Here is a 72,089-nt window from a genome sequence, read left to right as displayed (position 1 = left end):
TGTTTGCGGGAGCGATCACATAATATGTATATTACTGCCCTATATTTGTCTAATTACTGGCTAGAGCAGGTTGGTGGCCAAGCTATATAAAAAAAAACAAAAGAAAAAACGAAGAGTACACCGCTGTTTTCTTAGATTTTTAAGTTCAATATTTTATTTATTTAGATCTTCTAAAGGCAGGGTGTAACCTTCAGAGGCAGGGAGCAAGCTAGCATGGGGAGTTTTAAGCAAAAATTGGGCACCGGTTACTTTTGATCTTTTCAAAGCATTAATGTAAAACTTGGAAGAAGGTAGTAGGAGGGAGCATTAGGGGTCTCAGATACCAGTAGCAGATCACTTACAGACTCCCTGGATCCAGAAAAAGTACAGCTTCGCAGTACCGGAAGCTTTAAGCCGAGCTGGCGATACTGCAAACACGATTTCAAATTGTAGAACAAGATCCAGCTTCACAGTGTTAGAACCTTTAAGCCGACCCGGCAACACTGTAAGCATTTTTTAGGTCCTCCAAACTAGTCACCAGGCCCTCCTGAGAGACCAGCCTTCATCCTGGCCCTTTCCAGCAAGAGTCCTCCCCTGGATCTTCTCAATTTGGCTAAGCTTCTTCCATGCCAGGCAAGACAGCCTAAGGGCCACCTCGGGCCTAGTAGACTCCAGACAGGCTTCTGGGCCTACTTGCAGAGCTCACTCCAGCACACAGCACATCCCCAGGCCAAGAGGGCCTGAGGCAAGAGAGCAAGCACATGGCCCAGGCCAAATATGTATAGACTCTCCCAGAATGCAACAGTGGCAAAGAACCTCCTACTGGGCTGGCTGAAAGAAATATAAATATTTATAACTCAATCTAGTTGTACTATCTCATACTGGCCTGTGGTACCAGTGACACCTACTGGCGACAGTGAGAAATGCACAACCTAATTGAGCTTAGGGAAAGACAAGATAAACTGTACAATCAATATGAGCTGCCTACAGCCCAGCCAAAAAATTAATTTACATAGCAGCCCCCCCGTTTAGGACAAGGGTGCTACAACTATAAATCTCCAAATATAGGCTAAGTAATTAAACTTCTCTCCATCAATATTATGTCCAGGGATGCTGCCAGCACCAGGCACCCAGGGTACATGCCCCACATCTCTTGTTCCCAGGTCCCAACACTGCAATGATATTTAGCTTTCTCCCCTCCCCACAGCTCATAGTACAGATCTCAGATACCCCAGCTGTGGCTCATAGCCAAGAAAGACTCTCCTAGGCTCCTTCCCGGCTCTGATGTGACATGTAACACAGCCAAGGGGAAACTCGGGAGGAAAGACATCCCTGGTTCTTTGCCACACTGTATCTGAGGTCTGTAACTTAGCTGGGTAATTTTCTTGAGGATATTGTGGGAAAGCAATCTCTGTTTGGGGTGGAGGGGTTGTTTCCTTGCTGAAAGAGTTCTGCTGTGGGAGGGGGGAGTTTGTGGGTAGGAGATTTTTTCTGGGCATGGGGGATTGATACTCCTCTGGGGGTAAAGAGAATGGAAGGGAAGGAATTGGACTTTATTGGCACCGGTATTAAAATTGTATATTTTTATTGAAAAATTCACAAAAACACATTTATGACAAAAACACAAAAAAAGGGGGATATAAAAAGACCAACATACAATATACATATAATGCAATAAGGCGGCAAAGCCTCAAAACAGTGTGCAAATCGCATAGCCTGTCAGGTACTAATAATTGTAACAACAATCGCATATATTACAGAGTAACCTGTGTTCATGAGGCGGCCATAGAGAAGGATGATGACCGTCTCTAAAGGTCGTCTGTACAGAGTGGATACACAGATGTTAAATTGAATCCCAGCTGCCCTACATGTTTCGCTTAACCTAGTAAGCTTCTTCTGGAGCATGTGGTGAAAACAAACATCTGAGAAAAACTTCAGGTGATAAGACCTTGTAATAGACCAAGCCTGGTGGGCTAGAAAGAATAACGAGGGGGGTCGGTACGCTGTGGTTGGAGCAAACTGCCTAATACAATTGCCGGAAATAACATAAGACAAAGTACTTCATATGACATAGATACAGATCAAATCGAGGACTCACTGTCATGGAAATCCGATCCCAAAAAGGGATTGTATAAAGGGGCCGGAGGAAAGGGAAACCCCGGCCTACAAATCAAAACAAGGGAAGGCGAGGTGGGTACACCTCCTATGCCTAGGACCCAGGTGTGTTCAGGCACGAGTATGCTGCCAATTCAGCGACCGTATGTATACCCCCCCCGGATGGGGATACCGCGGAGCGCATATATAAACTATTTGATTTACTCCTCTGGGGGTCTCTAAAGTGTACTGCTGGAGGGCTCTTGTGGGAAAGAGATTTTTGCTGGGGGGGTTGATTTTTCTCTGTGTGTGTTGGAGGGTCTTGTGGTGAGGAACTAATTTCTAGGTGAGTTATTCTACTGTGGCATGGGTTTTTGTAGAGAGAAGCTCTAGAGGAGGTTTCTTGTGGGGGGGGGTTCTTTCCTGGGGGATTTCTGCTAAGGGGTTTCTGCTGGATGATATTTTCTTGTTACTGTAAGTGGGTTGTATGGGAAGCCCTTTTTGCAGGGGGGGGGGGGTGCTTTTGTATGCTTTACTACCAGCAGGCTTGGCAGATGTGTCATAGGGAGTAACTCCGACACACGAGACAGAAGCCCACTGGTAATAAAGCACAGAGCCACTACATCTTCCTAGCTGTGGGATTTGTTTAAAGGCTTATTCTGCTCCTATTTAGTTTATTTGGATATCTGGTTGTTAGGGAGAGGTAGTAGCACATGGGCAAATGGTGATATATACATTCACTGGCCACTTTATTAGGTACACCTGTTTAATTGCTTAGTTTCACAAATTGCTAACCAGCCAATTACATGGCAGCAACTTAACGCATTTAGGCATCTAGACATGGTAAAGACGACTTACTGAAGTTCAAACCGAACGTCAGAAAGGGGATTTAAGTGACTTTGAACGTGGCATGATTGTTGGTGCCAGACAGACTGTCTGAGTTTTTCAAAAACTGCTGATCTACTGGGATTTTCATGCACAACCATCTCTAGGGTTTACAGCTAATGGACCCAAAAAAGAGAAAATAACCAGTGAACAGCAGTTGTGTGGACAAAATAGCCTTGCTGGTGTCAGAGGTCAAAGAAAATGGTTTGAGATGATAGAAAGGCAACAGTAACTCAAATAACCACTCGTTACAACCAAGGTATGCAGAGTACCATCTCTGAATGCATAACACATCAACCCTTGAAACAGAAGACCACACCGGGTGCCACTTCTGTCAGCTAAGAACAGGAAACTGAGGCCACAATTTGCACAGTCTAGCCAAAATTGGACAATAAAAGATTGGAAAAAACGTTGCCTGGTCTGATGAGTCTCAATTTCAGCTGTGACATTCTGTGGTATGGTCAGAATTTGGCATAAACAACAAGAAAGCATGCCTTATATCATCGGTTCAGGCTGGTGGTGTAATGGTGTGGAAGGATATTTTCTTGGCACACTTTGGGCCCCTTAGTACCAATTGAGCATCATTTCAGCGCCACAGCCTACCTGAACATTGTTGCTGACCATGTCCATCCCTTTATGACTATAGTGTACCCATCTTCTGATGCCTACTTCCAGCAGGATAATGCACCATGTCACAAAGGTCAAATCATTCCAAATTGTTTTCTTGAACATGACAATGAGGTCAATGTACTCTAATGGCCTTCACAGCCACCAGATCTCAATCCAATAGAGCACCTTTGGGATGTGGTGGAACCGGAGATTTGCATCATGGATGTGCCGCCGACAAATCTGCAGGAACTGTGTGATACTATCATGTCAATATGGACCAAAATCTCTGAGGAATGTTTCCAACACTTTGTTGAATCTATGCCACAAAGAATTAAGGCAGTTCTGGAAGCATAAGTGGGTCCAACTTGGTACTAGCAAGGTGTACCCAATAAAGTGGCCGGGGAGTGTACATTTAAGTCCTCATTTGTTCATTGCAGTATATACATTACAGACTGTATTTGGAACTGTCTCATATCTGGCACTGGGGGCTATATAATATTCAGAATCTGTGGACTATATATAAATCATATTGTAAACCGACCAACACATATGTTTGGTGGGTGGTTTTGTTTATATAATTAGGGATCATAGAGCTGCATTATTGATTTATATGTCTGTAGCCAGGCGAAGAAATGGTATATGGTATAATGTAGGCTGAAGTATTGTTCCTTTAAGACTGGTGATCAGTGTGGGTTCTTCTGCAAGAGCGATGAGTTGGATTGTGGGAGATGTAGTTGGAGGAATAATAAAGACTTTGCAGGATTGACTTTACTGGACTACACTCCCAGGGAGCCGAGGGATCCGCAGAGGATTGTGGGAGAGAAGATAAATAGGGGGCGGATTCGGATGTACACTCTCTTGCTTCGGGGACCTTGTGGAGAGCGGAGGGTCAGAGAGGGGAGCAAAGCTGTTGCTGAGAGCGGAGTGATCGGAGACTGAGGCCTGAGCTAAGAGAGCGCATCGGAGAGGCACCGAAGGTTGCAGTGAGGTGAGTAGCTCTGTGCGGAGGCCTGCTGGACAGATGTGGCGGAGAGTTGGGTGAGAGAGGCCTAACTGTTCTGAGTGGAAGATAGAGGGAGAGTCTGTGATGCAGCACAGAAAAGGAAAGTCCTGAATAGCTGAGACGGTTGCCATTGGACACTCCTGAAACTCTGAAGTGCATGGTGAACCGGAGAACCGCAAGTATATTTTAAGTGATACACACTAATCATATTTCAAGCAGAACCTGGATTTACTAATACCCCCTTCCCTGTGGATTACAAATGTCATTTATTTAAATGACCAGATCTCCAGCTGCCGGCGAAGAATTGGAAGGCCTTGCTAGGAAAGAGACTCTAGTAATTCACTGCTAAAGGGGGCCCCCTTACAGGTGTTGGAGTGCATTCTTTTAGTTGCTAGATTAAAGGTTAAAAGGCATTTTAAACAAATATATATATATATATATATATATATATATATATATATATACATATTCAACTGAGTTGATTAGATCCATTTATTCTACAAACAGTTAGTGTAGACAAGTTTTGTCTGATAGTCACTCTCACAAGTCTTTTGAGTAAGTTGCATAATATATTCATATGTACACCTAATTAGATATTTTCATATCTATTCATTTTCTGTCATATTGTTGTTGCTAGATTTTGGGCCTCGAGTCTCATATTTGCATTTGGAACTTGGAGATTCAAAACCTTATTATATCTTTTGGTTGTTATTCCAGTTGTGTTGAAAGTATATCTGTTTATCTCCTATTTTAATTCAGTAAACGAATATACTGATACTTAAGTATTATTGGTATTTTTGATCTAATATGTCAGAACCAATAGTGCCTAGCGGGTCGGAGCTACCTCAGGGTCCAGGGAGTGCGGAGGAAGTGAACATACTCAGCAGCCCCCGAGGGGGTCGTGCTACATGTCAAATCATCAAATTTATTTATACTGCAAAGCAGCACTTCCAAGTTTCTCGCCTAGGTGGGATTTAAGTTTCGTGCTCCCAACCCCTAGGCATCATAGATGTGTAGTGGTGTGCCCCTTTATCCAGATGCAGGTGCAAGTCCCTTTAACTCAATTCCCCACAATCCTCTGGGCTCCCAGCATCCCCTGAGTTCCAGGACATGCCCAGGGAGTATAAATGCCAGCTCCGCCCAGCTTCCTGTGCTCAGAGAGATCCTGCCTGATGGGACAGCAGTGACTGGGCAAGTGAGCTGTCCCCAGGTGCTGGGTCATCAATCGATCAGTCTGGTGTGTGGGCCACCAGCAGTGAGCACAAGAGCACGCAGTATTTATCCAAGCCCCAGTCACTGGAGAGGACTCTGTTACAGTCCATGTGGAGAAGTTGTCCAAGCAGTCGGTTGGTCCTATCTACGGCCCCCAGAGCCTCCTGACCAAAGTCAGCATCAGCAGTGCCTGTGTGAAGTCTGTGCCAGCAGGAAATACCCTCAACTCCCAGTCTGCTGAATGAACGATCAATCTCTGGGAACACGTGAGAATATTCAGATCTTTTCCTATCTGTAAACTGAACTCAGAACACTCTGCTGCCATCTAGTGGCCATTACTAGAACTGCAATAGAATTGTTTTCACACGTTTTATGAATATTTCTCCTTTCCTCATATTGCTGTTTTGTACTGCAAACCCCTGTTCACATGATCTCCTGTGTAATCTACGTTCCACATTGTTAAGTAAAGTAGAAATTGCACATCACCACTGGTCTGATCATTGGCTGATACCATTACATAACACTTGGCGTCACAAACAGGATCAGCCATGTCAGTCAGTGGTGAGGGAAGCAGCACTGAGGGTGTCAAACAGTCTGCCATAGCTTCCCTATTACTGGCAGGATTGCTACCACAGCAACTGCCTAAGTACACAGGACCAGATCAGGACTTGGATGACTGGATTAGGAGATTGGTGATCCGGTCATATGGGGTGCCACCCACACAGCAGGCAGATCTGGCCATTAATGCCCTTGAAGGGGAAGCAAGGAAGTTAATTTTGCACCTTCCAGCAGAGGACCAGGATTCCCTAGACCAGATAATCAGCCGCTTGGAAGCAGTGTATACCCAACCGGTAGGGGCTCTTAGGGCTCGCTTTATCAGTTGAAGGCAGAGAGTGGGAGAATCCATTCCGCAGTACGCTCTGGAACTGCAGGATATAGCAGCCGAGATCCGACGCAATGAGAGGAGGTGAGCAGGACGTGCTGGCTGGAGTGATACAGATGGGTGGCTGAAGGATCAAATTTTGGATGGACTTCTGTCTGACAAAGTCAGGGAAAAGCTACAAGAAAAGGACAGAAGTAACACAAACTTAAAATTCCACGAAATTTTAGAAGCAGCTATCCTGTATTCAGAGCCCAGACGTGCCAGTGTGGACGTTCTCATGGCCAGCACAAGGGATAAACCATGTAAACTGCCACAAACTGAACAAATAGCTCCATGGGAGGTGGCCATCCACAAGCTGACAGAAGGAATGGCCCAGCTCCAGACAGAACTTGCCACACTGAGGCGCGAGCGAGATAATCCAAGGGGGCCAAGGGAGAACATCCCTTCATGGAGAAACCGATCACCGCCCCGCCGGCGACCAAGAAGGGAGAGGTCACCCTCCCCATGTTGGGGCTGTCAACAAAAGGGACATTGCTTGAGGGACTGTCCTGATCAAATACTAAGGGGGCCATTAAACCCAGAGCGCCCCGCCGCTAGGAGTCAAGCAGTGGGGCGGTCCAGCAAAACAACTCCCCAGTCACACACGGAGGACATGGGGGTCGATTGCCCTGTGGTACATGGGTACTTCGATGGCCAAGAGATCGAGTGTCTCTTCGACACTGGCTCCCAAGTCACTATTCTACCAGAACCTTTGTTCCAGCAATACTTCCCAAAGAAGAAAATTAGTCGAGATACCCCATGGTTCTCACTGACAGCTGTCAACGAACTTCCTATAGAAGTGGTTGGGATTACCTGGATGAAGGTAAAACTGTGGGGACAGGACCTTGGCCAAAAAGGTGTGGTGGTTACACGTGTATCTGGAAAAGGACAGCCGCAGGTGATATTGGGCATGAATATCATCCAGGGGCTGAAGCCCGAGCTGTTGAAACGATGTCCTACCCACCTGGGACCACCTAAAGAAGTTAGAAATCTGCTTCTTACCTTGGCAGCACTAAAGGACAAACACGTGGCCAATGCCCTATCACGGTACCCTTCAGTACAACCACAGCGAGATGTGGATGAAGAGGCTGAAGAAGAAGAAATTCCACCCGTAATGAGGGCTAGACCTAAGAGTCAACCACGGGTGGACCTCTTCCATGTATTGAAAGAGTATAACTGGGCGGAAATACAGAAGAATGATCCTGTGATTGCCCCAGTAAGAGAAGCGATGCAGTTACAGTGGTGGCCCAGTAGAAGAGAAAGATCGCGACTGCTGCCAGAGACACAAAAACTGTTGGGTGAATGGTCACGTTTCCTCTTGAGAGATGGCATATTGTATCGCAGAATAATGTTCCCCCATGACTCTTCGGTAACCTGGCAGGTCGTACTGTCACGGGCCAGAGCTAAACAAGTGGCAGAAAGAATCCATGTGGAAGGAGGACATTGGGGTGTCCACAAGACATTCGCCTGGTTCAAAAGGCAAGCCATGTGTGTGGGGCTGTTCCAGTTGATCAATCAGATATCTCAGCACTGTGCGGTATGTTCCGTGACAAAAGGGGCTGAGGCCCAGGTGCCTCCCATGACTTGGAACACGTCTGCCCCATTGGAAGTACTAACAGTTGAATTTCTCACCCTTGACATGTCAGAAGATGGACATCGCTATGTCCTATGGTGGATCACTTTACTAAGTTTGCAGTAACCGTGCCAACTCATGACCAGACTGCAAAGACTGCAGCCCAAGCAGTGTGGAAGCATTTCTGTCTCCCTTATGGCTGCCCTCAGAAGATACATTCAGACCAAGGGCCCTGCTTTGAAAGTGAGTTCTTCCAGGAATGGTGTCGCTCCTTAGGTGTCAAAAAGACACATACGACCCCATACCACCCACAGGGTAACGGAGCATGTGAGAGGTTTAATAGTACCCTGATACAGCTGTTTAGTGGACTGGCCCGTGAGAAACGAACCAGATGGACCCATTACTTGGCTGAAGTGGTTTGGAAGTATAACCATACTGTGCACTCAGCGACAGGTTGCTCTCCTTACCATGTGATGTTCGGCCGTACTCTTGGGGGACCCACAGATCTATGGGGTGTTGTCCCCACTGAAGAACTGGAGTATACTCCAGCATCCTGGATTCAAGAGTGGAGGCGACGCCTGTCAGAAGTCCAACAGTTCGTAAAGGATCGAACCTGGGTGGAACAAGAAGAGTCAGGAACGGAGGTCCATGACCTGAAACCTGGAGACAGGGTCCTGATCCGGCGCAAAGGTGCACATCAGCAGGGTAAGCTACAAACTCCATGGGAGGAAATGCCTGGAGTTGTGTTACGGCAACCCATCCGAGGAGTGCCAGTCTATGACATACAGAAGCAAAATACTCAAGACAGGCCAAGACGGCTACACCGCAGGCTCCTTAAGCCTATTGAAAGCTACAGGGAGATTCATGGGAGCTCATCTAGAGATCCAGAAGAACAGGTTTCAGAGCCACCAGTAACAACCCCAACAGAGAATCAGTGTTGGCTATTCCCTGTTCCCCCACTGCTACCTCCAAGTCTCTCAGGAGAGATTACAGGTACAGACGATGCCGTACAGCCCAATGATTGCCCAGCTCAGATTCCTACTCCTGCTGTGGAGCCCTCTGACCCACTGTCTACGGAGAGGCCTGAAAGTGAGGATGCACCTTTGCCTACTCCTGGAGAAGAGCCTGAACCTCAACCCTTGAGATGTTCTCAGAGGCGCAACTTTGGGAAACCACCTGAATGCTTTGCACAAGAGGACTTTGTATGGTCTGTGAACTTGCCTGGGATCGCAAGTTCAAGTGGGGTGGAGTGTAGTGGTGTGCCCCTTTATCCAGATGCAGGTGCAAGTCCCTTTAACTCAATTCCCCCACAATCCTCTGGGCTCCCAGCATCCCCTGAGTTTCAGGACATGCCCAGGGAGTATAAATGCCAGCTCCGCCCAGCTTCCTGTGCTCAGAGAGATCCTGCCTGATGGGACAGCAGTGACTGGGCAAGTGAGCTGTCCCCAGGTGCAGGGTCATCAATCGATCAGTCTGGTGTGTGGGCCACCAGCAGTGAGCACAAGAGCACGCAGTATTTATCCAAGCCCCAGTCACTGGAGAGGACTCTGTTACAGTCCATGTGGAGAAGTTGTCCAAGCAGTCGGTTGGTCCTATCTACGGCCCCCAGAGCCTCCTGACCAAAGTCAGCATCAGCAGTGCCTGTGTGAAGTCTGTGCCAGCAGGAAATACCCTCAACTCCCAGTCTGCTGAATGAACGATCAATCTCTGGGAACACGTGAGAATATTCAGATCTTTTCCTATCTGTAAACTGAACTCAGAACACTCTGCTGACATCTAGTGGCCATTACTAGAACTGCAATAGAATTGTTTTCACACGTTTTATGAATATTTCTCCTTTCCTCATATTGCTGTTTTGTACTGCAAACCCCTGTTCACATGATCTCCTGTGTAATCTACGTTCCACATTGTTAAGTAAAGTAGAAATTGCACATCACCACTGGTCTGATCATTGGCTGATACCATTACATAACAGATGTGCAGGAGGATTTAAGGTCCTGAGAGAGCCCGGCACATAAGCCAGTTTCTCCAACCATCTGCACACGCATGGGGTTTTTCATGCATATGCAAAGACTGCTACTAGGGAAGTCTGAAACCTATCCTGTCTTTGAGGGAGGGCGTAGCCACCTGGGAGAAGGATTGTAGTTCTGTGTTAATAATCCCATCACTTAGTACTTCATCCCAATTCATTGTGCAGCTTAAGAATGGTTGATAAGAACCTGCAGCTCAGCACTGTTTATCCAGAGTATCAGAAGCCATAGTTATTGCATAGCATAAAGGCAAATCATCACAGACCATAGTGGGTGTAGTTATCAGACACCCCCCATTTTTTATCTCAGGCGTTCTGTTTTCATCCGATCACCCATACAGGAGAGCGGCTATCTGACAGGTCTGTCTCTACAAAGTAAGCAAAGATGGACCTGTCATCCGCCTGCTCAGCGGGGATCGGCGTCTGGTTTCGGACATCCCTCCCGCATCGCTGGAGTTTGACCAGGTGCACCGTGCCTTGGGGCCCCGGTCCTCAGATGCTGATCGGCCGCGCAATGTCATCTGCCGGCTGCACCGCTACACGCACAAGGATGCCATCATCAGGCAAGCCTGGGAGGCAGGTGAGGTCTACTTCGATGGAGCCAAGATTAGGATCCTGCCGGACCTGTCGCGGGCCACCCTACAGCGTAGAGCCCTGCTGAGGCCCCTCCTGGATCGTATTTGGCAGCAGGGCTGCACGTATCGTTGGGGCTTCCCCTTCGCCCTGACGATCCGGAAGGGCCAAGCTTCGATGACACTGCGCCACCCGGAGGATCTGCAAGCACTCTTTACATTCCTGGGGGTCCCACCATTTGAGGCCCCCAACTGGCTGCAACACCTCCCGGCTCCGGGACGCAGGGCGCCTTATACACCCGGGCGGGAGAGAGGCCTTCCACCACGTACACCGCGGGGTCGCCGCAGACTGATTCCTGAGCCGGCGACGGCGGTGAGGGAGGACTGATGCTTTCTGATCCTGGACTGCTGAGCCTTCCCCTGAGGTGAGACTTTCCCCTTCTTTGCCGGAGCCGCTGAGCTGGACCCCCCCGCTTCCCCCTACCCGACTACTTCGCCGCCAGGTGTAAGGCGGCTAGTCCTTGATGCCTTTTACGTATGCCCCGTGGACATTGATCCGCCTGTGCCCTTGTTGCCCCACGCTTCTGTCTCCGCCACTGGGGACTGCCCCCACTCCCTCACCGGCTCCCCTACATGATGTGCCCATGTCCCCCTCCGGTGACTGTCTTTCATGCGGCTACGCCGCTCACGGACTGCCCGGCTGTCTGCCCCCCCCCCCCGCACTTTTTGGACACGGTGGTCACCCCACTTGTCCTAACCCGTGCTGGACCGGACCACTGCCGAAGGGGCTGGGGTCCTCAGACTGCTGCTTCTGCACTTCGTGCTACCCCGGTGACTCCTGGCTCCCCCTCGCCAACACTATCCCTAGTGACTTTGTGATGTCCCGATGTCTGCTGGCTCCCCCTCGCCAACCTTGTCCCCAGTGTCTCTGCCATACGTGCCTTGAAGTGAGGGGGGCACATGATCCTTGATTACCCCCGTAGGACTTTGACTTATTGCGGTACATGGTTGCGGGATGTGGGGGAGGGGTATTGGACCTGGTCCGGACTTAGTGTGATTTATGGTAGTACCGGGTTACTTTTGGTCTGGATGGGGGGGGGGGTGGGGGGCCGGGAGGTGGAGCTGGATGGGGGGGGATGGTGGGGAGATGGTCCTGCCCTCCTGGATCTCGTTCCCTATGTTGGGCGGTGGGTTCTACGGGGGTGGGGAGACCGGGGGGGGGTTTCTGCTGTGGGCGGAGGGTGGGGCTCTGATTTGGGGGGGGGAGGGTGTGGGGTTGTGGAGGGTCTAGTTGGCTCATGTATCTCAGGGTTACCGTCTGTCCTATATCTCGGGGGGGGGGGGCATACAATCAGCAGTCCTGCACCTCCGAGCCCACTGTGATGAAGTCACCGGCCCGCCCTTGGGTGCAAGGCTTTTTACGGGCATAGCCGGCGGGGGCCTTCCCCCCCGGATCCAGGGGCTTGGAGAGTGTGGTTTCATGCGATCATCCCGGATGACCCGGCTTTCTTCTTGCTGCACTGCACTGGCATTGCCCCTAAGCGCTACAAACGCTCGGTGCTTAGGCACCTGACAGATGCAGCTAAATCCTGTATAGCCCTCTGTTGGAAGAGCACGTCGCCCCCAACGGTCTCTCTCTGGCTGCGTAGAGTCAAATGGCTTAATGAACTGGAGGACCTGGTTCTTACGGCTCAAGGTAGGAAGGAGCAATACTCCAACACCTGGACATGCTGGAAAATTTTTTTGTCATGTCTGCGGAGGGCATGTCCCTGGGTGGGGTCGCTGGTTCGCCCAAGGGACTGACCTGTGCGGTGGTCACCCGCGCGGGACGACTCTAACCGTTTCCTACTGGCCGAGCTTCCTCTTCACCACCACCCACTACTGCGTCTATCTACTCCATTCTCTCCTCTGCTCCCCTGTCGTCTCCTATCCCTTCATGTGCCCCCCCCCCTCCTGCCTCCCCCCCCGTGTCCCACCCGCCCTCCCTACCTGATCTGGACTTTACCTGATCGTCTCTGTCTGGTACTTATGAAGTGGTTACCCCTGTTGCATACGTGTGCATCACTTCCTTTTACATGTCACTTACCCCATGGTTTGCTATCATGGGATTTACTGTTACACCAGTTGATACCGTGTCATTTTTTATGGAGCTCTAATTATATGTTATTGGTCTGATAAAGTGGTTGTTGACGTTAACCTCAGATGCTTCATGTACTCTACATTTTGGACTTGTGTTCTAATGCATATTTTGTGTGATGGCTGTATTACGTTTGATCAATAAAAGAAATTTGAAAAAAAAGAAAATGGAAGAAAGAAAGCTTGTAGGACCGTCCTATGTTTATTTGGTGCTCTCATAAGATTTCATGTATGTGGATTCTCAACTCTGGTTCCATTCCCTGTTCCTGGGGGTGGTCCCCATCTTGAGTAGTGCTGCCGAACTCGAGCCAGTTTAACCAGTCACAATTTTAGTGCCCCTTTAAAAAATCTTAATCCAGTGCCCTGTAAATTCTTGAGTTAGGAGGCAGATTTGAGACTACTAGAGAGATAAATGCTGAAGCAGAAAATTATATTTGATTACTTTTCACTGAAGAAATTAATGGACTAAATGCTATTTGTGTTTATCTAGAACTTTTATGTGAAAAGAAGTTAAGCGTATGATTACACAGGAGAATGTTGGACAACTTCTTAAAGCACACTCAGAGTACACTGGCATCTGATACTGTAAGAAGCTTCATTATAAGCGGGTTCAGATTTCCTGCTCTGCACTGTTTCTCTGCCTCTTGAATTTTAATCTTAGTTATTTCATCACAGTTCTAATAAATATTGTGGCAAGGGAATAGCATGATGCATAATTACGCTTTTTATCTTGTTGACAAAATTCCCTGTACAAAACAATTGGCTCATAATGATCCCGTTATATGTATGCCATAATAAAATAACACCAACATCAAATGACTTCAGCAGTCCTAATGCAGGGCTCATGTGAAGTCTGGGTGTCATATTTACTAACATATAAATAAAATTTGCTTTATTCTGTCTTTGTGATTTTTGTACCCATTTAAACTCATAAAATCATAGAAAAAAAATCAGAAAGAAAGGATAGATCTATGTTTCTCCCAATTAGTAAATAGCAGTACAATATATTTATACTGTTAGGGAAGTCTGCACTGCAGTGTCCCTTGATTGATGATGGATAAACAGAACAGCATGCCACCACAATGTGAATTATTATGAGCTCAAATGCTTATAATGAAGGGGTGTTTTGGTAAGGGTCTTATGCAGACCAAAATTTACTGCTGAGAATCTGCGATTTTTGTTAGCAGAGAAATTAGCTAACCCCATGTACACCTTGTGTATAAATAGCCGGGGCTAGCAGCCATGCTGCTAGACTTTTATCTTGTACACATCATTGAATCACTGCCGCTGTTCACATGTAACCCCTCATATCAGCAGTTACATTCCCTGAATGCAGAAAGTTTATAACCATGGACAGGTATTCTGGCTTTACACAAACTGGGCTCAGCTAACTGTGCGATTTGTATGAGGACATAGCACAGAGTGTGGCTGTGTCCAGATGTAGAGTTTAGTTATAGTCTAGCCCAGGGGTAGGGAACCTATAGCCAGACGTGGCTGTTTTGATGGCTGCATCTGGCTCGCAGACAGATCTTTAATAAAGAGGGGCGTGTCCGGATGCAACAAAAAATCAACAAATCAAAATCTAACATAATGGGCATAGCAATAGAGCCCAATATACAAAAGACTTTGCAAACTAACTTACCATATCCCTGGACTAAAGATCCATTACAATACTTAAGTATCAAGCTGACACCCTATTGCAACGACTTATATAAGGCAAATTACATTTCTCTCATCACAAACATATAACAAGAGATGTCTAGACTCAAAAAATTCTATTTGTAATGGTGTGGCCCCTTGGCAGCCTATAAAAATGTTGTTACTGCCAAAATTCTTGTACTTTTTTAAAGCCTTACCCATCCAGATTCCCCCGTCCTTCTTTAGTATCATGCAAAAACAACTATCCACTTTCGTGTGGGCGGGAGGCAAAGTGAGATGCAATCTCCAGACGTTGATGAAACATGGGTCATGGGGGGTATGGGGATCCTGGTCTTAAAAGACTATTACATGGCATGCTTATTAGATCAAATCAGACACTGGTTTTCCAGATCAGACCTTAAATATTGGAGTAATTTGGAACATGTTTAGCTGAATCCTAAATCCCTTTACTCACTTCTTATGGCCAATGGCCAACCAACCATTGGGGCTTCTGTCCATGCATGGAAGTATTTTAAACAAAGGGAGCCTCTAACCAACCAAACATAGCAGTTCCTATTACCTTAAACTCCCTGAACTGGATAATCCTGAACATAACCTTGAACTCATGGAAGGTTAGGGGCATCCACAATTTATCAGATATACTGTATACATAAAGGGCAAAATAATGCCTTTTAATGACCAAAAAAAGACATTTCACCTCTTGAATAATGACTTTCTTACATATGCCCAAATAAGATCTCTATGTCAGCACATGCCAATCCCTCGTATTGAAATAAATACTAAAGTATGAGAATTCTGGATTTCTGACGATTTAAAATTAAAAGGGATTAAAATGTTCTATAATATTCTACATGAAAAATGTCATTTAACAAACCAATCCCCTTTCAAAAATGGGAACAAGAATTGGGGAAAAACTTCACGGATAAACAATAGTTTAGCGCAATCAGATGCAACTACCAATATCTTCATGCACGAACTAATGGGTGGTACAAAAACTACACTTAAAATGGTACTACACCCCATACATTATGGCTAAATTCAGTAAATACCATTCTAGCCTTTGTTGGAGAGATTGTGGGAAGGTGGGTACCTTATCTAATGTGATGTGGATCTGTCCCCACCTTGCAATGGTTTATCTGGTCCACAAAATATGTCAAATAGTATGGTTGAGGCATTAGAAGTTCCCTATATCCTTTTGAATTTCTAATTCCATTATCTCTAATAACCTCTTTATCCTTTATAACGTTGTTCACATTACTCTCCATGTTATGTTTGGCATGTCTTCTGTAATGGACTATGATTACCTTCATTCACAATTGTATGTTGAAACCTGTATGTATGTTTGGAAATAACTTGAGGTTTGTAAAATTAAAATCTACAATAAAAAATATTTGAGAAAACAAAAAAAAAAAAAGATATATTGTATATACTCAAGTATAAGCCGACCCGAATATAAGCCGAGGCACCTAATTTTACCACAAAAAACTGGGAAAATGTATTGACTCGAGTATAAGCCTAGGGTGGGAAATGCAGCAGCTATTGGACCCAACTGGACAACCATGAGACCCAAAACAGAGGCTGTGGGCATGGTGCAGGGGCTGCAGACATGGTACACCAGATGCAGGGCTGTGGGCATGGTACAGGAGATGGTACAGGCATGGTACAGGAGATAGTACTGGCATGGAACAGGAGATAGTACAGGCATGGCACAGGAGATGGTACAGACATGGCACAGGAGATGGTACAGACATGGCAGAGGAGATGGTACAGGCATGGCACAGATGGTACAGGCATGACACAGGAGATGCAGTGCTGCGGGCATGGTACAGGAGAATCTCCTGTACCATGCCCGCAGTACTGCATCTCTGCAGGGGCTGTGGAGGAGTCTCACTTACCTTTCTGCCTTACATTAAAAAATGGCGCCGCCCGGCGCCAACACGTCACTGCGCGTGCACCATCTGCCCAGGAATAGCCGAACATGTACAGGCTTTCCCGAGCGGAGACGGCGCATGCGCACTGACCGGGAAAAAGGTACGTGAGACCGTGACTCGAGTATAAGCCGAGGGGGGCTTTTTCAGCATAAAAAAATATGCTGAAAAAAATCGGCTTATACTCGAGTAAATACGGTAATAAAATATTTACGAAAATGTGAGGGGTGTACTCACTTTTGTGAGATACTGTATGTAGTGACTATTATAGATGCTATATAACCGTGTTTCTCTTTTTAAACTGACGGTTTTTAATGTCATTTCCATAAGGAAGGGCATACTATGTTTATTGCTTGCAGTATTTGATATGAAAGCAGTTATTATTTGTTTCACGTTTTCAGTAGCATTTCGGACAGTGCAATCATTAATTTTTTTTGTAATATTAATTTTATTCCTTCATTTCAGCTAAGGGGATTTACATGAGTTGAGAAAATAGTGTTCGAAGCTAGAGGTTTATTAATTGTGCCGATGTCTAGACTGCGCTTATCTTTTACCTTCAGTGATGCAAAGCCATTCTTCCGGAATGTTAAGAAAAGGCAGTCTGTTTTATCTCACCCTGCTTCCTAGTTTAATCCAATGGTCAGAGTGTAAGAACATGCTTGTAATTAAAACTGAAACAACGTAAGTATTTAAAGCATGATATCCTTAGTGAGTTAGTGGGAAAGTATTACATAGTGTTAAGGTATTGTATTTCTGAAATTTTAGTAGTTACAGTATAATAAAAGAATACGTTGGTGTGATGATTACACTTTGGGCCTCACCCTGAGAATATATTTTCTAGCTCAAATGACAACAATCACTATCAGTCTGCTGGCCCTAGGCTGGCCATACATGTTGTTTTTTTTTTTTTTTTTGAGTCCAAAGCAAAAAAAGAAAAAAAGAAAAAGTAGCGTAGGGCTAGCATGAAGAGGGGACACGGTATTCAGGAAAAGGGAGGGTTAATTGGAAAATGAATAAAAAAAAGTAATAATGGTGTATAATGAAAACCCGTGGCTTTATATTGAACCAAAGGTATTGAACCTGCTAGTATTGTTGTTGGACTTTAGAAACCAACGCATATTCCATTATACTGACCACAGTGCTGTAACCACAGAAATGTTTAGGCTGGTCATTAATGGCTTGATGCTGTCCCAGCCTGATGGCCCAATGTAATCTTGTATGCACTTGTATTACAGTGCATTTTTGAGGTATGTTTTTGACACCCTTCGTGATACGTTGACATGTGTTGCCATTCTAATACAAAGCCTTTAAATTGCACATTGTTGGATGAAAAAATGGACATCATCTTTTTTTTTTTTTGCCATTGCCAAATGTCAAAGCACTGCATACAGTATGTGAACTACACATGTGGGTAACCTTGGAACATGTGTTAACATGCACATTAAAATGTCTAGGTGTAAATGGACCCATAAAGATATATCTTGGAAACAATAGTAAGCATGGAGGCGCTCAATCTTGCCCTAGATGCTTTTCCAGTTTGTTAGAAAATATCTGTGTAGCCTATCTGATGATAACTTAAATAGGAACCGAAAAAACATATTAAAGAGGAAGTAAACCCTCCTCTGACACTTTTACCTATAGGTAAGCCTATGATAAGGCTTACCTATAGGTACTGTAAATATCTCCTAAACATGCACCGTTTAGGAGATATTTACCTTACATGCAGCCAGTGACTTCACTGGTGCATGCGCTCTGAAGGAACGGCCGCTGGTGCCGTTTCTTCAGAGCCCCGTGCCGTGACTGTCGGCTTCCACGCGCGTGCGCGGGAGTGACGTCACCACGGCTCCGGCCAATCAGATGGCCGGATGCCGCGATCCCCGAAGACGGGCGACATGTCCAGTCATACAGATACATACAGATGAGCGGGCGGCACGGCGGGGGCTCGTTCTAAGGTAAGTATTTCATAATGAGCTAGTATGCGATGCATACTAGCTCATTATGTGTTTCTCTTACAGGTTTAAAAAAAAAAAAGCTTTACGAGTTTACAACCTCTTTAACTATTTGTGCACCACTTAATCTGTCCAGCAGTTCACACAAAAATGCCAGATTGTGATGCTAAGGGTATATGACTAACCTAAAAAAAACTGAAACATTTTAGAAACACATTTATTGTAATGTGTAATTATGCTTTCACAGTAAGTATACTATTACAGCTTACCAATCCTTAAAGTGTTACTAAACCCAGGACCCTGCATTCACTATATCTGGTCTCCCGCAGTACACAGGACATGGAAATGCAATTATTTTAGTGAATATATACTGCTAAATACCTTTTCTCATCAGCAGTATATAGCAGTCTTGTGATTTATATCAGTGCCTGGTTACAGCTTGTAGGAGGTGTTTTTATACTGCACTGGCTGTCCTATCAGGATGCAGGACCCCTGACCCTCTGTCTGGACAGTGCTGATTGGCCCTGTGCTGATCATATGCACTCTCTAGAAATACACACCAAACTGAGCATGTGCAGCCTGACTCCATTAACTCTGTCTAATCCAGGCATGTTCTGGGGACAATGCAAGAAGAGGAGGATCTGTTCATACGGGATCAAACAGCCTTTTTACACAATGCAGAGGATTAACCCCTTAGGTTCCACAGTGAGTATAACAAGCATGCTTTACTGCATATACAGACTGATTCTACTGTTGTGGGTTTAGTAACACTTTAAATTTAGTGGCTGCATTTATTTTCTTATTTTAGGCTTTTTCTCTTTGTTTTTTTACCTGGTGATCCTGCCTATAACACACTTTCCGTCTTAGGGTGGCTTTACTCTATGAAGACGCCTTTGGACAGCAGCATTGTTACTCTGGGGAGGGGGAAGTATTAGACGGACTAGCAAATATAGATGGACTTGACTATTAAAGTAAAGCTGGACTCCAGCTAACACTTTTAGGCGGTTACGGCAAACAGTTTTTTATACCTTTTATTTTTTTTAAAGCCCAAAAAAAAAAAAAAACCCAGCAGCCCTCACATTTAAGGATTTGTAAGCTGCAATATACTGTATATAAAACGTATGCTTTTAGCTGTGCTTTAGAAACTAGGGGTCGACCGATTATTGGCAACACCGATATAATATTTTATATACCCCAAACATCTCTTTTAACTTACTAGCAAATACCTTTTTAAGAATGCATAAAGCAAAGATAGATTTTCCATTATTTATAAGTAGGATTTCTCTTTATTTGATCTTTTGACATTGAAGAACTTTCAGCTGCTATGAGAGTCTCATAAGGGCTTTTCCAACAAAGCAAAGTGATAGTATGAGAGTACTATATAAGAATGCACTGGACTAGGTTTTACCCAGGGCCATCTTACCGAATGGGCACGCTGGGCAGTTGCCCAGGGGGCCCCATCTGCCCAGTGACCCAGCCCCAGCCAAGTATTAGTCCCGATTCCCGTGTGCATCCCATCATCCGAACTTAGCAGGTGGCAAGCACCTGTTGGCCCTGCGCTGCTGTCAGGCCAGTTAGGCCGTGGAGGGAGAGCCCACAACTGCAGGCACACACAGGACAGTCGAGTCTGACTTCCGTCCATGTGTGTGTTCACTGGACTTAGTTGCCCAGAACTTGGAAGCTGTCATTAGCCTGGCACTGCTGTACCAATAAATATCGCCTTATCAATGAGTTATTCTCGTAGGTGATTGTGTAGGCAGGGCCCCTGTGCACTGCACTGCCCTGGGCCCTTTAATGCCATTAAGATTGCACTGAGCTTACCCCTGAAATGCATAGCAACAGGCAAGACCAAGAAGTGAGACCACTATGGTTGTGGTATGAGCATTAACGTGTAGCACCCTACAAAGTAGGTACTAGGTAAAAGTATAGTGGGCCTTGTCTGCTTAACAGCAGGGCCATGTTTTCAGTCAGGTTGTCATGGTTCCCAGGTGTAGTGGTTTAGACTGGGGAATCTCACCACTGTGCCCTATGAGAGGGCTCTCATTGGGCAGTGGAGGAAACCCGGCCACACTCAGGCTCGTATCTACCCCAGAAAGGCAGATTCTACCGCACAGCATTCTGGGAGTGGGTATAAGTTTGAGGGGAGCACATGATGCAGTGTCTTTGGCGGGAAGCAGAGTCCCAGGAGGGAGAATGCGGCTGTCTCTCCTCCTGTCTGAGGAATCTGATGTCCCAGGCGGCTTGCCTAGTGAGAGGGGACAGAAGGCTGAGCTGAGCTGTAGAGAGGATCCGGTGCAGAGGACCAGCGGAGCAGAGAGGGGTCCAGTTTCAGGAAAGCATTCCCAGTTCGTGAGTACTGAAAACTGCCCCTGGGGGTCTGCCTAGAGAGAGGGGACCACTCAGGTGAAGGTCATAGGGATCCAGGAGCTAGATAGCCGGTGAAGGAGCAAGTGTAAAGGGGGTGCCAGTGTTGACCCTGAAGAGCAAAGGGGGTGCCAGTGTGTGGACCCTGAAGTGTAGAGGGGGTGCCTAGTAAGAGGACCCTGAAGTGTAGAGGGGGTGCCAGCGGTTGGGCCCTGAAGTGATAAAGTGTACAGCGTGCAGTGTGCAGTGTGCAGTGTACAGTGTTGAGAGTTGCAGCAGCAGAAGCAGTATACAGAGGCTACCTCAGTCAGGAAGGACTGGAGGGAGCAATGTTTGGGACTTTTGAGCTAATCAGAGCATCAGGAGTCAGTTCTCAGTACAGTCCGGGACTTTTGAGCTAACCAGAGTGTCAGAAGTCAAGTTCAAGTACAGTACAGCAAGTCAGTGTTTTTCAAGCGCCAGGAAGCGTTGGTCGGCATCCAGCCGGCGTCAAGACAGCGCTGAAAGGCATTTTTCTTCAAGTGTCCCAATTTGTGCTTAGTTGAGCCAGAGGAGTATCCCACTCATTCCCTTCTCCTATCCCCAATATAAAATAAACAAAACAAACTAAAGATGCCGGATTGGTCCTTGGCTCAAATCTCACACTGGGGTATTCAGCTTAAATGGGCTGAAGGTGTCACCGGTAACCATGGCAGACCCACATCAGGCCCAATGCCTGGAAATCCTGCTACAAACATTTCTATGTTTCTAGGTTCAATAGCTGTAGATTATTGTTATTAAAAATGTTGGAGCCTGTTTTCATACCCTTTTTTAGCTGTCTTTCAATTTTTGGGGGGTATTCGCTCATCTATGGCAAGCCATAGCCTGGCAGCAGTCCTATGAAAGTCTGGGAAATAAATTCTCAGCAGGCAATAGTTTAAACTGGAAGCAGAAATAAAAAGTATTTTTTTATTCTGAAATACAAAAGTTAAATAGAGATTTCAGAAAACATTTTTCGTCTATAGAATTTATGGGTCTCTCTTTACCTGCAAGCACTGTCACACTTGACTGAGCCTTATACGGTCAATGTTTTCCACCCATAGAAGAAAAAGATTTAGCATTTAATGATTATTTGGAAGTAAATAGGCTGCTTGCATAGTTTGTCTTTGTGATTTATGATGCAATATATTGCTGAAAGAGATCTTAAAGGATAATAGTAAATAATCATGTTTGAGGGATTGTGGACTGCAAACAAACCAAAAAGCTTATTTTAACAATTATTGAATTCCCTTCTATACTCAGTTGTGCTTGTTTTACAAGTCTGTAGAAAGAACCAGAAAAATGTGTAAGTGTAAAGTTAAGTGGTCTTTATAAACCAATCAGATTTTAGATTCAGCAGTCAGATCAATCAAAGAAGAACTCTAATAGGTTGCAGTGGGTGGCTGCAAATTGTAGTCATTATTACTTTACATTGTTTATTATTGTTTAGAGATGAACCTTGCCCAGTTAATAAAAATTATGTTTTCTTGGACATCTGCTCCGGAATTGTATGTCACCATATCAAAGATGTAGGAAAATGGCCCGTGGCCCTCTACTGGACTACAGCCTTCCCCTGCATGTTTACATGGTTTGCTGTCTGTTCCAACAGCTATATTTTAGCAGATTGGGTCCTGCACGCTTACCAGCTTCTGACGTGGGGGTCACTCTGGCCAGTTATGGCTGCCCTGGGCATCTGACAGTTCTTTGATGTGAGGCACACCAGGCTTCAGCTTCCCTATTTGTACAGAGAAGCAGCCAAAGCCAACTGAAGGGGAGCATTGAGGCTTTGACCTCCTTCGGGGGTCAGCAGGAATGCAGGACAACACAGATCTCAGTGTCATGGAAGATCTTGGCATATATGCTGCTGATGCATGCCTGTGCAAGCCTGAGCCTGTGACACTGCAGTGGAGCGTTAGTCACAGACAGAAATCCTGCCTGGAGCTGGAAAGTTTAGGAACTTGTGGATCAGCACAGAGTTGCGCCAAAAATACCCAGAAACAAGATATACCTGTATTTTTGGGGAAAAATTTCACAAACATTTGATCAGTTGCTGTGGCATACAACTGCAATCATGCTACTTTTCTTTTTACAGTTTAAATGGTTTAGCCTTCAAAGCTTCTTATGATAATAAGTTATGCACTTAAAGTATATCCATAGCCCAAGCTTTTCTGTCTGGTATGGATAGAGTAGGTTTATAATGGGGGTCGGCAACAGGTTGATTGCAATCTATTCTATGTCCCCAAAATTAAATGAGCACTAGTTTCTTTAATTTCTTACCATACTGGGAAAAAAGGGAGGGGCTGCTACCAAAATTAGATTTTCATTAGTTGACCACAGTTTAGCTTTAAAGGATAAGTGCACTTTTGATGAAAATCCAGCTAGAAAGACCACGTGCTTTCAAAAGGCAAATAGTATTGTTCAGTGCATTCAGAAAGTATTCATACTACGTCACTTTTTCCACATTTTATTATGTTATAGCCTTATTCCACAATTTGATTAAATTCATTATTTTCCTTTAAAATTCTACAAACAATACCCCATAATGACATAATGACAAAGAAGAATGAAAGAAGTTTGTTTGAAATCTTTGCAAATTTATTAAAAATAAAAACCAATAAATACTGTATTATAACTGCTTATTCCCCATCGCTCAGATACACCTTTATGCAGTCAGTAGCTGACCTCTAGCAGAGACTGAGGAAAGATCTTTCATCTTACCCAGCTCCCCTATACCCCCCATCCTTGTTATTCCCCCCCCCCCCCCAATCTTCCCTCCCTATATTTCTACTCTCTACCCTCTCACTTTCCTAATTATCTTACCTCAGCTACCAAATCCATGTATCTCTATCTGTTGCTAACCAGACACTCAAGGCAGAACACCCGGTTAGTGATATTTAACTTCTACCCATCTCAGATAACATACAAATATCTAAGCTTCTGGCTAAGCTTACGAAAGTGGCCTGTACTTTTCTTAGCTCCAGACAGAAACCTTACGACTATTTTAACATCTATATACAGTATATATAAGCCTACTTGTAACAAATCTAAGTACCTTTTTTTCCTGATACTTATTCTTGCATGAGAATTCAGGCTTGTTATTTACCATGACTGTTCATATCTATAGCTATATGTTATACTCACAACTGGCATATCTACAACAAACAACGCGTTTTGTTCCTTTAATAATTGTATGATAATTCTGGTAACCTGACAATATCTTTCAATAAAAACTTTTAGAAAAAAAAAATTACATGTACATAAGTATTCACAGCCTTTGTCATGACACTCAAAATTGAGCTCAGGTGCATCCTGTACTTATATTCCGATGGTCACTCTGGACTGAAAGAGCTCCAGCGTTTCTCTGTGGAGAGAGGAGAACCTTACAGAAGAGCAACCATCCCTGCAGCAGTCCACCAATTAGGGCTGTATGGTAGAGTGGCCAGACAGAAGCCACTCCTCAGTAAAAGGCCCATGACAGCTTGCCTGGAGTTTGCCAAAAGGCACCTGAAGGACTGTCAGACCACGAGAAACAAAATTCTCTGGTCTGATGAAACAAAGATTGAACTTTTTGGACTGAATGGCAAGAATCATGTCTGGAGGAAACCAGGCACCCCTCATCACCTGGCCAATACCATCGCTACAGTGAAGCATGGAGGTGGCAGCATCATGCTGTGGGGATGTTTTTTAGTGGCATGAACTGGGAATCTAGTCAGGATCGAGGGAAAGGTGAATGCAGCAATGTACAGAGACATCCTTGATAAAAACCTGCTCCAAAGTGCTCTGGACCTCAGACTAGGGTGAAGGTTCATCACAGACTCTAAGCAAACAGCCAAGATAACAAAGGAGTGGCTATGGGACAACTCTGTGAATGTCCTTGAGTGGCCCAGCCAGAGCCCAGACTTGAATCCGATTGAACATCTCTGGAGAGATTTGAAAATGGCTATGCACCGCCGCTCCCCATCCAACCTGAGAGGTCTTGCAAAGAAGAATGGGAGAAACTGCCCAAAAATAGGTATGCCAAGCTTGTAGCATCATACTCAAAAAGACTTGAGGCTGTAATTGGTGCCAAAGGTGCTTCAACAAAGTATTGAGCAAAGGCTGTGAATACTTATATACATGGGACTTTGTTCATTTTTTATTTTTAATAAATTTGCCAAGATTTCAAACAAACTTCTTTCACGTTGTCTTTATGGGGTATTGTTTGGAGAATTGTGAGGAAAATAATTAATTTAATCCATTATGGAATAAGGCTGTAACATAACAAAATGTGGAAAAAGTGAAGCACTGTAAACACTTTCTGGATGCATTTTATATGTAAACAACTACTAAAATCATTTATCATCTTTAAAATGTTAATTTACCCTCTTAATGACTAAAGGTAAAACAAATGTTAATGCCTTAGCACAATTTTGCAACTTTGACATGTGTTGGTAAAACGGTACATATCGCAATTACTTTGTGTATTTAGGTGAATTATACCTTTGGGTTTTTTTTAGGAAAAATTGTGGATTTAATTTGGTGGTAAATGGTAATGGATATCACCTGATTTTTATTATCAAATAAAAATGAGCCCAAAATTGTAAAAAAAAATTTTATTTTGAATTAAGCTGTATATTTCTTGCTATTAGTATAACTTACCACCCAAGAACGACTGGTGAGAGGCGAGCCTGCTCTCTGTGCTGGGAATTTGATGTGCAATGTGCTCCCAGCACAAATAGAGATCCACATATATGCAGCACTATGGATAAAGGCCCATTTCCGTGAGGCCGCATATATGCATACAGTCGGGGGTAGGGAGTATCTTCAAAAGTCATAATCAATCTTTTCATTTACAGATTTCATTCTAATATTACCTGGTGATCCAACCACAATTATCCTTGTTCAGGCATTTTCTTGTTATAGAGTGACAGCGCTCTTTCCCTGTCTTAGTTGTGCTTCTGTGTTGCCACCCTGTCAACAGGAGACTGTTAGTGGCTATAATGAAATCCGCTGTGCTTAGCTAATTCATTATCTATGTCGTAACTTATTGTACAGATATTGTCTCAAAAGCCTTTCAATAAGGGTAGAAATATTGTATATTGTTTATTTGAATATTTTCCACATTCACACTGTCTGTGTACTGCTACTTTTTGTTAAAACTTTAGAAAACCACTTGCTGATCGGTCCATAGCCGAATAAAGGCTTCAGCATGGTTCGACTTATTCTGGGAGTGTGTACAATGATGTCTTCCCGCAATCAATCTTCCTGTGTGCCCCCTGGGACCCAAGCGCATCATGGATCGTGGTAAAGGGCCCTTGACAGAGGCCTCTTACCACCTGATTGCTTTGTCCAATGACAGAGCGATCAGTTGTCAACAAACCGTCGCATGTCCGGTTCCGCTGTCTCCTCTCCTTGCAGGCTGTACACACCGATCGGTACAGCGTGCGAGGATCGGCACCCCTGCCTCATCTGTGCCTCATTCATGCCACATTCATGCCCATCTGTCCCCCATCCTAGCCTCATTCAGGTAAAACAAAAATTCAGTGCAGCGCATATAACCAATCAATATAGCCAACCAACAGATAGCTGTCAGGCCGGAAATGTGTGTTGGGTCACATGCGCTCCTAGGAGCCGGGCGCTGGAGGAAGCTGCCATGTGGCAGCGGCTGATGGGAAACTCCAAACATTTTGCTTTTTCATTTACATACATCTGCTATCCTGAGCTACTGGCAGTAAAATCAAGGATTTACCAATGGAAGATATTGTGGCAAACACAGCCACTGTATGTTGTCCTTTGTATATGCATTATGTTTATTGCATGTGTATACCTTTAAGAACCAAGTGTTTGGAGTGTGGTTTATGTGAAGAGAGGGATAACTCTTTCACTTGGGACTATCATATGTCTTAGCAGTGTCCCTCAGGAGATGGGTGGGGGTTTGTTATTGTTAAATACCTGCCTTCTATTGTCCTATTGTTTCTGTGTGGCAGAGTAAGTTATTATGGGATGTTCAGCTTTGTGTGTGGAATGTCTCGAAGAGGGAGGGGTTTTGACTGAGTGTAGATCCCTGTGTTTTTTAATAAACAAGGCAGTCTAGTTTTGACCTTCAAGCCATGTGTGGTCTGGTCATTGGAGGGTTGGGAATATTATACGCTACCAGGATTATTGTATGCTGTGCCTGACTACCAGTGGAGATATCGTGGATCATACTGCTAGTCCGCTACAATTGGTGGCAAGCGACGGGATCTTTATCCACACAGCAAAGCAGCGTTCGGCAGTATTCATGCGAACAAAGAGAAAAGAAACCATTCCGATGAAACCGGAGTTCGGCAGTACGTAAAACTACACGAAAGGCTGGTGAATGGGAACGGATTATACACGGCCAAAGCGGCAGACATTAAAAGCATTGCTGGAGGCAAGAGGCAAGATAGCCAGCAACAAAAACAAGGCGACACTGATCGAAGAACTCATGGAAGAAGACAGAGCAGCCATGGATGCAAGGCCAGAAACAGACCGAGAATTTGAACTGGAATTTCGCAGCAGGATAGTGTTGTATCCAAGTACCCCATCAATGGAAACCCATGAACGGGTCGCAGCAGACATACATGAATACATCATGGCCATAAGGGGGCCCCAGCCACAACCTCTCCAAGTACACCCAACTCCACTCAGCATGCCGCAAGGTAAACCCAAAATACCGTACCAGGCATTTAAAAACTTCGCGGACACGTAGGGAGAAATAGATGGGTATTTGCAAGACTTCGAGAGGCTGTGCCAGTTACATAACATTGACCCAGAGGATCAGGTACAGATATTGGCTGGGAAATTGTCTGGCCGGGCGGCCGATGCATATCGGGCAGTCCCTAATGCCGACATCCGGGATTACCAGAAAGTTAAGCAGGTGATTTTGACCAGGTATGCCATCAACTCCAATTCCGGGATCTTAAAAAGCAGGACCAAGATTCCCACACTGAGTTTGCCCATCGTTTGCACAGAGCGGCCACCGGATGGTTAGATGCAGCACAAGCCACTTCACGAGAGGATGTCTTGCAATTATTATTGTTGGAGCAGTTTGAGCAGTCCGGAGACTACCTCAAGAGATGCAGCTCTGGGTAAGGGACCGTAAACCTTGCACCCTTCCAGAGGCTGCTAAATTAGCAGATGACACTAGACGGGAACAACGACCACCGCCTAGGGTAGTTGCCCAGCAACCCTATCACCGACCAGCAGTCACCGAACCAGCACACCCGCGTTCAGGAGGAGGTAACAGTCAGTACCCCAGGTACCAACCACGAACCCATACCCGGTGCCATCTCTGCAACCAAATGGGGCACATACAGAAAGACTGTCCCCGAAATCGGCCTTGTCAGCCCTGGCCGAATCAGGGCTACACACCAGCACCTCGAGCCGCTGTACACTGTTACCAAGCAGCCCCTGCATTACAACCCTCCACAGCAATCCAAATGGAGGAACCCCTGGGCACCCTACACAAGGTTAACCCCATCCAAGCAGCATTGGACAATCGACAAAACCACCGACAAGCTGTTCACCTGGAGGAGAGACAACTAGAAGGGTTACGTGACTCTGGGGCTACCATCATGTTGGTCCGGAATCACCTTATTGCATCCAGACAACTCACTGGGGATTCTGTAGCTGTGCGAGTAGCTGGGGGAGCCATTTTCAAAGTTCCCACTGCGAAAGTACACCTGAATTGGGGAGCTGGGTCAGGGAATGTGGAGGTGGGCATGATGCAGGATTTACCCGCAGACGTTATTTTGGGCAACGACCTGGGGGAGCTGACTTCAGCTTTTGTTCCCCAATCTACCATCCACGAAGCTTATTCGGTTGTTACCTGGCAACAGGCTCACACCACAGGACCACTACTACCACAGACGGGGCAAAACTCCTCCAAACACCAGACACCCAGATACTCGTCCCGCAGTGGGGTACAGTGCCACAGGTGCAAGCAGTTTGGGCACTATCGACGAGACTGTACCCAGAGCAGGAACCAAGCTGCGTGGATCCGACCAGGGTCACCCCCTTCAGCACGGACAACGGTCCCCTACTATCCCACAGAGGTTTCCCCAGTCGTACCCAGGTTCAAACACACAGAGGAGCAATGGGGTACCCTTCATGAAGCTGACCCGGTGCAAGCCACTACAGAGAACCAACAGCATCATCTACAATCGGTCCAGTTAAATGGAATGCCCGCTCAAGGTCTCCAAGACACGGGAGCCACACTCACCTTGGTCAAGCGACACCTGGTTCCAGATGCCGCCCGAACCGGAGGCTCAGCAGTGGTACGGATGGCAGGGGGAGCAGTACACCAACTACCCACTGCAAGGGTCCACTTGAATTGGGGTACCGGGTCAGGTCTGATTGATGTGGGGTTGATACGGGAGCTCCCCACCGACATCTTACTGGGGAACAATCTAGGCCAGTTGCCCTCAGCGATCCTGCCAGTCCAAATCCCCGGCCAATATCCCGGAGACCTAATGGCCTTCTGAGGTCCAGACGCTTCAATGTTTGGATTAAGAACAGTATTGAGCCCGGTTGTTGCACTGGAGTTTGGCGTTACAACCTTATGACTTTACTAGTCACTACCGCCCCGGAAAACAGAACGGCCATGCTGACGGGTTATCGCGACAAACTGAACTGGAAAAATGATCTGTGAGTACTCCCCAGACATCCCCAAGCCGATCCGTTATGGATCAGACTGTGTATGCCTGCTTGGTTCTGGGGGAGCATTGTGGCAAACACAGCCACTGTATATTGTCCTTCGTATATGCATTGTTTATTGCTTGTGTATACCTTTAAGAACCAAGTGTTTGGAGTGTGGTTTATGTGGAGAGAGTGAGAACTCTTTCACTTGGGACTATCATATGTCTGAGCAGTGTCCCTCAGGAGATGGGTGGGGGTTTGTTATTGTTAAATACCTGCCTTCTATTGTCCTATTGTTTCTGTCTGGCAGAGTAAGGTATTATGGGATGTTCAGCTTTGTGTGTGGAATGTCTCGAAGAGGGAGGGGTTTTGACTGAGTGTAGATCCCTGTGTTTTTCAATAAACAAGACAGTCTAGTTTTGACCTTCAAGCCATGTGTGGTATGGTTATTGGAGGGTTGGGAATATTATACGCTACCAGGATTATTGTATGCTGTGCCTGACTACCAGTGGAGATATCGTGGATCATACTGCTACTCCGCTACAGATATGTCCCCATAATATGGGAGAGTGCCTGCTGACCGATTATCAAGGAGATGAGCGGCTACTATTGTCTGTGGTAGACGGGCTGTACTCACTCTTTACATATGTTTGTTCACATCGGACACCTTTCTTCCCACTGTGGCTGACATCTTGATACCTCCATAATTTATTATATTGTATGGACTCATTTCATATATTGATTGGCTATTTAAGCTGCACTGAAATTTAGTTTTACATGCTACTGAGGGGTTGTGTTTTGTCCTTGTAGTGTTCAGCCTGCATTTCTATTTTTATTTTGTTTATCTGCGCTGAATATTTTCTCCACTGATATTTCGTGCCTTATTCATGCCCATATGTGCCTCATTCATGCCCATATGTGCCTCATTTATGCCCATCTGTGCCTCATCTGTGCCTCATTCATTCCCATCTGTTCCACATCCATGCTTCATCCATGCCCATCAATGCCACATCAGTGCTCATCTGTGCTATATTATTGTTCATTCGTGCCCACCCATTCCTCATCCATGCCACATCAGAGCTCATCGGTTCTTCATCCATGCCACATCAGTGCTCATTCGTGCCTCATCCATGCCACATCAGTGCTCATCGTTGCCACATCCATGCCACATCAGTCCTCATCTGTGCCTCATCCATGCCACATCAGTGCTCAACCATACCACATCAGTGCTCATCCGTGCCACATCCATGCCACATCAGTGTTCATCTGTGCAATATTTATGCCACATAAATACATTAATGCTTATCTGTGCCACATCAATGCCACATCAGTGCTCATCCATGCCACATCAGTGCTCATCTGTGCTCATCCGTGCCACATCCATGCCACATCATTGCTTATCAGTGCCACATCCATGCCACATCAGTGCTCATCCGTGCCACATCAGTGCTCACCCATGCCACATCAGTGCCACTATGATGCTTGTCAGTGCCCTACAGTACCTCACAAAAGTGTAATGGGTAGTCAGGAAATTAGATTTGTAATTTTATGTCCCTAGAGAACCTAACGGTGCTCCCTGAATGTTGGGCTTCTGTATCTGGCTAGGCTTTGTAAAAGTCTCACACACGCAATATCGCTATACTCAGGAGGAGTATCAGAATGTATTTTGGGGTGTACATGCTATGTGTTAGAAATATCTTATAAATGGACAACTTTGTGTAAAAAAAAAAATGTATTTTTATTTTCTTTTCCGCATTTTCCAAAAACGTGAAAAAATTACATGTTCAAAAGACTCATATAGTCTCCTAGATTATGTGTTGGGTGTTTGCGTTTCAAAATGGGGTCATTTTGTGGGCGCTTCCATTGTCCTGGTGCTTCAGGGTCTTCAAAAATGTGATAGAACGCCTGGAGGTGCTACTTGGATGTCGGGCCTCTGTATGTGGTCAGGCTGGGAAAAAGTCTCACACATGTCTATCGCCATACTCAGGAGGAGTAGCAGAATGTATTTTGGAGTGTACCGTATTTGCCGGCATATAAGTTAACTGGGCGTAAGTACGACCCCCTAATTTTCAAGTTAAAACATAGATTTTAGGCTATACTCGCCGTATAGGACTACCCCCCTTCTGAGGCAACACATTGACTCCACCAATTCCTTGTACTCCGGAGCATAAGTAAAAATAGGCCATCATAGTGTAGTAGTTTAATATAAATTTATTAAGAAAATAGTAGCCACTCACATTTTAAAATGATACAGCTATTTTCCTGCTCTGGTAAAAAGCTGGGGACACTCTGTCCGTGTCCCGCTGCATCACTTCCGGTTTCGGCTCTTGTGTAACCCGCCGTACGCATTACGTCACAGATTACATGACTTCTTCAGGGAAATACAGGAAGAGATCGTAACGCTCGTTACTTAGTCTCTCAAGCGGAAATGCTTATAAAGCCATCTTTAAACTTCTCTCTCCGATACTGTTATACAATGTACCGGAAATTTTTACAGGGCCATTTTTAAACTTCTATTGCCATTCTTCTTTTAAACGGTTTTTATTGAAGGCAAAAGAAACATGGTACAACAATATGCAGTGAGAATAGTAGGTTTTTTTTTTTTTTCTTTTTTTTTTTTTCTTTTTAAACGGTTTTTATTGAAGGCAAAAGAAACATGGTACAACAATATGCAGTGAGAATAGTAGTTTTTTTTTTTTTTTTTTCTTTTTTTTCTTTTTAAACGGTTTTTATTGAAGGCAAAAGAAACATGGTACAACAATATGCAGTGAGAATAGTAGGTTGCCATTCTTATTATACCCTTATATCCCTTTGCTTATATCAGCAGATTTAAATGGGCTGATTTTAAATGAATAAATATTCGGGTCAATAGTCATTCTCTCTATTTAATAGAATCCTCCTATAATTTTCTAATTAAAACGGAACCCAGAAATGAAACATTGGGACAGAGATAAATCTCAAGCTATTATAAAGTCTATATGAAATCAGTCTTGGTACATGTATAAGCTTATAAAATGTGTATTAAATGTGCCACTTGAACATCACATGAAATGGTAGTTAAATCTGTGTGTATATCTAATTTTGTATATACTACAATGTATATACAGGTATATTCCAATAAAAACCACATAATTTATAAACTGAGAGATTGTCTTTGCTGGAAGCATGGAGAACCGCTGGGGATCCATCACAGGATTCTGAGGATTCTAAGGATCGTTTTTACATTGGCAGGCCCAATAAATATTGAGAGTTGGTGAGTGAGGGCACACGAGGAGGGGAGCACAGCACCTGATTGCCCTTATCTGCACCTTATGTGGAGCACAGATTGCACTTTAGAAGATAAATTTAAAATTTGCACTGTGAAGACTGCACAAATTTTCACTTTATTTATGGACTTTATTTGTGAATTGATTATTTTCACTTTTGAATGTTTTAGTTTAATTATGAAATAATAAGGTCTCAATTAGAGTGTACTTTAATCCTTGTATAGGGAATTATATTGTTTAGACAGCGCTAGGTGACACATAACAAATTTTAAGGATTACAGCACCTTATACCCTAGCAGCAGTCCAATTTATCACTAATTAATTGGAAAGTCACACCGTAGCGCCGGGGCATTTACAACATAATAATTTAGAATTATTCTTATGCAATATTTCAGTTTTATCTGATTAAGATGAAAATTTACTAATTTACTAAAAATAATAAAGTGTCCCCTTTAAAGTGTTATCTCATGCAGTAATCTTGTGTATTTTTGAGTTCATATAAATCGATTGGCACACCAGAGAGCTGCAGTAAAATCCTAATTTTATTAATCCATCCACATTGTGTATTTTTGTATTGATAATGGAGCACACCAAGGAGTAGTCCATCATTTTTGGAGGGGGGGGGTTATTGTCCTTACCATCAACCAGTTAAAACACTTTGTGAGTTTTCTGACAATATTTGCAGGATATGTAAGAAAATTTATCTAAAATTGTGTTTTTTTTTCACATGCTGAAAAAGTAAAAAAGAGTAAATAAATGTTCCCTATTTCCTAAGCTGATAATGCGTCTGCAAGAACGAACTTGCTGCAAAGCAGGCATCGCCAGGATATACTTGGTTATATATAGAAGATTTTAGCATATCATACAGTACAAATATAAAGTCAATAACCATAATACAAGGGCAGCCTTTAGAAAGATCCATATATATATATATATATATATATATATCCATCCTATGTTTATGGATTAGGTGACTCAGTGGAAAAAGGGAAATGGTATGCTTTACAGGTTAAGCTCTACAAAGCCCATTGCTAAACAATATCTCAGTGTCTGTACCACAGAATGGCATGGCCTATCTAGTGCAGACTAATGAATCAGCTATTGTTAGCTCTATAAAGCAAACTCAGAGGGTGCAGCAGAGACTGCTGAAAAGAGCATATGATGTTAAAGTGGTTCTAAAGTTAAAAAGTTTTCTACCTTAATGCATTCATTGCATAAGAATAATAAATGAATGGTGTTAGACGCCAAAAGTACCTGCACTCTTGGATAAAAGTGCAAATTGTACGAAAAATAAGTATTTGTTAGTGAACAACTCAATTAGTGATATATATGTGAACTACATAAGTGAATAACAGCATAAATATATAAAATATAAAAGTGCACAATGTAATGGTGTGAACCAAAATTGGGGAGCTGCGGCTCAATCGTGAAAACGTATGGATAATATTCAAAATTCATAATATACCTTATGAATTGCCAATGCTCAGCTTTCTATGTTGGCAAAACAATCAGACAATTAGGTCAAAGAGTAGGAGACCACGTCTACTACTCCGGGGGTGATAAAATTCTTACCCCTGTTACCCGTCACATCGGTCTGCATCATAGATTTGATAGTTCCTGTGTCTCCTTTAGGGTCTTGGAGATTATCCCTCCAGACCCTAGGGGAGGCAATTGGGACCAGCGAATCCTACAATGCGAAACTCTTTGGATAGAGAGACTAAATGCCATTGTACCCCCTGGGCTCAATGAGGCCCATTCATACAAACCTTTTTTGTGAGACAGCGGTCTAACTGAATGATATCCTTTTTCCCTCCCCTTCCCCTTGCTTTCCTCTTTTTTTTTTTTTTTTTTCCCTTCCCCTCTCTTCTTTTTCCTCCCTCCCCTCCTTTGTTATTTTACTAATCCCTTTCTTTTCTTATCTTATCTCTTCTTTTCTTTTTTATTTCCTGTCCATATCACCATTCATCCATTTTTGGATATATACATTTTAAATATATATATACTCTGGCTTTTCTTCATTGCCATTGTGCCTTGGAAAACCCAGAGTTTATTCCATTGAGACTCAACATCTCATTGTGTAATCTTTTGTACATTATGTATATGTTAACTATTTATGTATCCAATGTGTATCTCTTTTTTGTATATTGTTGGTAACTATTTTGTTACACTAATATTTGATATTGAATTTACAATTGTATAACATGTATAACGAATGTATTGATGTTCTTTAATATTAATATTGGCCACTTGGAATAATGGGTCGGTCCACGCCCCTTGGCTCTGGCTCTTTGTTTTGATGGTGATATCCATCTCCCTTCCATGTGGAGGGACTACTTTGGGTATCTCTCCCCCTCTGCGGACACGTGACGCCGAGGGGGAGAGATCCAGGCTTACATCCAACAGTGGCAGGGGGGTGCCACTATTGGATGTAAGCCTGGATACTGAACGCTGCCAGAACCACAGGAAGTGTCGGACTCCACCGGCACAGCCAGGACCACGGCCGCCACAGTGTACTTCCCGAACATCCCTGCAGTGTTGCAGATGAACCATAACTATTTGCTGATCAACGATTTCCTCTGTGTGAGTTACTACGTTGTTTTTATGTAATAAATAACCTTTTAATCTACACTGAGGTGGCGCTGCTTTTCTTCTCCTACCCCCTTTTTTTTCATCTATGGGACTAAGACTATTTCATGTTCTTTGCGCCAGTAGGATGCCCCTTGTTTAACCCCAGGAAGGAGGAGACAGCGTCAACAACATCCTTGTTGTTTGATGTCTGCAGTCCTGGATGTCTGCAACATCCTTTCACAGAGCAGGTACATATACACCAGTTGAGCTGCCCCTCAGTAAGAAGGTCCCTGCAGAAAGTTAACCCCCTTAAAGACTGTGTACACCAGCATTCAGAGTTGTTAATGGACATCTTTATTAACTCCCCTTCTCAGGAGACTGTCACTATGTGGTTGATTTACTAAAACTGGAGAGGTCGAAACCTGGTGCGGCTGTGCATGATAAACCTGGAAGCTGATTGGTTTCTATGTAGAGCTGAACCTGATTTGGCACTCTCTAGCACTCTTTAGTAAATCAACGGCTATGTGTCTTCAAGTGTTTGTAAAGTCTATTTTTTTTCCCTATAAAAACAGAGTAGCCTGGATCTTCCTCTTCTCAGATCCCTCTTATATGATCCTGGTCCCTCCCTCCTTTTCAGTGCCCCCACAGCAAGCAGCTTGCCATTGGGGCTCCCCTTCCTAATTGGCTAGCTGACTCTGATCTCGGATCTACTCCAAACATGTCTCACGACTATGAATGACAATAACTTTAATCTTCAATTTACAATGTCCTTTAGTGAGCCTAGGGTCACCTTCCTTGACGTCTCCATCTTTAAAGACAATGAAAACCAACTATCCTGTGAACTATTCCAGGAGCCCACAGCAGGTAATACCATCCTCCATGTCACCAGCTTCCACCCCCGACCGCTGGTTCAATCTATTCCATACAGCCAGTATCTCCGTGCCAGTAATGAGGCCTTCTATAAGAGAGGATATAGTCTCAGATGCCTGAAGAAGGCATACAGACGAGTCCTGTCGCACTCTAGACAGGATCTCTGTTACACCAAAAAGACTGACAATCAAACTGATGTCAGTAGAATTATTACAGAAATATTCTAATAAACATGGAGAAGTAAAACACATTTTTGTTAAACACTGGCATTTACTAACCTCAGACCCATTAGTGGGCCCCTTTGTTCCTCCTGTTCCCCTTATCACATATAGAGGAGTCCAATCTATACCATAGGAGTGGTGTATTTAATGCTTTGTGACTGTGGCTGTTTCTATGTTTGCAAAACTATCCAGAAACTTTGCCAGTGCATGGGCCGCCACGTCCTAAGTATGAGACAGGCCAACCCCGAACTCCCTCTTGAATACATTCATCAAGGTGAATTTTCTTGTATATCTTTTTTGGTCCTGGACAGAATCCACCCAAGCCCACGTGGAGGAGATCTTGACAAGCTCCTCCTCCAAAGGGAGCTAAAATGGACCTTTGACCTCAATGCTACCAACTGGGCTCAATTAGGCATTTAATTTTAAGTTCTTTCTCCCGGGCTTTACATCAGGAGGATATGAGAGGGATCTATAAACATAATTACAATAATGTTTTGTCCCCCTTTGCATATGCCTTTTTATATGTACATATATGTGTATTGTCATGTCATGCTTTTTTGACCATGCCTTGATTTTTATCCATTGTGCACATGTAACTCCTATTTTGCAATTGTATATTATAGCTCCTATTAGGATATGTTGCAGTCCACGACATTATTGGTATAAATATGGAGCAATAGGTATGTTCTTGCTCATTATGTTCCAATGTCCTGCATTACATCTAGGATGCAGCGCAACTTTAGCCTTTTCATACATGTATCTGATCAATCCATTTACTATATTTTTATATTATCCTTATCTCTCCCCCTTTATAGCTCCCGGCTTTGCCTGTACCCCGGAGATGCTACCAGGCCCTAATATGCACCCAGGTGTGCTCCTGATCCATGGCCACTAGTTGGCGCAGCTTGCGGGCGCACCCTGTCACTCACTTCACTAGTGACGTTACGGTGCTCACTACGTGTCGGCGGCCCGGTGACATCAGATGCCACCGAGCCGGGGGAGCACCGCCATCTTTCGGGATCCGTAAATAGGGCATAGATCTATATCTCAGCTTGGCCTAATTAGAGATTCAGATCAGACGATCCATACCACCATGGGGGGGGTGTAAGATTCTGGTACCTTTGGTACCCTTGCTTTCCATTTTCCTTTCAACAATGCGTCCCACCTTTTCTAATCAGCGGCTATTTCAATCGCCGGCGTTCTCTCTCACGTTGTTCGTTCAATGTGCCTGTGTGTCTACATGCTTACAAGCTTGTCTTGCTGCCGGAACCTCCAGCTATTTGCTTTTACCTGGAACAGACCGGAACCTCGCTACTGATCCCCGTATCTCGCTACCGGATCACTCCCTCACTACTGGACCCCTCTACTACTAACCTTACTAGTGATAAGTACCCCACAGGGGAATCCTCCATAAACTAACTTACACTATCTACCTTTGCACATTAAGGACTGTTACTATCTATGCATACTAATTCTATCATCTGCACTGTTACATAGATTGCTAGCTCTTGAGTCTACTACCATCTATCCTTGCACTGGGTTAGTCTATCCTGTATATGTCATCTGCTGTCCTTACCACCTGTTACCATACATGATTACTAACCTATCTGCATTCTACCTATTACCATCTACTACTCTCCTGAACATTACTATCAAGTGCTTACCATTACTGTCACTGCTCACACCTGTCCCTTCAGCACATCACCTCCATACTATCATATACATCCTATCACTCCAGGAACATCTTATTGAGTGTGTGTATATCTGTATGCTGAAGCAGACAGGCCCACAGTGATGAGTCTGGAGAGTTGGATCTGGTTATTCAACACATCTCTACATGACTACTGAGTGGAGATTCTGCAGCTGCAAATCCAGCCTACTACAAAAACGCAGGAGCGTTACAGGGGGATGAGGGATGTAACAGCAGGTGTGTCATCATGGTTGTGGATTCCCGCCTCCTTGCCACCCCCTCCCTTGTTTGCTATTATGCAATAATTAGGTGAGTATATACAGTATATTGGGACTTCAACGAGCCTCACTTATGAGATGGACTCCCAAACACACACTAACTGTGTTTATATCACCTTGGGTAGGTATTGAGATATGATATCTCCTTTTCACTGCTTATCTTATTTTTGAACCTTGCTTATATGTAGCTCAACTATCTGTGTCTTTGTATTGCTGAGACACAGATACTCTGATATACTTAATTATTCATTGTAACTTGTAAGACCGATTGATTTTTCTTTGGTGATCCTCGAGGGCAGTATTCCTTTATGGAACCTAATTTGGAAATCCTTTGCTCTGTATAGAGTATTTCAATTGTTCATTCCATATTGATCTACACCCAGTCCACTTCAAGCTAGCCCTATATTAAGGGCCTTTTTCTGTGCTGCACCTCGGGTAAAACAGGCACTTGGGATGTAACATCTTTGTATATAACACTGTATGTCCATCTAGCAATTGTGAGTATTGTTTTCTGCCATTATGATTTTATTGATATGGGTTTTCTATCAAATAATAAAATATTGTACTGATATTTGCATTTTATCTTGTAGTCTAGAATACTGTGTTCAGACTTATTCCCTGAAGAAGGAATTTTTCCGAAACATGTTGTTAATCATGAGAACATTGGGTTGAATCCCCTGTTGCTCATCTTCTGAACCTGTGATATATTTGTATCCATACAGATGGTTTTCCATATCTGTTTTTAATCAATGCCTGTCATGATTTTACTTGTTTGTTAATAAAATACTGTGTTTTTACAATAAAACTACCTATTTATTGATTGCCTTAAAAGTCCCATTTTGGGGGTATCTTTCCTTCTATGTCTTGACAATAGGGATGTGGCAGTCAACCCTTTAAACGACTTGCACACTAACTCTTTATACCATTGTTTGATCCTGAATGACAGCAGCAGCAGCCAATGGCGTTGCCAGTCAGGAGGGAGACTCTTTGACGGCTGAGACACTTGTGGACATCGTTGGACAGAGAGGGATCTCAGGTAAGTGTTAGGGGGGCTGAGGGGGGCTGTTGCACACAGAAGGCTTTTTATCTTAATGCATAGAATGCATTAAGATAAAAAAAACCTTCCTGACTTTACAACTGCTTTGTAAAACAGTGTTATGCCTAAAAAACGATTGCCGAATAGCACTAAAAATTATGAAGTGCTTTGAAAGGTTGACCACGGTATTGGCACATAAAAAGAAGACCATTCATTTCAGAATAGACTTATTAGACTCCCATTAGTGGGCATACAGACAAAACTAATCCACTACAGATCACATCAGTAGTTTACTTGGCTCTTATTCACATTGAGAAAAAGGATTTTTTTATGTTAGACAGTTTTTTGGGGATTTTTGTTCTGCCTTCAATACTACTATTCTACAAACCCTGATAGATAAACTGAGCTCAAGTATGTGCAACTGGATGCTGGACTTTTTAACAAACAGGTTTCAATTTGTTATAATTCACAATTTTTCATCCTCCTCCTTTATGCTTAACAAATTCCGCTCCGGAAGGTTTTGCCCCTTAATGACCAGGCCATTTTTTGTGATTCGGCGCTGCGTTACTTTAACTGAACAATTTTGCAAAAAAAAAAAAAAAACAAGATTTTATACTTTCTGCTATAAAACATTCCCAATAAAAAATTTTTTTTCTTCAATGTAGGCTACTTTGTATCCTGCTACATATTTTTGGTTAAGTTAAGTTTAAGTTAAGTTATAGTGTCTACAAACTATCAGATACATTTATGGACTTTTTTTTTTTATCGTTTTTACTAGTAATGGCCGCCATCAGTGATTTTTAGCAGGGCTTCGACATTCCGTCGGACACATTTGACATAAAGTGACCTTGCTAAAAAAAAAAAAAAAAGCACTGGTACTGTATAAATGACACTGGCAGGGGAAGGGGTTAACACCAGGGACAATCAAGGAGTTAAGTGTGCTCCTAGGGAGTGCTTTCTAATTGTGGGGGGGATGGATTCACTAGAGTAAAGGGAGATCTTGTTTCCGCTTAGCTGAAACACAAAATCTCTTTTTTCCTCCCTGACAGAATAGTGGTCTGCCTTGTTTACATAGGCAGACCGCTGTTCTGTCATTTCGCCGAACACCTGGTGGGTCCCAGCGGCCGCCGGACCCGCTGATTGGCTCCCGCTGTGTCCAATCACAGCAGGAGCAGCACTCCAGCGGCTTGTGCGTGCCCCCCGAAATCTCATGCACAAAATATTGTACATGTACTTGATTTTGCGCAGCCGGGCTGTCCTGCCGCATCTTTACTAAGTGATGGGATACTATATACAGTGTATATCTGGCAGGCGGTCCGGAGCTGGTTAATGCAGGCTCCCCACAGGAACATGTCTTTAACACCTTACTGTACACTCTGCTGACTTATGATTGCTACATTCACAGAGTGCTAGGGTTAGCTTTTAAGGTTCTTCATCTGTAAATATTGTCACTCCCCCCCCCCTCCCTTTTCTGACATTTGCTAGTCCATGTGTGCATTGGGCACCAACCCTCTCCAAACATAGGGAGAGAGTTAGGCTGCATTCACATGTCAGCTTATAATCGCGGGCAGAACCACCGCGGTTCCGCCCGCGATTCGGAGATTTATTGCAAATCGCGGGACGCATAGCGTTGCCCGTTGATTTGCAATAGCCCCCCAAACGCCGAGCGATGTTGCCGCGATTTACGCCCGCCGAATCGCAGCAACATCGCGCAAACAAAATCGCGGGACGCAATACACTCCAAAGATCTTGTACTTTATTATAAGCTGACATGTGAATGCAGCCTATATAAGAGAGTTAATAAACCCCTGTTGCATTGCATCTAAAAGTGTGCACTTTACACTACTATTGCCAAGGACTACACCTAGGGCTGCTGTTAGAAATGATGGGGCCCCGTACAGCCATCTCAAAACAAAATGCAGGTTTGTCACGTTTACATATACGTGCGGGACAGACGTGCGTGTTTGCAATGACGCATAAGCAAGGGGTAATGGGGGCTTTAATAAGGTTTCACATTTTATTTTATTTAGATTACATTTTTTTTTACATTGTATCTTTACATTTTTCAAAATCTTTTATTGCTATCAGAAGGGATAAATAACATCTCTTGTGATAGCATGGGCCATGACAGGTCCTCTTTATGGAGAGATCTGGGGTCTCTTATACCCCATGTCCTCTGGCCTCTTAAGCATCTGATCAAACCAAAATCGAGTGATCAGATGCTTGTTCAAACTGGTAATGGCTTGGTTACACAAGACAGAAACCAGAAATTATGAAATCCAGACCATCTGTAAAAGTAATCCAGTGACTTCTTAGCCACTAGGATTACTTATACTTTGTGCAAAGTCGCTGGGGCTAAAAAAATTCATAGTCATTGCTGTAGGGATGACCAAGATATCACCCTTGCAATCCAGGGACATGCCGGTATTCTGTTAGAATACCTCTACCTTTCAGATTCTGCTACTGGAAGTGACGTTCGGACGAGAACAGCTTGCTTCACATGCGCCATGTGTTCCAACATGGCCGCTATGTGTTCCAATGGGTTTCCTAATGTGACAGAACACAAAGCAGCGGCGGACATCTTCTTACACCCACGCAAGTCCTGAATTTTACATTTATTTTAGCAGCAAACTCATCTTATAGAATAAATAACAGTATTAAATTTGTATTATTATTATTGTATTCTAGTAAATAAAGCGACAAACCTGCAGGCAGAAGTTGGCGACGTCCGTCTTGGTACACCCCGCACTGCTCAGCGACAAACTGAAATAGTCTATTTCTGTATAAAAGGTGAGTGTACTGCTAAAATAAATGTAAAATTCAAGACTTATGTGGGCGTAAGAAGATGTCCGCTGCTGCTTCGTGTTCTGTCACATCAGGAAACCTATTGGAATGCATAGCGGCCATGTTGGAATGCATGGCGCATGCGCAGTAAGTTGTTCTAGTCCGTATGTGTCACTACCAGTAGCAGAATCTGATAGGTAGTGGTGTTCTGACAGAAAATGGGTACATCGATGAGTACAGAGGGAAGAGGTTAAAGGGGAGTGGTTTGACTGCACATATTTACTGTCCCCCAAACGCAAGTTTAATTAGCATCTCACTGTGTCCAATGGTCATCAGCATGAAACTCACACGGGCTGCAGGTGCCTTGTCACAGTGTCACATGGCTGCTGGGGGTGCTGACTTTGTTATGGCTGTAACACTCAGTACAGCCATAGGTTAATAAAGTCAGCACTCTCAGCAGCCATGTGACACTGTGACAAGGCACCTGCAGCCTGTGTGATTTTCATGCTGATGATCATTGTACACAGTGAGGACTGTATCATCTGTTCTTAACTCACTGTGTCCAAATCCAATGCAGCCACGCTGTTCTCCTTCTGCTCCCTGTCAGCTGCTGAGCCGCCTGCTGCCTTACATGATCACTCTCGGCACCTGGGTATGGGAGGCGGGAGCTGAGCAGAGCATTAATGTATCCCTCCGCCAGGGAAGGCAGTGGACAGCAGCAGCCAGAACTATATGGCAGCAGATCAACATGGGTCTACATCCCATGTATACATGCACCCCCGAAAATTAAATAAAAAGCCTCGCCACTGCACTCACCTCCTGGGCATCTCTGTTGACCTAATAGGGCCCAGGAAAATGGAATTACACCCCAAAGCAAATAAAAATGAGGAAAAAGTTTAGAAAATACTATTTTTTTAAAAAAATGCAGAAATTAACTGTGAAGCTGCCTGGGCCCCTTGTAGAGCCAGTTGTACTGCCCTATCCGCAGCCCTGACTACACCCTGAGGTGAAATGCTAGCCCAACCAGTCCTTTGAGTTCCCAATAGCTTTGGCAGGTTTTGCGGATGGTACAAGCATAAGATGAACTCTTTACTATGAATATTTTATTTTTGTTTTCTTCTCTTTTATATTCTAAACACAATTTAGAAGGTATCCACGGTTTTCTTATTTTTACTTTGTGAACATTTGAGTTATTGGTATGTGAGCAATGTCAGTACAATTATGATTTTAGTTTATAGAAGTTAAAATAGATATAAAGCTTATCTGGATGATATTTAGTTTTCTATATTATAAACAGTTGCAATATTTTTTCTTTTAGAATATATGGTTTTCCTCTTTTTTCCACCGTATTTTGAATCCCAGCTGTATTGATGCTCCTCAGCCTCTGTGCAGCAAATGCCTGCCTACATGCCCTTGCCCAGCATCAGCTGCACATCATTGCCCTGGGTTGTCTTCCCAAAGGTGATCACAGCAGAACATATCTCTGCAATGAGTTTTGGCACAGCCACCTATAGTCTATACTGAATGGGGCATGGGATAAGGTGACGATGCAAAAGAGCAATAGGGAAACAAAACAGGGCACTGCCACCCTATAACAGGAAGTGCCTGAACAAAGACTCTAAAGACTTTAAAGGCAGGACATTTTTACCTTAATGCATTCCTTGTATTAAGGTAGAACATGTCCCAGTATTTGTATTGCCCCCTCACCTCGATAAAAAACCTCTCTGAGTCCTATCTTGAACCAGGGCTGTGGCCAAGTGCAGCAGTGCTGCTCTTTTTTTCTTCCGTAATATTTTTATTAGAAAATAAGTACAAAAAAGAAAAACAAAAGAACTAACAGAACAAAATGCCACAGCAGCACTTTGAAGTACTGGCACAAGTGTGAAAGTTCTAGGACAACCTATGGGCTGTCGTCTGTCTAGTAAGATCAACCAGAAATATAGGGTCGTACCCACATTGCACCATAAGTTGTTACAAAAAAAGCTATTACAAAAGAAAAAGCAAATGCAAAAACAGGAAACACACAGGCGACATAAAATGACTAGACATTCAAGGGTGAGACCTTGGAGTATCTGCTGAGAAACCCTAGTGTCTCAATCTCAAAATAATACATTTTTAGGCACCATTGTAAGCAAGAACAGTGTGCAAAGATCCAGTCCAGAAGAAACTTCTGCAAACTCATAGAAAAAAAAGGAAAAAATAAAAATAAACAAAAAATAAAATTAAAATGCTGTTCATTTTCTCTCTCCTCACAGGACTCCATGAGAGCAGCGGGAGACATTTGCTTCTGCTGCTGTCAATCAAATTCTGTGAGGAGGAAGTGGGAGCGGGGTCGAGCCATGCTTTGTGTGTCTTTGGATTTACACTGTCCAGCTTGGGAGCGTGCCCGCAGGTGTGCCCTAAAGAAAGAAAAGGGGAGGAGTCTAGAGAGTTAGCGGGGTACCCCAGAAGAGGAGGTTTGGGGCCTCTTTGTGCATTATCATTGCAAAGCAGGTAAATGTTATTTAAAACAAAAAAAAAAAAAGAAAATAAGCCTTACAACAGCTTTTAAAGGTAGGATCACCAGGTACTATTTTAATGAAAGTTGCCAATTTAAAAAGAGTAAAAGTGCCTCTTTAAACTACATTGGTATATAAAAGTATATAGACTGTAGTGACTCAGTTTAGATTTACTTCAAGTGTAAAATGTGCGCTTAGATACTTAACTGAAAAAAGCAAAACAAAGCTGGAATACATTTTTTTTTACTATGATTAATACTTTAGGGAAGTGTGATTTAGTTACAAAGTAATATAAATTTTCTGCAGTCATTTGTAGTGTTGAGGAGTTTAATGAAGTAAACTTAGTGATTCAGAGTAGCAGAGAGTGGGATTGACACATCAATCATTTTTGTTCATTCTGGAATTTTTTTTATTACAGTAATGTTAAATGTAGACTCCTGTCAAACATGAACATTTGGCATCTAATTGTGTGTATATAGGGGAGGTGCCATTGAATTGTTTTTAAAAGTACAGTCTTAGGGACTGTCACTGTTAAGCCCCGTACACACGTACCGATGGTCGGCATACAAATGTTCCTCTTTTCTTCCCGGGATGTCGGTGTCTGTTGAAAAGTGCAAAGACAGCACAAGGACAGCACAAGAATTTTGTCTGCAGACTTCAGCTGACTGCAGAAGTGATGTCATGTAATGGTTAACTTTCCCTGTGTTTTTAATTTTCTGAGCATGCCCAGTCTTGCAAATCTGCGGTCTGTCGGCCGAATTGTGTACTGACAGGCGAACAATCGTCCGTTCTGGTGTCGGCATACAAAAATTTTCATGTTTGCAAGAAAGACTTTTGTCCGCGGATTGTGCGCAGACATCTGTCGGAGGCACCATACTAACACGCGTACAATCGGCAGATCCTTCGTCCACCGACGTTTGTATGCCGACGATCGGTACGTGTGTACGGGCCTTTATCCTCCTTTTCTACTTGGTGAGTCACTGACCTGGAACATGCGTGTACGTATCAGGAGTCCTGACACTTTGGGGTTGATTTGCAAAACCTGGTGCAGCTGTGCATGGTAGCCAATCAGCTTCTAACTGCCGCTTGTTCAAGTACGCTTTGACAATAAAACCTGGAAGTTGATTGGTTTCTTTGCAGAGCTGCATCAGATTTTTCACTCTCCGGTTTTAGTAAATCAATCCCTTTATCGGGTGCATACCTGTTCCTTAGCAATATATCACTACATGGGGAAGCAAGGATAAATGTGACAGCCTCAGTTTGCAACTTCCAAAACAAGTCAGCAGTGTCGCTTCCCTTATTTGCTGGCTTGACTCATTTCCCTCAAACCGGCTCAAAGAAAAGAAAAAAAAAAACATATCCACAAAAATGCATCTAATCATTATGGCAATAATACTGAACCTGGTGACATCCCTGTAGTTGATGATGTCCTCATCTTCAATTTGCATGTTTTGCCCTAACTTATTAGTATGTCTTCTGTCCTTTCTGACTGGAACTTCCAATTTGATCATAATGTTCTATAGCAGTCAGTGATCCCGGTGGCAACCCCGTGTTTCAGTGGCTCTTGACTTACATAGGATGGGAGCGGACTGGTCATAGTTTCATTACAGCTATGACAATATGAAGCAGATGGTAGCAGTTAGTCACATTTCAATGGACTTGTTCTGTAATGTTGAAGACATTAAATGCTCATCCAACAGTCTACCTCAGTTCAGATTAGTACCAGAAACACACCCCACAAGGGCAACTAAATCACCTTAATCCAATCATCTTGGTATCATGTAATATGTCAAAACTCATTTGATCCAAGGAAGCCATTTGGATGACTAGTGAAATAACTTCAGCATTACAGAACAAGTCGAGCTGAATGTGACCAGCTACTACTATCTGTACCATGAATAAATGAAAATTTGAGAGGAGTACACTCCATATATCCACATTATTAGGAAGTCATATATGGTTTTATTTCTCATTGTTCTGAAGTAAAGGGAATACTATGCGGCAGACAACTTTCACTTTTTTATATATGGTTGTGACGGGGCATGAAGTTATGTCAAATTTCAGAAAATCTCTTTAAATTTTGTTCACTGTCTTCAAAACCCTAGCAGCACAAGCCACACTATCATCTACATTCCACTGAGCTATCTGCCTGGTAGTGACAATCAACATCTACTTTCCACAATATAAAAAAAAAATTGCCAATTTAAAATGTTTGCTTTAAATACGACGGTATTTGTTTTACAAAAAAAGCAATTACAATGTTAAATTGATTACACTGGATTTTGTCTCTAAGGTAATGTGGCTGATCTTTTAAAAGGTGAAACTGTAGCATGAGGAACATTTAATCACTTTATTAAACTGACAGATCTACTTGATAATGTTGGCAGGCATCCAACATAGTTTACAGGGTGCACTGAAGGCAATGTAACAATGAACCTTTGAGGCTATAGAACGTGGAGCTGAACTATGTATCATGACCGCTGAGATGACAGATTAGAGTGAGTTAAGAATTTTATTTCGGCAGATAATTGGAGAATAAAGAACAAATACATCCTGGAAAAGCAAGGATTTTTAGACTCAATTGATATTTTGCAGCTCTGTTACAGAGATACTATTTATATGTTGTTGTTTTTTTCTACTTTTTTCATTCTTATTTTCTTTGAATTCAGTTTTTTTTTTTATTTTCATTTGAATTAAGTTTTACAGTTTTTAGATATTTTATTGGACTATGGTAATAAAGTTTAAGCTAACCTTTTAGGCAGAGGCTTTAAAAGTCAATGTACTTTCTCTTGGTCATAAGACATTGATGAGATTGATATATAGATATCATAGATAAACCCATGATCTGAATGTTAAGCAAGTCTGTGTACTAGACATACCCCTAAACATAAACACTAATAAATAATGGAAAGCTGGAAAGATAAAAACTAGAAAGAATATAGAGTTATTCACAGATACACCCATACCCTTGGTCATAAAACATCCCTTAAAATAGGAAGGCTAAGAGTATAGGATAAGATCCAGCTGCTGACTGGCTGCTATGCACTACTCATGGTAATAAAACAGTGATGGAGTAGGAAGACTGAGAGTATAGAGCTAGCAATAGATAAGCACCAATGTGTACAAACCTGTGGTAAAAGAATATTGATGAAATAAGACGATTGGGGATATAGAATTTGTATACATACTCATGGTTATAAAATGTTGGTTAAAAAAGATAAGATAGAGAGGATAAAACTAATCACAAAAGAGTTGCCTATTGACCAATTCAATGTGCATACACATAGCCAAAAAATGTTAATGAAATAGGGAAACTAAGAGTATAAAGCTTGTCATAGATAAACCCATGATCATATTGCTGACCAGGTCGGTGTACGTACTCTTTAAAAGGTTGATGAAATAGGGAGCCTGAAAGTATAGAGCTGGAAATAGACAAACCCATGATTTGACTGCTGACAAATTGCTATAGTAGACAACAGGAACGTTACAAAGCATGAGTGGGTTAACAAAAGCATGCATGTATAAACTGAACAGGAACCACCAGCTCCAGCCCAAGCCCAGAGCAATGGTTATAAAATTTTGATGGGTATTGTATGGGTGGCACAAAAAAAGTCCACAAGTGTGTTATGATGATCCTTGTAAGTTTCTCCACAATCCACCACCTTGAAGAGTGATCCAACACCACCACCAAATAGCTAAAACATTCCCTTACAAAATTACATGGACCTCTCATTACAAAAGGTCACAAGTGCCTTAAAAACTTTAGAGGGTCTTCCAACTTGACTCACCACTCTTCCCAGCACAATGTCAAAAACGGTAGTCACTGTAGTCATTGCGGCCAGCAGGGGGGGTTGGATGTTTGAATTGGTAGCCAGACTCTGACATCTTCTGTTGCGCTGAGTAGTGATGTCAGCAAATAGCGACCCCAGTGGAGCAGAATGAGCAGGGGAACTTCTACGAAACCGCGCTGAGGAGAGTGGTAAGTCAAGTTGGAAGACCCTCTGAAGTTTTAAAAGCCCTGGCTGGGTATGGAGCCAAAAGCGCTGGTGACCTTTATGTAATGAGAGGTCCATGTAATTTGAAAAGGGAGTTTTTTTAGCTATTTGGTGGTGGTGTTGACAGACAGGATCACTCTTCAAGGTGGTGGATAGTAGAGAAACTCACCAGGATCATCATAACACACTTGTGGACTTCTTACGTTTCAGTGGCGGCTGGTGCTCAAAATTTTTGGGGGGGTGCAAAAAGAAAAATTTGCGGCAAAAAACGCGGTAAAAAATGCCTGACTTTGATGCCACACAAGTGTTAAAGGGGCCATGAGTGATCAAGGAAGAGTGCCTTGATAAAGCATTCATAGTTACCCTTTTAAATAATCCATATTTTGACACCACCAGCCCCCTTAAAAATATAAACATTTAAAAGAACCCCAATATTTACCTTTAACATTACATATATGTTTTTTTTAAGTATCAGAACAGAGACAACAGTTCATACCACATGCAACCAAAATAGGACCGTAAATTGAGTGATAAGGCGCCCCAATAATGTAGCCCGATTTTGTAACAATACTAGAAAGTCACTGCACTGCCTATACTTGATATTGGATATTTGTAGTAGAGACATTTATCCTTCCTGGGCACACATAGCAATGAGAAGAAATTGGGTTACTCAGGCATACACAAAGGTATTTTACAGGGACAGGAGCACATTATAACATTTAAAGGGATATAAACCTTATCCAGCACTGCTCAATAGCAGAGGGAAATAGTGCTGGCATCCAGAGGATGGTCATACAGATGTATACATGGCCATTGATCACATTGTATAATGACACATCCAGGACATGTATAGATGCTACACCCAGTCATATACTGTATCTATACAATCTCCAGTGTTTATTTAACTCTGTGGGAGTAATTTTTAACACTTTCCTGGTGTTTATATATTCCACACATAGGTACAATGTCAGAGATTCCATATAGTTGTACATGGAGATGGAGGGAGGGGGTGATTGCATTGCCCCAGTCTTGTGCAGGATACATAGAACTTTAGTCTGATTTTTCATATTTGGTAAACCTGTTATCTTGATTGATCACTGCAATGATCAAACAAATGCATGATGGAAACATTTACCGAGCATATGCGATTGCTGGCTTCGCCCGATCACTGCACAGACATGCAACCCCATCGCACGATCGCTGCACTGATAGAAAATCTGCATTGAATGATTTTCCAGCATGTCGGACGATGATTGCCATAGACATTAGCTATTTCTGTCTTCACAAGCAGCTGTTGGTTGCTTCCATTGTGCAATAAATTGTTGCTGAACCTTATACAAATCGAGGTATGTATGGGCACCCTTAGATTTTATCTAACAATGAGACCTCTGTGCTGCACATGGATATGATCGGATACAGATCTTACATGCACATACAATGAGATCCATGCAGAGTACTCACACGAAGATCCCGAAGAGCAGCGCTCGGATGCCGAGCTCCTCCAGCAGTGCCCGTGCTGAACCAACTGCACATGGGAGTTCTGACTCTGAGGTAGTGTGTTGCAAACTGCACCGCTTACTTACCGGTGGTGGTCTGGTCCCGGATCGATCCGATTTCGGTCCGGTGACTTCGGTCTCCTCTCCGTTCTCTGCCGGTCCTATCCGCTCTCTCCCGCCGTGTCTGTCCACTAGGCACCCGACTTGTGACTGACGCACGCGACGTGACGTCAGCGGGGTCAGTATGGGGCCATGGGATGTCCTGGATGATGATTGGTCCAGGCTGTAGACTGGACCAATCACAGCCAGGATATCAGAAAGTGGGGGTGTCCAATCGCAAAGACTTGCGCCCAGGTTACGCCCCCAGAAGGCAGCCAATCGGCGCCTCTTCTGGGACGTAACCCCACCCCCCCCCCCTAGCCACCAGTTCCTTCACAGAGGCCGGCGAACCCAATTTTTTTTTTTGTACAACTTTATTTGTTCGTTTTGTAATTTTTTTTCTTTTTTTTTTTCTTTTTTTTAGGGGTAGGGGGGTGGCGCCCTGGCGCCCCCTATGCATGGGCCGCCACTGTTACGTTTACTAATTTAGCGGAACTTAAAAAAGCCGCATTGCATTTGAACTGGGCCAATATCTCACAGAAAAGTTGCTGCTTGTACTATTTGTTTATTTATTATATATAGTGCGGTTTTTCCTTTTTGTTTTACAACTTAATTCCAGCCTGACAAAGATCAATCAAGCCATATAGGCTTTTTAAAGCCCAAATCCAGGAAATGTAAAAACCCTCCCTTACACCTGGACTGTAAGGGTTAACTTTGTTTCTGTTTAGGAGTTGCAAAAAAGCCCTTTTACTTACCTGATCCTCCATTTCCCTGGCAGACAACTCTTCTCAGTGGACTGTCCCTCGGCATCCCCAAGTAAAATGCAAGGACAATATAACATCAGGGGATCTTAGAACGCTGGGGGTGCAGGATAGAAGTGGCTGCAGGGACAGGTCTAGTAGCACAGAAGTGCCTGAAGGAGCAGAGTAATGGATACGTAAAACTGCTTACTTGTGCCCAACAACGCTTCTCATCCTTCATATGCCTTCCTATGGTGGTTCAACTGGCTCCTGCACGCTGAGCAATTGCTAGACATGTGGCACATATTTCCGAATAGATTGCTTCCTTCTCCACCATACCAACCTTCCCACTGTTAGGAACTCATCCATTGTCACATGAACACAGACAACACTTTGATAACACTTAAGATCAAGTTGAGAGAGGATACTCCTAAAGCAGGGATGTCGATTGTCGAACTCAGTTTTATTGTGGGCTGCATCAGCATTATGGTTGCCCTCAAAGGGCCCGTTCTATCTGTAATACTAGATGTCCAAAACACCCCAACCCCCCTTACATCAGATGACAAACGCCACCCCACTATCAGAAGTTATGAGTCCCCCACCCTCCCTTACATCACAGTGCACCCCCTTACCGTAATTGTGCTGCTTTCGAAAAGAAGCAAGGGGCAGACCTGAGAAGCAGAAAGTGCAGGGTCTGAAGTGAGGACCAGAGCAGGGCTGGAGTCAATTGCCAGAGTCTGCTGAATGGTGAGAACAGGAAAGGAGGAGACAGGGGGTGCTGTGGCTGCACAGAGAGGTGGAGGATCTGTAGGAAGAATTATTTTCTCCTCTCTGCTGCCGACTGCTGAGAAAAGGTGGAAGTGGAGATAAGAGGGTGCCACAGCTGTCAGGAGAGGTGCAAGGGCCACATGAAATGGCCTGGCAGGCTGGATTCAGCCATCAGATCTCGTGTTTGACACATGGAAATGAAACAAGTTTTTACTTCAAGATCCCGAAACCAATGCGTTAGTCGACTTGGAACTGAGGGCTTTTCTCCGAACCCATACGACTATTTCTACCCTTCTACTGGCCATTCGGGAAACTCATCAAATGCGTTGTTAGAAAGATGCTGATCAACCAGGGAGCCAGACTGAAAAAATAGTGAACAAAACAGATTGCGGACATGCTGGATAGGATTCGTCACTTAGAAACCCTACACAAAATCATTGGCCGCCTTGACCCTAGCTGACTTTCAGGTTCTTTGTGTCCAACTCAAAAATCTATTTCTTAATAAAACTAAGGTGAGTGCCACCAAGATGCAACATTGCTTTAATAAATGAATGACATCCACTGGAAGGTGGTCACTAAAACTCCCACCATTCTCCCCTTCTAACAGATGCCTAAAAAAGGATTAAATCGTGTTGACTGGACGTATATGATGTCAGTGTTTGAAAACTTAGGTGTAGGGGATGACTTACACTTCATTACAGAACTAGGCAAGGGTGCCCCTTATCACCTTTTATTTTTATTTTATCTCTAGAACCCCTACTATGCCGTATAGGAAATATTTCCTACATCATAGTCATTTCCATGAATCTTGGCACAAATAAGGTCGCAGGGTTTACTTGGAGATCTTCCTTACGCCCAAAACAGGAGATATATTTCAAGCTAATTTGCCCCATTCTTAACCCAGACTAGAAAGGATCTAATGAAATGAGCTTCAAAATTACAATCTTAGTTCGTGGGAACCAGTGCTCTGAAGATGACTAAGCTTCCTTGTTTACTGTATCTATTACAAATGCTCCCAATTCACATTTCTAGATACTTTTTTAACAGATCCGGAGCAAATTCGGAAAGTTCCAATGGGCGCGTTAAGCACACAGAATTCAACAACTCCTGACCAGATTTAAACTATTGGGAGGCATAGGTCTTCAAGACCTACGCATCTTAAGCCATTGCGCCCCAAAATCAACTAAAAGATGGGTTAAATTAGAACTGTCTTTTGCCAATTGTATGGTATGGGTTTTAAGAGGAACCCCAACAAAAAAGAAATGTCATGGGGCCCCCCATAAAATCTATACAAGACCCTTAACTGAGTATGCAGCCCAACAGGACAGGAAAGAGGGAGACAAGCGTGCGCCCACACTCCTGAACCATACCAGGCCATATGCCCTCAACATGGAGACATGCTTTGGGGGTGCTCCACCCCAGCCCCCTTGCGACATCATTGACCCAGCATGTCCCAGTCAGTGATGTAATAAGGGGCTTGGCCAACTGGTATTGCCACCAGGTGGCCCCGCCATTTAGATTATTTACCGGTGGGAAGCGGTGGAGCTATTAGATGGCAGAAGGCAGCGTCAGGTAATGGCATTTTTTTTTTATTTAGGGTCAGCAGTGGCGGGGTTCATCGAGATGGACGATGGATCTTCAACAGGGGACAATTTTGTTTTAAATAAAGGACTTGTCAAAAACTGTGTGCCTTTCAATTTACTTTTTGAGCACTTTTTTGGTGAAAGAGCAGGGGTACTGTGTACCCCATACTAATTCACATGGGGGGGGGGGAGTAGGATCTGGGTGCCTCCTTGTTTAAGAGGGCTTCCAGATTCCGATAAGCCCCCCACTCACAGACCTCCGACCACCGAGTTGTGGGAAACCCGGTTGTGGGGAAGAGCCCTTGTCCCACATGTTGAGGGCAAGTGGCCTGGTATGGTTCAGGAGGGGGCTCACTCATCCCCCCCTTTCCTGGCCTGCCAGATTGCATGCTTGGATAAGGGTCTGGTAAGGATTTTGGGGGAATCCCACACCATTTTTTTATATTTAGGCATGGAGGGTTCCCCTCAAAATACATACCAGACCTGAAGGGGGGGGGGGGGGGGACCCTATACCGTATTTTTCCATTTTTATTGCTGGCAATTCTTTTCTTTACATTCAGTTGTCAACAGGGAATCCCACTGATGGCTGCTGACTCGTCGCTTGAAATCCCTACTGATTCCTTTGCTTAATTCCACTAAGGCTTGCATTCCTGCTTTTTGGAAACAAACATTTGCCCCACCTACCAGCTTGTGGTTTGATAAGATCAAAGAAATTCTGAGTTAATGGCCTCGGCCTATGACATAAATCTGACCGCTCATCTGTGATCCCATGGGTGGGGACACCGCTGTGGCCACCACCTCCTTACCTTCTATTCTCTCCTACCTTTTCTTATTCATGTATTTATTCTTTAATAAGGAAAAGGAAAAATTAAAAAAAAAACGACTTTACCAAGTCCCCTAGACCTAAACAAGCAGTTAACCCTTACTGTGTGGGTGCAGACAGGGGTTTTAGTTGTCTTGAAGTTCAGCTTTAAGGGTAACAACAAGCATTTCTTTCATCTAATGTTACAACTCATTCTCTACAGAGGGTAAGTTTTAAAGTGAAGCTTTACCAAAACAAATATGGGGGCTGTCTTTATTGACCTTCTTTTAAAATAGTTAATCACCTGGCTGTTTGGACCCTCTGGCTTTAATACAGTCTGAACTCAGAAACAGAAGACATTTTTTGCATATGTGTTCTTGTTCAGACTATTGAATACAAGGCTAAGCATAAAAGCCAAGCAACTAGATTTTACAGGATGAGAATTCACCAATGGCAGCCCCCGTGTTTTATTTAGGAAAGTTTTCCACAACCAAATTTAGAGTCACTCAGAAGATGGCACCAATAACTTGGGTGACTTTGCTGGGAGAGCACACAGCTGCATGAGATGAATGCAAGGATGAAAATCAGAGCCGCTGTTTATTTTTTTTGGGAAGTTTTTCCCAACGTGAATGTGGTGCCCAATCATGTGCAAGGAAAATAATAAAAAATACATTATAATAATACATTACTAGAACGTCCCCTCATTCACTAAGCTCTGGGGAATATTCCCTTGCAAACCGAACAGGCATTGCCTTTGGTAATTTACCCCAAAGTTTCTAGTTAAATTGGAGTGTATCTCTAAACAGAATTGCAAATACTTCTGTCTGTACTTTCAATTTCATGCAAAAGACTTAAAATATCCAGTTGTGGAACTCTTTTGAATGACACAGGAGGTAAACATTCTGAGTTTTCATATACTGCTACCAGAATGAAATATAGTATGTAATTTCTGAAGATTGCCGCTATAAGAGATAGGGGTAATAATTTTCTGCAGTAGCAGCAGGAGGGACTATAGTAGCTGTGATTTATAAAATAATATGTTATTTGTATTATCAGTGTAAATAAAATAACACTGCAACACCCAATGACTTTAGTGTCTTCAGCTTTTTGTTTTTTTCTAATTATCTTTAGCTTACAAAGAATGTATCATGTACAGTGTCTCTGGGGTGATGAGATTATTCTTGGAGTGCTATATTCTCATATCCAATCTTAAGGTGGAACTAAACTGTGTCTGAGTATCACAAACCAAAAACACTATTTGATTCATTTTTAATATTTAAAGAAAACTCGCCCATCCATCCATGTCTCCATGCTTTATTTTGTTGTAAAATCACTTTGAAAAACATCCCCTAGCATTTCTAGCCACAGTCATTTTGAGTAAGGGCAGATGACTCATGTAGCATTTTTCATCTGCCCTTAGCTCAGGCATGCAGGTAGGAGGGTGTGCTTAGCTGAGAAAGCCCTTCCTCCTATCCTCCAGATGAAAGAAAAAAAGTCCATGAAGACTCCTGGGATGTGTGACATCATTTTGGCCTAGGCCAGGAACCGGGAGGCAACTGAAGAAATGTAGAAAAATGTTTAAGGAAATAAGGAAAAATGCATTGTTAATATTTCATATGCAACATGAACCATGAAAATAATAGACATGCCTTAAAAGGAAAATCTAGAATAGAATAGAATGTTTTTAAACAATGCAAATCTGCCAAAATATGATCTTGTTACTGCTATCGGCAGCCTTGGTCTGCACCACCTGTTCTTCATCACAAACAATTATAAAAGTTATACGCTATTACAGATGTTTAATGATGAGTATTAAATTATCAAATTGATGAATTTTCGCCTAATGTTGCTTAGGCCATAGGTCCCTAATATTTGGGGACTTCCCCTTTACTTTCTTTAAACATGCAGAAAAATGGAAATTGCAGCCTAGGCTGCTTTAAAGCTAGAGACCCTGTTGCCCAGACCATTCGTTTCAACAACAAGGTTCTCATAAGACTAAATGTGCATTTAACTTATTTCTGCATCCTATTTACCTGCATCCTTGTGCAGACATCCAAAAGGTTATTCGCCAAATATGGGCATGTGTCCATATAAAGGCACTGACATCACCAGAATCCCTCCACTTTGTTTAGGTGTGATGTGGGGCAGGGAAAAGATCCGGCTCGCAGTTGGTTGGAGTTGAAAAAAGTTTTATTTTGATGCTCAGATAGATATGAGCTCAGAGGACATCTGAGCTCATCTCTACTCAAGGGGAGTCACAAGACAGAGAAATAGCAGCAGTCGCTATAGTGAATGGTGGCTGCAAAAAAGAAGGCAGACCAGAAGCTGTAGCAAAAATAGACCCCAGAATGAGAGAAAGACTCAGGAAACAAATGATCCTGCAGAAAGGCATCTTTAAAAAAAGAGGAAAGGAAGGAAGTGACAGTGCGGTAGAGGCTAAAAAATGAAAAAGCAGAGAGGCATATTAACAAAGTAAAGATAAAGAGAATGTGGAAGCAAGAATATGAATATTAAATCTGTTCAGTGCAGACATGGAAAGTGATTGTAAGCAGGTGCAGGGTATCCTCCTCTCTGTAGGTGGCACTGTATTGCTGGCCGCTGTATAGAGGGATCAGAGGATGAGAGGAACTTTGTTCCTCTAAAGCCTCCGTAGGTGTCATCAGGAGAGCAGCTGTCAGATTGGACTCTGCAACACTGACCTCCCCAGCCATGTTTAGTAAAGGCACTGCTATTAAATAGTTCTGTCCCACTGCAGTTGGGGCACATTTGTGAAGTAGATAGAGTAGGGACAGAATTCTCACTAGTTGGGGATAGTGTACTTAGTGCTAGGGAGAGGTTCCTGATGAGGAAGGAAAGAACAGAGATAACACGGCTGGCTCTGCTATTTTATGACTTTAGAGCTGAAACAAAACAACATTTTGTTGGTCTGCAAGTGTGTCTACATCATTGCTCTGCCTATCAGCCACCCTCTCCACACTTCATGCTGCCCAGGAACATAACTATTGTTAAAGTGAAACATCAAGCACTGGAACTGTGCTCAAGTACCGCTAATGTCGCTACAAGCTATTGTAACTGAATTGCCTGTCTTGCACTGTCTTGTAACTGACTGACTGTTTTGGGACTGATAAACAAGCACTTTGCCCTTGCCCACCACAGGTATTTGTTCTATTTAACCAAATATTAATAGTGCCAATTTCCATGTTCTCTCAGTGCCTTTACTCCATCTTACTTACCAATCAACTCACCCTGCCCACATGTTAGTACTCGTACTCACAAAATACTTCTTAATAACAATGGTACAAATAAAAGCCTTACAAACTTTGCCTTGGTGCACTTCACCCCTTTCTAACACAGAGGGTTGCAGCACTTTTCCTAACGGTGAGCTTGGTGTGCCATCGGTAACCATCTTTCTAAAGTGTCCCCCTTTCTCAAGTTCTATTGTTGGGAGGTATTGAATAGCCAGAACTCCTATTAGGATCTGTGTAGCACTTACCCCTAAAGGAGCCGCTTGATGTGTCAGGTCCTCTTTTCTGCCCACGACTCTGCAAACAGCTTTGCACTCTCTGACACACCTGGCTGTGTTTGAGGATATACAGTATATACAGTATAAAACATATAATTAATCAACAGTATACATTCATCATATGTTCTCTAAAATCTTTAACATAGTGGCTAACAGACATCAAGTGCATCAACCCACCTAATTTTTTGCATTGAAGGAGGTGGGTTGATGCACTTGATGTCTGTTAGCCACTATGTTAAAGACTCTAGAAAACATATGATGAATGTATACTGTTAATTAATTATATGTTTTATCTATCTTTGCCAAAGAAAATACATAAACGTCTGAGGTCCAGAAGAAGCTAAGGCGAAACGCGTCGACCTCTTCAGACCAAAATCACAGTACTTACCTTTTGCAACAACCTTGCATAATGTCTGTATATCCAACTCAAATCCATAGAAAGTTTGGATTTTAATATATTCAATATGTATAAGTTTTTGTCCTTTTTTTCTTTTTTTGATCAAATGTTTTAATATGTGTTTAATAAAATATATATATGTTTTTTAAACAAATAATTTTGCCTGCCTGGTATGTGCCTTTAAAGTCCGCCACAATTTTTTTGCTGAGCAATTAAGATTTGCATCAGCGGTTTTTTCTTCTCGTCATTTCTTCAGTGTTGTCACATGACAAGTTATAATTAAATATTTACAAAAATGTAAGGGGTGTACTCACTTTTGTGAGATACTGTAGTTGCAAATACCTGTGTGTATAGTAATAGATATACATCAGAGAAGGAATGACATTAAAGTGTTTTAGTAGTGGCAAAGTGTACGGCAACCAGATGGAGGTAAGAAAAGACAGTGGTGAATCAGCAAGAAGAGATTATACTCGATTGGTTCCCAGTTTTTTTTAGATCTGCAATATATGATTGTGCAACAATTTCAGAAAAAAATGTATGTCAAAAGATTCTCCATGGACTAACACTGCTGTTGACAGTTTCACAATGAACGTACTCATTTTACACATATGGCAGGTCGTACAAGCAACACTTTAAATAGCTACCACTGGGCATTCTATATTCCCTAAGTGGCCTACATCCTGACAGTTAAACTTTAAAATTGCCTAAAAAATATATAAGATGTATATTTATGATTAATGAATTTTTCCTAGAAATGGATAACCCTGGAGGAATCTTTTATGCGAACTTGTCTTGAAACATAAAATAGATTTTATTGTGAGAAAGAGAAGGCTGGTGTCTAATAAAGGGACTTGGCATAGTATAAAGACAATTAGTTTGTTCAGAAATTGTTAAAGGCTCCAGAAACAGAATAATATGAGCACTCCATAGAATAAGTAAAAAGATGCTATCCTTACATGGGAACCATTTAAAGTATAACCATCAGTCAAAGGATTTTAACTAAGAGCAGTACCATAATATAGACAGCAGAGATGACGTTTCTAAACCCTTCTGGGTTCTCCAATTATTTGGCATTCAGTTCACGTCAACCCCTCTACATTACTTTACCAAGTGCTCCAGTACACATAGAGGAAGAGACCCAGATTAACAACTTGTCATGTTCTGACCTTCTTATGTCACCAGCTATGCTGGCCGTGATCTGTCTTGACTGAACTCAGGTCAAAGTGCATCCCTCTACAGTAAAGTGGAGCAAGTAATACAAGTGTTCGTTCTCTTCTACTCTATTAACAATAGGCGAGCAGCTTCTGGAAGGAGGAATATCATGTGGCCTTCTTCGGTAATTTTCTTTTGGAAGGCCTGAGTTGGCTCTTGGAATTTGTGTACATACTGTATGAAAATCTTATGATCATTCAGAATATGGAATTTCCCTCCGATTATCATGTGTAGGCCCCATTAATGATTTTTATATCTCTTACAGGGTAGGCTTACCATTCTATAGATATAGTCATACACAGTTAGGAAAAAATTTTGCAAATTTTGTCCAGATCTGACATTTTCAACTACATCCAAACATTTTTTTGTTCTCTTTTGGCCACAGGGGAGAGGACAATGTTAACCGACAGGGCTACCTCAGCTTTTGTATAATCGCCAAAAATATTCTGCTTTTTGGAACATATCTGTATATGGCAAGAACCAGTAATGATATACAAATTAAAGTTATTCATACTAATCAGCTTGAAATAACCTTCCACTAATCAATCACTACTGAAAAATGAATGTAGCGATTTGGCATGGGTGAGGGTTACTATTACTGCACTTTGTATGCTCATCTATATTTGCAGTAAAGCATGCATGTTATACTTACTGTTGAACCTAAGGGGTGTAAAAGGCTGTTTGATCCTGCCTTCTATGATCCTCCTCTTCTTCCACTGTCCGCAATCCACCTTCTGATACTACAGAGCCTTGGGGGCACTCTGAACATGCTTGTTTGTGTGTATTGCTAGAGATTTTTTTTTTGGGGGGAGGATGCATGTGATCAATCAGGGTCAAACAGCACTGTCCAGACATAGGGTCAGGGGTCATGCAGCCTCATAGGACAAAAGATGAGAATGGAAACTCCTCCTAGAAGCTTTAACCAGTGCTTGGCTGGACACTGATAGAAGTCATAAGACTGCTGTATACTGCTGATGAGAAAATTTAGCAGTTTATATTTACTAATATGATTGCATTTCCATATTCCGTGTACTGTGGGAGACCAGCTATAATGAATGCATTTTTCTGGGTTTAGTAACACTTTAAATGCAGTGAAACAAATCTTTGCATAAATTGTACCAAACACAAAATAGGAATCTATTGTACAGTACATACCCAATCCATTACAATTACCATTACCAGTATTTAACTCATTGGATCTTTTTAAAGGGGTTGTAAAGTCACAAGTTTTTTTTATCCTAATGCATTCTATACATTAAGATAAAAAGCCTCCTGTGTGCAACAGCCTACCTCTGCCCCCTAATACTTACCTGAGCCCCCTCTCTATCCAGCGATGTCCATGAATGCCTCAGCCGTCCAGGGCTCTCTCTCCTGATTGGCTGAGACACAGAAGCTGTGCCATTAGCTTCTGCTGCTGTAAATCAAACTCAGTTAGCCAATCAGGAGAGAAAGGGGCAGGGCTGAGAGGGGCGGGCTGAATGGCAGCTCCATGTCTGAATGAATACACAAAGCTGCAGCTGGGGTCGGGTGCCTCCATAGCACGTTTACTGTGGGGGCACTCAACAGGAGGAGGGGGGGGGGACCAGGGGCTCCTGCCAGGGGCCCGAGAAGAGGAGGGTCTGGGCTGCTTTGTGCAAAGCCACTACACAGAGGAAGTGAATATAACATGTTTGTTATTTTAATAGGAAAAAAAAGTCTTTATATTTATAATCACTTTAAATGGCATTGTCTATGTATAGTATACTCATCGGAATGTTCTTTGTTTCCCCCCAACCCTGTTCTGGCAGCAGTGGATGGTGTGCACAAGTGAAGGCATAACATGCTTGTAATGACTATACTCAACCTAATTGTTAAGCATGTGGCTCTTAAGGTATACAAAAAGAAGTATCTTCAATCACATGAGTTTCATGTTAGTAATAGTAATTACATTTTTATACAACGCATGCAATTGCCGCCATAGTTTCCAATGGAAGAATTTAGTGGTAGAGTAAAACCTTGGATTGTGAACATAATTCGTTTGGGAAACGTGCTTGTAATCCAAAGCACTCTTATATCAAAGCGAATTTCCACATAAGAAATAATGGAAACGCAGATGATTCATTCCACAACAATTTATTCAAAAGTCCTTCAGTTTATAGTCCATATAAAAAGATTATAGCAATGTGATGGGTTGTGTAACCATAAAATTTCCATTCACAAATGATGGAAAGGTGTTTTTAAATAGCCTTGCAAAATTTGAAAACCAATTTTTTTCTGTGTATGTGTGCGCTATTATATTGTTCAATTTGTATATTGGTCTTTTAGCAGCACCAACCAGAGAATTGTGCATTTTCAGGGTGTGCCCCCCAATATCATTTTTGTTTCATATATAGTCCTGACCAGACTTATGGGCGGAGCACCCCACTCTCCCACACCAAAACCTCATTAGCATGGTCCACCTGTGAGTAGTTCCAGGAGGTGTCCCTTCATTGCAGTTTCAGCAGAGGAGTCTGCAGCCTGCAAACTTTTCCCATGACAGGAGTGAGTAATGCCCTATGGTTTTGAGAAGTGGGATTATCTTCTCTATGAATAGTGTAGGACCCACTGAAAATGGGGTACTTTGACGTAGTGGTGGGCTTAAGCACAGTATGGCCATATGGTGTGACCAAATCCCCATATTTACTGTATAAGAGCAGGTGTTTTTAAATAGCCTTGCAAAATTTGAAAACCAAATTTTTTCTGTGTATGTGTGCGCTATTATATTGTTCAAATAGTTTCCAATGGAAGAATTTAGTGGTAGAGTAAAACCTTGGATTGTGAACATAATTCGTTCGGGAAACGTGCTTGTAATCCAAAGCACTCTTATATCAAAGCGATTTCCACATAAGAAATAAAGGGAAACGCAGATGATTCATTCCACAACAATTTATTCATAAGTCCTTCAGTTTATAGTCCATATAAAAAGATTATAGCAATGTGATGGGTTGTGTAACCATAAAATTTCCATCCACAAATGGCAGCCTCCACAAGGGGATTAGAAGTAAAATCCAGCAGGAACTACAGAGTATAAAAGAGAAGAGAGGCGCCTCTAAGTGTAGCAATATGGTTATATTTATTGAGGGTACAACAATTAGCAGGCAACTGGGTTTGCAGGCAACTGGGGTAAAGCTGTCCACATTGACCATTTTCCACACCGCTGGCTCTCACCGCCCCCAGTCTGCAGTCATGACCGGGAAGCCTACCCTGCAGTAGAGCAATCTGAAAGTGAGGCTTGAAGCGATTGTGGAGCACAGTGTGAAGGGGATGACATCAATGGCGGCGCGGAGGATGGTCTATGTGGACAGCTTTACCCACAATGTCTGTATACTTAGATGTGCCTCTTTTAATCATGAGCCATGTGAGTTGCTAAATGTTGAACCTTCATAGAATGTAACTATATTACTACACTTAGAGGCGCCTCTCTTCTCTTTCATACTAAGTTGTGACATGATGCTACTTGTATATAAAGACATTGCTTGTTTATCAAGTCAAAATTTATTTAAAAAAAATGTGCTTGTCATGCAAAACGCTCTCAAACTAGGTTACTCTCAATCCAAGGTTTTACTGTATTTCATTAACCTCCCTGGCGGTATGATTATTTCGGATTTTAGGTGCTGAAAGCGGTACCATTATTTTGCTTGCAATTCTGGAGAATGAGCAGCCCAAACCAGCTATTTACTAATGATTTCTTTTTACCGTGTGTTCTTCTTTATAACATCCCGAGTATGATAAAGTTTGAAACACAAAATCCTAAATTATAATATAATAAATAACTATAAAATAATAATATAATAATAACAATTTTTTTTCCAAAAAATAACACTTTTTATTCAATAAATGATAGTAAATCATGTAATCAAAAACACTGACATTTTTTTTTTGTCAAACAAGGATGCAATATATTTTTTTTTTTCCCAAAAAGGATGCAATATTACTCTTCATACTGCTTCAATAAACGTCCCGGGTGTGGAAAATTTTGAAACAGGGTACAGCGCAAAGTCCAACATCACAGTCTGGACAGTAGTACCGTGTTTCTTTTCTTATTTTCCGCCCGGTGTCGTCGTGCTTGGAACAGCACACCACACACATTCTTGTGGGTGCAGTCTTCTTCTCCGTCGGCGGAATGAGGTCCATAAAATGACGACCGGTCAGTCGTTCGGGGTTCACGACACCAGCCGCACAGCGTCGGGATCGAATTACAGTTGGTGTCTGGTGCCTGAGAAAAATCAGCTCCGCAATTTTCCACACAAAGTCCGCATGGATCATAGGCCGGTCGCTTTTCTTTTTCAGCAGAATGAAGGCATTCCATAAACACTGCTCCAGGAGGTGTCTGAAATTTTTTTTATAGTATTTCTTCTGCTGTTTCCGCATTGCTGGATAGAAGGTCATGGCCTGGTCAGCTCTGTCCACACCTCCCATGGTGTTATTGTAATCCAGGGCCAGTTGCGGTTTCAGCACATCTTTTCCCCCTTTTGTATGGACCATGACAGTGGTGGTGTTATGGATGGTGCTCATCAGGCAGACATCTTTTTTGTCGCACCATCTAAGTGCCAACATTTTGCCTTTCTGCCAGGCAACTAACTCTCCAGGCTTGAGTTTTTTGTTGGCAAAGCTGGGGGGCATGTCACGCCGGTTTGCTCTGACGGTCCCATAAGCATCCGTCTTATGCTGTAGGAGGAACTCAAACAGTTCTGGGGAGGTATAAAAATTGTCTGTAGTGACACAATACCCCTGATCCAGCAGAGGCTCAATCAGCGTCAGAACTGAAGCAGTTGCCATCCCATAGCTGCTGAACCTTGGGTTGAACTTAGTTCCTCTTCCGGTATATAGGACCGAGTTCCAAATATAGCCAGAGCTGGATTCACACAGCATAAAGGATTTTATTCCAAAGCGTGCTCGCTTGGACGCAATATATTGGATCCAGCTAAGTCTCCCTTTATACGCCATAAGACTTTCGTCAATGCAAATGTCTCTTTCTGGGACATAGGACCGCTGGAATTTTTTCAAAATTAATTGATAAATGTCCCAGATTTTTTTCAGCTTCGGAGCCGGATGAGATGTTTCATCAAACTCCTCATTGTTGGCAAAGTGCAAATATCGCATTATAAGGGAAAATTTGTACTCCGACATTATGGTTCCAAAAAAAGGAGTGGCCAATAATTTGTTGGTGGTCCAATACCACTTCTGCAGGGGTTTCCCCACCACTCCCTGCAGAATAATAAGGCCCAGGAATCTCCAGATATCCGCACTGGTAACGGGTTCCCACATCCTGCTCCTGGAAAACCGCCGATGTGCTGCGGCTTGTTGTTGCTTGTACCGGTTGGTCTCCACAACAATTTTTTCGATGACCTCATCGGTCAAAAAAAGCTGCAGATACGCCAAGGGGTTATCCTCCTCAACATCAACTTTGAGACCAGGCGTTCCGGTATACGGGAACCTTGGGGGCGCTACGTGCTCCGTACCGCAGTCGATCACGCACCACGTACGCACATCGCTCGGCACATCATCATCACTAAACTCACTTTCGTCGGATGATGAGCTTTCCCATGCATCGCTGTCACTCCACTCTCCGTGCGATTCGGGATCGCTGTCGCTATCGCCCAGCAGGTCATACATCACTTTTGATGTTGCGGCACGCTTGCTTGAGACCATGGTCGCTCTGCAATAATCCAGATACAAAGTATGGAAATAATGCAGGAAGTGCAATGGAGAAAGCACTGGGGGGCATAAAAAGGTGACTTTATTATATTTTGGGAATGTAATCCAAGAGGATTACAGTGTGTCAGTGTGTTTGGTGTTTATACTTTTTGAATTTGCCGCCGGTTCCACCCCCCGGCGGACGTCACGTCGCCGGAGACGGAAGCCGGGGCTTACAGACGATCGAGAGGAAGCTCCGCCGCCGGACGCCGCTCTCATACATCGCTGGATCCCGGAGAAAAGGTAACTGAAACCTCCACCAGGATCCAGCAATCTTCCCAGCGCTACCCCGAGTGTGACTCGGGGTTACCGCTTTTGGCTCAAAAATCTTACCCCGAGTCACACTCGGGAATACCGCTAGGAAGGTTAATAGCATCAAGGTGTTTGGGGGTCCAGCACATTTTGATATGCTTGCAGCTCAGTGGCTAGGTGGTTAGCATTTCTGCCTAGTAGCACCAGGGTCGCTGGTTCAAATCCTAACCACAGCACTACCTGCCTGGAATTTGCATGTTCTCCCTGTGCCTGCGTGGGTTTCCTGCCACACTCCAAAGGCATGCTGGTAGGTTAATTGGCTCCTGTCTAAAAACTGATCCAAGTATATGAATGAATGTGAGTTAGGGACCTTAGATTGTAAGCTTCTTGAGGGCAGGAGCTAATGTAAAATGATGGTGCTATATAAGTACTGTGACAGGAAGTCAGGTAAATCTGTGGATGTAGTCACAGACAGGAGATACATGTTCCGCCTGGTTTAGAAAGTTCACCAATTACTATAGGGTGTCGGCTGCAAAGGTAGCCAGGACGGCTTAAGGAAGTTGAAAGGCCTTCAGCTGTTCAGAATGAGGAAATCAAGGCCTCTATAATTTGTACAAAGGAAGTCTAAGGATTGCTGCCTCCCGACGCCGTGTGGGCATGAGAGAAGGACTGCTGTCTCCTGAGGCTGTGTGAGCTGGGGAGAGCAGTCAGATGAGAGACTTCTAAAGGTGAGGTGTTGAACTTTTTCTGTGTAAAGAAAACACCAATGGACATTTGAGTGTCTGCTGTAGGATCAGCAGTGTCTGCCCAACAGTAGGTTGGGAAGACTCTTTAGGTAGGTTCCTGTGTGTGAGAAGGTAGACGCCCACAGCGGCCAGGATTTATTTTGTGTTTTATTTTGATTTTTTGATGTTTTTGCTGCATGCACTTGTTTGAAGAAATTGGAAGAATAAACCCTAAACTGTTGTTTTCAACCACTCCTCGGCTATCTCCCTGTGTAACGAACCCCCCAAAGGGGTCCTCCACACCCGCTACCGAGCTAATCCCTCACATATGGTGGAGGTATGCATTGGGCAGAAGCAGAGATCCCTGCAAAGGAGTTTATCTGTCCTATGAACTTTATCTGGTGCATGAGAGAAGATCCTGAAAGAGAGAAAAACTACGTGTTTTAAAGAGACAGTGGTCTCAAAATTTTTTTGCTGGACTGTGAAAAATCTATTGTGGAGTTATTGAAGATGGGGCGATCAAAACGCCTGAAAGATGCAAAGATAGCTGAAATGAGAGACCGGATTCTATGGATGGAGGGGATGTTACCGCCTGAACGGGCCCCATCCATGCCTGAACGGAGTCAGCTAAAGAGAGAGGTTGTTGTCCCTAGCAACACTGGGGAAAATGTGGATTTTCAGCAGAGCTTTGCAGCTCAACAAAAGGCTCACCAAGAGAGCATGGCAGGCTGGAAACAGAGACGCCAGCAGCAAAGGGAGGCCATCGGTTTGGAGGAAACCGAGTATGTGTGCAGGGCTGAGCTGGATGCCTTGCAACGGAAAATGTAAGAAAAGGAACACGCCCTGGAGTTGCTTAGGATGGAGCATAGAAACTTGCAGGCTCAGGTGTTACAGTGGGATGAATCCACTGCTGTTCTTTTTTCCGAGTTACAAAAACGTAGAGAGACTATAATGGAGTAAGATACCATCCTCATGGAAAAGGAAATTGAAATTCAGACTTTGCAGAAGCAAAGTATGGGGGATATGTTGGAGTTGCGTAATCAGCTGACAAAACGTCTTCAGTCTTTGGAAGCTACAAAAATAGACCTGCAGGGGGTGCAGGAACAGAATGTCTCTCTGAAAAATACATTGTCTCTCAGCTACAAGGAGAAAAATGAGAGAGAGGCTAAATTACTGAGTACTGTGTGTGAGCTCACCACTTTGGGCAATGTGGTAGATGAATTGCGTACGGACTGTGAAAGTTGGAAACATGAAGCCCAACGTGTCCAGCAGCAGTTAAAGGAGAAAGAAGCCTGTGTGGCAGAATTACAGTCTCATTCCCAGAAACTAGCCAATGAGGTGAAGGCTCTTATGCAGGGAAAAGGAGATTGTGAACACAAGAGAAAAAAAGTAGAGGCACAGCTGCAGGAATCGCAAGTCAAAGTGTCAGAAGGTGACCGATTGTGTGCTAAGCTGTCAGAGAAGGCAAACCGACTGCAGGTTGAGTTGGACACTGTCACAAATCAGCTTTCTCAAGCAGACAGCAAATCTAGAGAAATTGCCAAAGATTTCTCTATCTTGGAATCGCAGCTGCAAGACACTCAGGAACTCTTACAGGAAGAGAGGTGTCAAAGGCTGAGTTTTAGCACAAAACTAAAACAAATGGAAGTTGAGAAAAATGGCGTCTTGGAACAATTAAAAGAGGAGGAGGAAGCCAAGAAAAACCTATCAGAGCAAGTCGCAACATTGCAAGCTCAGATAGCGGATATGAAAAAACGCATGGAAGAAAGCGTTGGTTCATTAGAAAATGTTGAAAATGTGAAAAAGAAGTTTGATCAGATGCTTGGTGAGGAAAAGACTGTGTCTGCAAAATATGCAGAAGAACGCGACCGTGCAGAAGCGGAGGCGCGTGATAAAGAGAGCAAAGCCCTGTTCTTGGCTCGTTCCTTGGAGGAAACTCTAGAGTGTAAGGTTGAACTAGAAAGAGTTAACAAACAGCTGTGTACAGAAATGGAAGATTTGTTCAGCTCCAAGGATGATGTTGGGAAAAGCGTTCAGGAGCTAGAAAAGTCTAAGCGAGCCTTAGAACAGCAAGTAGAAGAGATGAAGATTCCGTTGGAAGAACTTGAAGAGGAATTACAGGCAACATAGGATCTGTCCCAAAGAGGGGTTAGTGTGCCTGATGCAGTTTTTAAAAGGATCCGTGTTTTGGGGTCTGTCCTGAGTGAGCCTCAGAAATTTGATGACATGTTGTTTGAATCACCCCTTTGGAATAAACCGTTCCTTCAAAAACTTCAAGCACTGGAAAATGTATCATTAGAACTTCAGCAAACAAAAGAGCTGTGTAAGAAATGTGATGATTTCTCAGTTCAGGCTGAAAACCTAGTGGAGAAAACTAAAGCGGAGAAAACTAAAGCAAGTGATATAAAGCTGGGAGAAAAAAGCAAACACCACCTAGTGGAGAAAACTAAGGCTGTTGGTGAAAACGTGAAGCAAATGAATAAGTGCCTTTCAGGGAATATTTCCAAAATGGAACTGGTGAAAGACAGGTGGCAGAAGTTTGATCGGGATCTTGAGATACATTCCATGTGGAATTCAGATAAAGAAAAGGAACCAGGTGACCTTGAGCGGTCAAATAGTTCAGCAGAAAGTGCATTGAAGAAAGCTGTAATAGACTGTGTTGTTGCCTTTGACCCATGTGTTGGTGGAAGGAAAGTTGAGGATGTCTCTGGAAAAAGGAACAGGGGTCACTTTGAAGAAATGTATGACCGCCTGTTGTCGCAAATGGAAGGCCCTCTGCACAGCATCTTAGAGCAAGCTAAGCTCAAGAAACAAATAGTCAATGATTGTGTACAGCTGTATGGCGAGGCAACTCAAGTCACAGAGGGACGTCAAGAGTCCCTACTTGGAACAAAGCCAAGTGAAGCAGAGGTTCTCAAAGTGTTGTGGAAATCATTTGTTGATTGCAGAGAGAGGCGTCTTAAGAATGTTGAAGACTTTAAGACTAGCAAAATTGAGTTGCCTATGGATCACGGACCTCCATGGCGGATAGGACAAACTTGTATGCAAGACAAACTTGAGAAGGAGCGAAATGATGCCAAAAATGCAGTTGAGGAATGTGTATATGAGATGAGAGACAAACTGTGTGACATTTATGAGAAATCTGTCAATGAAGATGACAGAAACAGTTTCATTCGGAAGCTTGAGGATACTAGGAGGCTTATCAGTGAGAGTCAAGAGAAGTGCCTGACACATGCGTGTCTGGAAATCTGTGTCCCAACCCTAGGGTTGAAACAAGAGGGGGGGGGGTATGTGACAGGAATTCAGGTAAATCTGTGGATGTAGTCACAGACAGGAGATACATTTTCCACCTGGTTTAGAAAGTTCACCAATTACTATAGGGTGTCGGCTGCAAAGGTAGCCAGGACGGCTTAAGGAAGTTGAAAGGCCTTCAGCTGTTCAGAATGAGGAAATGAAGGCCTCTATAATTTGTCCAAAGGAAGTCTAAGGATTGCTGCCTCCCGACGCCGTGTGGGCATGGGAGAAGGACTGCTGTCTCCTGAGGCTGTGTGAGCTGGGGAGAGCAGTCAGATGAGAGACTTCTAAAGGTGAGGTGTTGAACTTTTTCTGTGTAAAGAAAACACCAATGGACATTTGAGTGTCTGCTGTAGGATCAGCAGTGTCTGCCCAACAGTAGGTTGGGAAGACTCTTTAGGTAGGTTCCTGTGTGTGAGAAGGTAGACGTCCACAGCGGCCAGGATTTATTTTGTGTTTTATTTTGATTTTTTGATGTTTTTGCTGCATGCACTTGTTTGAAGAAATTGGAAGAATAAACCCTAAACTGTTGTTTTCAACCACTCCTCGGCTATCTCCCTGTGTAACGAACCCCCCAAAGGGGTCCTCCACACCCGCTACCGAGCTAATCCCTCACAGTACCTATAATATTAATTCAACAATTTGTATGTAGCACTGTCCCGTAGGGCTTGCTATATGATGACTTGTTGGGCCTCCTCTGGTCATCTGGAGACAGTCACTCAGGGTACAGTTCACACATCCATCTTTACTCCCAATAGCTCGTTGCTCAATGAACAGTCCAGAGGTATTGGTTTTTAGTATTTATTTTGGAACTTGGATGGGAAAAGGGAATAGAGGGATACTTCAACTGGAAATATGTACATTTGATAAGGACAACTCTCATTTAGCCTCACTAGGTTACTCGTGGAAGCAGCCGCACTGCTTAAACCATACTGCCACATGTATGGACAGGGTTAAGTCTCCTTGCTCCTTCTCCAGCAATAGACTTGGTGATCTACATTCTCTTTGGGATACTCACTAGCATACCCTTTACTGACACTCATCCACTGACTCTTCCAGCTGCAGGGGTGGCCCCCCTCAGGTCAGGCCCCTTGACACAGATCTGTACTCACTGTACTGCAGAAACAGATCCTTCAGTGTCTCCCCCTTCCTGTCAGCTCCACAGGACCTCAGGGTTCAGTTCCTCTCTAGCTCTTTAGGCCCTCAGGTTGACCATCTGAAGCTGCATGGCACCTCTACAGAGGAGGAGGCAGCTGCCCCCTCCCTCTGGGACCCTGCTCTCCAACTGAAAGACCCCGAGCACATATGCTCCTGGCATTTATACAGTATCCCAGCATGCACCAAGGCATTCTGCTCTGCCAAATCACCAGGGCTGTACCAAACGCCTATGCACTCATTTGTCAGGTTTCCTCCCACTGTCCAATATGCCTCCCTATTGGACCAGTGTGAAACACTCTGCAGACAAACTGAGTGGCACCTGAGCACATTAAGCAGACCTCACTAACAGATCCTGCTCTCTGGTAGGCAGAGAACAATATAGATGTATCTGCAATCCCTTTGGTAAGCAGAAAGTATTTAAAACTATACTCTCTCTAGACAGTGGTTCTTAACCTTGTTGGAGGTACTGAACCCCACCTGTTTCATATGCGCATTCACCGAACCCTTCTTAATTGAAAAAATAAAATATGATTTTTTCAAATTCAAAACATAGGTATATATTTCAATATATATTTATACATAGGTGCACAAAATGAACATAAAAAAAAAAAAAAAAAGGCTCCATAGCTCAGGGGTTAGAGCACTGGTCTTGTAAACCAGGGGTCGCGAGTTCAAATCTCTCTGGGGCCTCCCTGCAAGTGTTGGCGACTGTATCTCAAAAAACAAAACCATTAAGAACAAAGAACAAAACCATTAAAACATGGGGTGTCAGGAGGGCATACCATGGGGTGTCAGGAGAGAACACACTGAGGGGGGAGGTGTTGGGAGGGCATTCCATGGGGTATCAGGAGGACATACACTGGGGGGGGGTTTGGGAGGGCATACCATGGGGTATCAGGAGGGCACACACTGGGGGGGGGTTGGGAGGACATAGCATGGGGTGTCAAGAGGGAACACACTTTGGGGAGGTGTTTGGAGGGCATACCATGGGGTGTTAGGAGGGCACACATTGGGGGGAGGTGTTGGGAGAGCATTCCATGGGGTATCAGGAGGGCACACACCAGGGGGTATTCACAATGCTTTATTGAGCTAAATGAAAAGGACATGCATTTCCATCTGTCAGCTAACAGCACCTCTATGCTAAGCTGCAGTAACTCAGCAGACGTAGCATAGAGGTGCTTGTAAACGAATCCACCATGTACAGCTAGCTGAGCCTACCTCCAGGAACATTCACTCGGCTCCCTCTGCTCAGCTGCTCACACTTCCCTCTTCCAGGCGGGCGCGATCTCCGTGGTCAGGTACATCCCCATCCCCATCCCGCCCACTCACGCAGCAAGCAGCCTGCAGGAGATAGGCTGGAAACCTGCTGGGGGAGGTACAGGGGGCGGAGTGTCAAGTGTCTATGTGTAATGGCTGTGAGTTGTCCCGACCGCAGCTCTGATTTCCCGGGGTGCGCTCGGCCTCACAATCAGTAATATTTTCTCAGGGGGAGCAATTGCCCCTTTGTCCCCCCCCCCGCCGAACCCCGGAGACTGACTCACCAAACCCCT

Source organism: Pelophylax lessonae (assembly GCF_965119305.1).
Source record: "Pelophylax lessonae genome assembly, chromosome: 2".
Taxonomy (NCBI): Eukaryota; Metazoa; Chordata; class Amphibia; order Anura; family Ranidae; genus Pelophylax; species Pelophylax lessonae.
The sequence above is the reverse complement of the archived record's forward strand: the minus strand, read 5'-3'. Positions refer to the sequence as shown.